At 39.3% G+C, this 72,089-nt stretch overlaps 3 protein-coding genes across 4 annotated transcripts; 2 read left to right on the plus strand and 1 right to left on the minus strand.

Annotated features, from left to right (window-relative positions):
- Nucleotides 1–1,133: 1,133 nt before the first annotated feature.
- Nucleotides 1,134–16,621, minus strand: LOC113046020 (receptor-interacting serine/threonine-protein kinase 2-like). 2 transcript variants are annotated; one of them, XM_026206844.1, is made up of 11 exons: nucleotides 15,970–16,621; nucleotides 14,428–14,581; nucleotides 14,106–14,261; nucleotides 12,985–13,142; nucleotides 11,438–11,487; nucleotides 8,277–8,438; nucleotides 6,591–6,676; nucleotides 6,378–6,458; nucleotides 6,160–6,253; nucleotides 4,102–4,326; nucleotides 1,134–1,879 (listed from the first exon to the last, which is right to left on the minus strand). In XM_026206844.1, exons 1-11 carry the CDS (start codon nucleotides 16,158–16,160, stop codon nucleotides 1,500–1,502), a joined length of 1,737 nt encoding a protein of 578 aa, XP_026062629.1. In that variant the 5' UTR covers nucleotides 16,161–16,621; the 3' UTR covers nucleotides 1,134–1,499. The 2 variants fall into 2 exon arrangements, with proteins under 2 accessions (XP_026062629.1, XP_026062628.1); XM_026206843.1 differs by having other exon boundaries at nucleotides 4,102–4,329.
- A 2,932-nt stretch (nucleotides 16,622–19,553) lies between these two features.
- On the plus strand, nucleotides 19,554–23,167 carry LOC113046436 (sorting nexin-16). Its single transcript, XM_026207291.1, has 7 exons — nucleotides 19,554–19,783; nucleotides 20,546–20,632; nucleotides 20,746–20,891; nucleotides 21,055–21,124; nucleotides 21,279–21,415; nucleotides 22,408–22,515; nucleotides 22,679–23,167. The coding sequence occupies exons 1-7, from the start codon at nucleotides 19,631–19,633 to the stop codon at nucleotides 22,773–22,775; spliced, it is 798 nt and encodes a 265-aa protein (XP_026063076.1). The 5' UTR covers nucleotides 19,554–19,630; the 3' UTR covers nucleotides 22,776–23,167.
- A 34,439-nt stretch (nucleotides 23,168–57,606) lies between these two features.
- On the plus strand, nucleotides 57,607–60,336 carry LOC113046021 (agouti-signaling protein-like). Its single transcript, XM_026206845.1, has 3 exons — nucleotides 57,607–57,905; nucleotides 59,267–59,343; nucleotides 59,564–60,336. The coding sequence occupies exons 1-3, from the start codon at nucleotides 57,758–57,760 to the stop codon at nucleotides 59,747–59,749; spliced, it is 411 nt and encodes a 136-aa protein (XP_026062630.1). The 5' UTR covers nucleotides 57,607–57,757; the 3' UTR covers nucleotides 59,750–60,336.
- The last annotated feature ends 11,753 nt before the right edge of the window (nucleotides 60,337–72,089 follow it).

Genomic DNA, 72,089 nt, shown 5'->3' on the forward strand with positions numbered 1-72,089 from the left:
CTCACAATTCTGACTTTGTAACTTGCAATTTTGAGATTATCTCTCACAATTCTGAGAGAAAAAGGTCAGAATCGAAAGATGTAAACTCACAAATTGCAAGGAAAAAGTCAGAATTTTTTGCTAAAAAGTCACAGTTGCCTTTATCTTTTTTGTTCAGTGGCCATTTGAGAACAACAAAAACATAAAAGAAAAGGCTTGGAAGTAAAGTTGGCTTCAGCCAGTTTGTGTAAACTCCATCATTATAGACCCCACTGTGCTACCCTATTCAGCCTGAATTGATTCTGCTTCATCAAATGTGTTGTGTAATATTGCTTATGAAGAGGATGCTACAGTAGTCAGCAAGGAAAGAATGACATCTGATTGGCTCAATGGAAAAAACTGTCAAGCAAAGAGCTTGATTTGTTGAGTCGGTCACTGCCAGTTCGGCAAATAATAATAATAATTTTACAAATTTGTCAAAAGACCACAAAAATCCAAACATGTCAAAGCTAACCTTTTGCCACTTTGTTGTTTCCTCGTTCTGTTTTTGTACAATAAGTCAACGGGGTCCAAATCAAATGGACACTGGACCCCACTGATAAAACATTCTTCAAAAGAAAGTCAAATAGGTTTGAAAAGACATGAGGGTGTTTTGGGATTAACTATCTCTGCATGGCCCAACCATTAAACCACTGGTGTGCCAATGGACTTTATTTCAAATTTCTTATTTAGAAGAGATACAAATGAAAAAGGGCCATGATACACAGTATGCAACATACCACCTGTTCAAAAAGTAATGTTCAAGATAATGTCTAATTCTCAAGAAATATTTGTTGACTGAGCCCACTGAATACAATGAAACTTTCAACCCATCAAAGCCTTAACTGTATCTACCCTGACTAAGGTCTGCATCTGTCCACCAACCCTAACACCACATTCAACACAAAGCGAAACAATGAACAGCCACTGTGGGAAGCGAGGAAGAACGAAACCAACGATTCACATGAATTTTCATCAAGTTCAGACATGTAACTGTGCAGTAATATGGACGTTACTTGGCATTACAGGAAGGTTTGTTTTCACTCATAACTTTGCCTCAAGTCTTCTATTTTACCAAGTTCCCTGGCATGAAAAAAGTGCAGGATCTGCTGCTTTCCAAGTAGCAGCAACCAGATTCTTTTGATGGCTGGAATAAAGGTTTAAACGTGACAAGGTCAAACTGCCGTACTGCTTAAATTTTCGTTCCTTTCATCAAGGATTTTGGCATTACGTCCAACACAAGCCTAGTGATTATTTCACCAAAGTCGGCCTTGTACGATATGTTCAAGTTGATACCATAAAAAATGTGTACTAGGCACCAACACCTTAACCACTGGGGCAAAAGCACTTGTCCAGGCACACAAAGTTTTGGCCAAGCAGCACAAACAAATGTAAGAGCGTGTGAATAGGAACCATCCTTAACTGAAAGAAGGACTCACAGAGCTCCGGTTCAAGAGCAGTGATTGGGAGCTGGGAGAAGGTCAGAAGTTTCTTATGTTGAAAGAGTTGGAGAGGAAGGGGGCACTGGGGGCTGTGTAAGGTGGCGGCGGAGGGCTGGTGGTGCTGAGGTCAGGGTAGGGATGCAGGCCCATCTGTTTGTTGTCCTGGAGCTTCCGCACCACCACGCGGCAGAAGTCCTCGCTATGCCGCTCGCAAGTGTCCAGAAGCTTCCGCACTTTGGCGGTACGCGTGGGCTGGTTAATGACCAGTTCATAGTCCTCGCGCATCAGCAGCTCACGGGACAACAGAGCGTCTAAACTCTGATTGAGACATGCCTCCGTCATCTGCCGCACGATTTCCTCCCTTCGGGAAGCAATCCAGCGAGTCGCCAGTCCTTGAGTGTCCGATGCTGTGACAAAATCTGCAAGAAAGATTTTGGCTGAATTAAATTATGTTTTTATAATTTATTTTTGCTAAATACTAGAAAACTGTATTTGGCTTCATGGGTTAGTTCACCCAAAATTTTCATTTCTGTTATTGAGGGATGCACCGGTTGACCGGCCATAAATCGGAAGCGGCCGGTGTTTGGTATTTTTTCTGCCAATTTTTCCAGAAGTGCGCCCGCGTGCACATACTACATTGTAATCATTCACTATCATGTAATTTGTGTGAAAGTATTTCGAAATCTGTGCGCAGGACACGGGCATCCGATCAGCACTGGAAGTGTAGAGCTATATGTCTGAGGCACAGATAGCAGGAAGTGAACTGCCGACTGCACAAAATAAGAGTTCCTTTCCTGGTCACTGAAGCTGCGCAAGTGTATCTGTACCTGTCCGCTCCCTGCACAAGCGGAGACAATGAAGGATGCTCAACTTCTCGCGTGTTGGATGAGAAATGAAACATACTAAACCATGACAAAACTGATTTTTTTTTTTTTGTAGAGTAGAACTTGAATACATGTTTGAAAAGCCAGAAGTAAGCGTCAGTTCTGTATAGGATGATTATTTTTATTTTACCTTAAAATTATATAGACTGAATTTGATTTTAAAATCACCTGCTGTAGCACACTGAAAAAGTGTTTCATTCATTCAATTAAAATTCACTCATTCACATCTATATTTTTTTTAACTTGAGCCAATGAAAAATAAATAACTATTTTCTCAAGTAAAAAAAAATATAGATGTGAATAATTACCCTTTTATTTTATTTTTTTTAATTGGATGAATGAAACACTTTTTCATCTTTGTTTTATTCGCACCAACATTATTTGATTTTAACATTTTTGAATAATATTTATATAGCATACTTTTATTTAGTCTCACTGGTAAAGACTTTATTTTACATTTAAAACCAAATTTAAAAACTAAAATACTGAATGCTGATTAAGAAACATCTTATTGAATGTGTTGATTGTGTTGTTTGGACTGTAGAACTATGCAGTTATTGCCTTTAATTTTGACAGTTAATCTTTTAATTTAAGGCCAGTTCTATGTGGTTTCAAACCAATTCAAAAACAAAAGCTAAATGCTGATGTCTATACCATCTATGTTTGTATTGAATGTAGGCTACTTACTGTGCAGTTTCTGCCGTTAATTTCAGATGGTTACGGTTATTGTTTTCAATAGCCAAATGCCAGTTCGGCCTATTAAATATCAAATAAACATCTTGTTTATGCACACTTTCATTCTTTTTTGTTTGCTGCTTAAAGATTAAAAAAAAAAAAAAAAAAAACTGAAATCGGAATCGGTACCGGCCAGTTTGCTTGTAAAAAATTCGGTATCGGAATCGGCCATGAAAAATCATGATCGTGCATCCCTATTGTTATTAATTAAACACGTAAGACCTTCATCTTTGGAACACAATATATTTTTGGATAGGATACTATTCATGATCAACGCACAGAAACATAGCAAGGACATCGGTAAAATAGTCCATGTGACATCAGAGGTTCAACTGTTATTTTACGAACCATAATTTTTTTAATAAACGTAATTCGCGTTGTTTACATTCAGTAGAAAGTAATAAACAGCCCCGATTACATTCTGGGGTACTCTCCAAAATGGGAGAAGATGGCAACTCTGGGGGAAATAATTGCTAAATAAATATGTAATTATGGTTTTCTTTGCGAACAGAAATTATTCTCGTAGCTTCGTAAAATTACAGTTAAAACCACTGATGTCACATGGACTATTTTATAAATGTCCTCACTATGTTTCTGTGCCTTGATCGAGATAGTATCCTTGCGGTCTACTGAGCTCTCAGATTTGATCAAAAATATCTTTATTTGTGTTTCAAAGATTATCAAAAGAATTACGCGTTTGGAACGATATGAGGGCGAGCAATTAATTACAGAATTTTCATTCTGGGTCAACCTCTTCAAAAGAGTTTACGGAATAAAAAAAAGTTCTCTCAAAGAGTTAAAACCAGCACAATCTAATAAAACATGCTTAATGGATAAAGGGATTCATCAAAGAGAACATGTTGGAGGATATTACTCTACAGTGGGTATAAACAATCTGGTCTCATCGGTTAGAAAATTGATTTTTTCAACATTGGGACTAATTTCATGGAGTTTATTCTTTGTGTATAGATGACAGTAAAGAGAAAATCTGATAGCAATTTATGGCTAAGGGGGGTAGTTACCTTGTGGGTGTGGCTGCAGTGTGAGGGGTTGTATGGCAAGAGCCAGGTCAATTTCACTCTGAGGCGCACGTGGTTTAAAAGGTATGTTGATGTCGGACACAGGCTGCGCCGTCTGGTATTCGGGACTGAGGTTGTTCCGAGAGCAGTGGTCCACAAGAGGCTTTGGAGCATCAAGTGGAAGGGAAATTAATGATGCCTGTGGACCAGCCTGAGCACCTGACACACCTGCTGATGTAGAACAGCACCAATAAACAAGCCAGTTAAAAGAATCCAAAGGGCAGATGGAAATGAGATGAATAGATTAGGTGCATGTGATTCCATTACCCCAACATTTTTTCATTGTCAATGTAGTGTCACAACATTATGATCAGTGTTGGGTAAGTTACTTTCAAAAAGTAATTAAATACAATTACATCATCAATGTTGTATTTAAATTACTAATTATTCTGTCTAAAAAAGTAATTTAGTTACTCAATAAATCGCTAATTTGGCTAGATCTTGAATTACCTATAAACCTTAGAATTTTTTCACAGCATGTAACACAAGAACTTTAAAAGTAACTAATTAAATTACCTAAAAATGAACAGTAATCTTTTAATTTACTTTATCAGTGGATAAATAATTGAATTACAGTAACGCATTACACCCTACACTGATTATAACCCAACCCATATTCACATGTTTTGTGAAAACACTGTGCAATACAGTATATAAACATTAGTTTCAACGTTTAAGGGGGAAAATGACAAATGGTGATGAAAAACACTTGAATTGTAGTGAAAAAGAGACCTTTATAGTCCTTTCAGGAAAATATCATACGCAGCGCTTGACATTAAGCTTTCACATGAGCTTGTCCTTTGGACAAGTAAATCAATCATTCACTTGTCAGAGTAAAAAAAGTTACTTGTCCAGGAGGAAAAAATTATTTGTTTAAATTAAATATGAAATTAAACCACCAGTAGGTGGTGACAAGTCACTCTCTTAATGAGTGAATCATTGACTCAACTGATTCGTTCAAACGGCTGATTCATTCAATAAATGAAGCAAGTAACCGTTTTTATAAATGGCTCACTGAATCAATGACTCATTCAAAAATGAATCATTTCGTAATGAAAGACTGTTGTGTGTTGTTCTGAGATGCGCGTCTGTTCTGCTGTGGCTTTGCTTAGAACTATTTCTGTTAGCGAAATGGAGCAAAAACTATCCATAATGTCTCTATTATGCAAGTCAGTTAATATAACTTGTTTATTTAACTAAAGCCTCAACTGACGTGACCTTGATACTGTCAATAAATTATCCATTATTAGTCACAGTTTACACTCAAAGTAATAAAATCAGAACCATTCTCGCCAATGTTTTGGTGGTGCCCTAGTTATTGTTTGTTATTAAAATTTTGATCAGGTTACTTGTCCGGTCAGGCAAGTAAAATTCTCTTTCACTTGCTAATTCACAAAATCCACTTGTCCCAGACAAGCGTTAATGTCGAGCCCTGATACAGCAATATATAATACGAGGATTTGCAATGCTAGATCATTTATGTACGTTCATTCAACCAATCAATGCCACTGAGACCACAAAACCAGTCATAGGTAGCATGGGTATATTTGTGGCAATACACTGTATGGGTCAAAATTATTGATTTTTCTTTTATGTCAAAAATCATTAGGACATTAAGTCAAAATCATTTTCAAATACTGTCCTATCCTAACAAACCACATATCAATGGAAGTCATATTTATTCAGCTTTAATGTATGATGTAAAATTCTCAATTTTCTCAAATTTCTCAATAAGAATGTTAACCCAGAGAATTTCATTTAGGAATGTACAGACTGAAACATCAGCATTTGAAAACACAAGATTAATAGTTATACCCTGTTAAAGTATGAAAAATATAATCAAAATAACCCAGGATTCTTTTTATGACATGGTTTACTATTTCAAGTGTGAAAAGCCCAATTGTGAATTTATTTCCATTCAGCAATTTATTCCCATGAGTAAATGATGGAAGAATTTCATTTTGGGGTGATCTATCACTTTTAGAAGAAATGAGTCCTTGCCTTGAGAGGGATTTGATATGGTAAGGAAGCCCGGATGGGACATTTCTGCTTCCTGGGAAGAGCAGGATCCTGATCCAGATGTTGAACTGTTGTCCTGTCATGCAACATGAACAAATTAAGACTGATCACCAGACTGCTCTTATCTCTACTTAAAAACTGAATCATCAACAAACCAGAACAACCCGGAATTTATATATAAATAAAAAAATGTAACTTACTGGCCAAGGGACATTTGGTTCCTTCACAATCTTTTCCTGAATTTTTTGAGTCGATGAGCAACAGCTTGATGGCCTCATATACTGAGGGAAGGAATGCATGAAAAATTATAATACATAAAACATTTTTGTTTTTTTCTTACCTAAGAGCTAGAAGATGCAATTAAATTAATTGTAATGTCTATTTTAATGTCAGTCTAACCCTTAAAGACTCACCTTACTTCGTTTGACTTCCAACACTGCTTCCAAGAAATCAATCTCATCAAATCTTCTCATCATGGGCTCCAGTTCAATAAGACAATCTGTACAAACATGACAATCAAAGCAGCTATTAAGCTACAAAATAATTCATCAAAGCTGCAGTCCGCATTATTGTAGGGAAGTGCGCACACTCTCTATGGGTGAAAGCAGTGTGTACATGATTATATTAATGTGCTTTTGCGCTACAACAATGCGCTCTCGACATTTGTCAATAAAATAACACCATAAAAATACACATTCACATGTTTACAGTTCCCTGACTGTTGCCTAATGGTTACATGACAAGCAGCTAAACAAATAAAATCTTTATTATTTATTTATTTGATATTTCATCTTTTTAGTAAGTTACTTTTTATAAGTTTTTATCTTACAAATATTCACCTTTATGATTTAATCAATACAGTGATGCAAGATGATGCACTTTTTAAATAGGTTTTTGGTTAAATGCCTGAAATAAGGTCAGTGGTTCACAAATAAAACACCTCAGTTATCAGTGATTTACTTGTCAAGCATTTACTTGTCTTGAAGTAGCTAAATGGGACTATAGAGGTTTTCTGGGACACTGAATGTCATCACACTGACCAGGTAAACTCATCTACTCAATAGCCACAGCGTTTATAAATCACTTGGAAATAGGGAAAAAAACATTTTTTTTTATTTTTTTTTATAAAAACTGAAAGAACTGTCAGAAGCTTGGTGATAATCATTTAATTTATTCACAGACAATTGGTTGATTGTGTTAAGACTTCAACATCCCACGGAACACATGTTAGGAGAAAATTGGTAGCTTGAATGCAGTGCAAGTAGCTTTGGATAAAAGCGTCTGCTAAATGCATAAATGTTATTTTTTATTTAATTTTAATTTTAACATTCAGAAAAGCTGTGTTCATTTGTGACGATTATCATGTGTAAGAATTATAAACTTCTGTTCATCACACAGTTTATTTTCCACAATAATCCAAAATCCAATGGAAAACTCATATTGGGTTTTTGTCAAGGGTACAACGGTGATGCTAACTTCCGGGTTGGCCTACAAAAACAAGAACATCATCACCGCACCTCTCAACTGCTAACCATATCAGAGCTGACATGATGTGTATCCCAAATCACCATTTCAGGTGGACTTGTGTGCCGTTTACATTTTTATTTTAAACTACTTTCACATTAAAAAAAGATCATACTCAACATAGCCTGCTGCTAACTATGAAATATAAATGTGTATTGTTAATGGAGTATGTTCAAAAAGTCATCAAAGACTAAATCTAGATATTAGACTCTCACACAGTTTGCTTTAATTACTGATTAATTATTAAATATTTATTATCTGGTTAATTCTAGATGAATGACACATGAAGATGACCTCACTGCTCTCTGTCCATTCACAGCCATTTCCTCAATGCCCTGAAATGATGCAGGGTTTTTATAAGAGAAAACTTATAATGACTCAACATTTCTACTCGTCTGTAACAGCAAATTTTATCATTAGATGAAAAGAATTGCCAGTAAAGACCAATGACTGAATTGTGGTTTGACATTTAAAATAATTGGATTGGATTGGATTGTGAGCATGAAGCAAACCAGTTCATAGGGATTGCGAAAAGCAGGGGAAAGGTCAAAGTTTGGGTGTGGGCTGAAACTCACTGAGAAAGGAGGGCCGTTCATCTGGGTTGGCGGTCCAGCCGCAGGTCATGAGGTTAATGAGGGTCTCTCGGCTGGGGATGTCTGCTGACAGACTGTCCAGGCCCGTGTCGGGTCGCGATCCACGGAGAACGCTGAACATGATCTGCATGGGATTGGTGGCCTCTGCTCACAGAGAGAACAAGAGGAAAGCATCAGAGAACTGAGGAATGTTGCCTGGAAAGACGGGCTACTGCAGTTTATGAAATGGAGGAGGAAGTGTCCATGAGAGGAAATGTGTGTCATCATTTTTTGGTATCAAAAACATGACACAGCAAAATGTGCTTAGTGTTGAGTAGGGCTACACAATGATTCTGACTGCACTGCTTGCTGTGTTAGTTTCAAATTCTAGTATACTTTATCAAAGTTTTGAATTAGTTTTTATTTGTATATTTTAGTTTTCATTTTAATTTAAGTTGAAGTTTTACTAATTTTGTTGAACTTCTACGTTGTTGTTTTTTTAAATTATCATTTAAAAAAAAATTATAGTTTTGTTTAAGTTTCAGTCATTTTAGTACATCAAGCTTAACTACATGAAAATGAGAGCCTTTGCCATAACACTTTAGTTTAGGGACCAACTCTCAAAATGAACTAATTGCTTATTACTAGCATGCTTGTTACTAGCACATTGGCTGTTTATTAGCACTTATAAAGCTCATATTAATACCTTATTCTGCATGAGCATATTCTAGATCCCTTAATCCACCACATACCTAAATTTAAAGGGGTCCTATCATGCTTTTTCAACTTTAGTTAGTCTGTAATATTGCTGTTTAAGCATAAAAAAAGATCTGCAAAGTTACAAAGCTCAAAGTCCACTTCAAAGGAGATATTTTATTTAACAGAAATCACTTTTCAAAAACTATAACGAACGACTCATGTGGACTACAACGAAAATTTTCCGTGATTTTTGATATCACAAATACTGACGGCTGAAGGTCTGTAGTCCATGGCAGCTTTCATTGGCCAAGCCCCGCCCATGAGGTCATGTGACTGACATGTCAAACAACCAATCACAGTTCGTTTTATTCAGCGGCATGTTTCGGGGCATGGAAATGTCACAACAATAACAGATCCGGTGTGAAAAACTCATATTTTAAAGATTTTATGCCGCAAACTTTAAATATTTCACAAAATCCAGAATTTATTTGATCCTGATAAGCGCTCAGGTTTGGCGCCACAGTATCTTTGTTTCCAGACAGAACGTTAACAAACTCAACACACACGTCTCCCAGAAATCCTATTGAGAATGAGGAGATGCGTCACTGTAGCGTGCTGTCACGTGACGAATTGAGCCCGCCCACCATTTTGGGAGGATATGCTATCGGTTGCCAGGGGCAACAGTGTAAGAGCGATACAGAGACGGATACAAATTGTAACGGATATACGGATAGAAATTATGAGAAATTGTATAAATAAATACATATATATATAATATAGAAATTAAGAAGAAATGGAGAAGAATGCGGCAAAAGAAAAGGAAATCCTTGGAAAGTTATGAGACATTCTGCTGCGGCTGGGTGGTTATCTACAAGCCCCCAAACTGTGAAAACACCGTTGTACTGGCAAAGGTAAGTTGCTTCACCTTTTGTCAAGTCAAGTCACTTTTTAATTATATAGTGCTTTTTACAATCCAGATTGTATCAAAGCAGATTAATAATAATAACAGTAAAATAACAAAGTTTGTAATTTACAGCAGCTCTGGATCAAACAGTGATGGCATTCAGTTCAAATGAAATGCTTTTTCCATGTAGGGAAACAAAAAAACTGTAACAAATGGTTCCTATGGTTTCCACGACAATTGTGTGAGACACTGGTGCAGTTTTTTACACAGCAGTGTTTTCCAGGCATTCTAGAATAGTGCGACAACCTCCTCTACTACCAATGTAAACAATGAACTGTGCTGGCGGGTATCCTCCCAAAATGGGGAGGGGACGCGGTCTCTGGGTGCGGGGCGCTGTGTCTTGACGACATCTCCTCATTCACAATAGCATTCAGCCAATCCAATGACGACTTCGACACTCCTGACGTGTTTCCACTTATTCATCACATATTCATCCAATGTTTAGCCAACGGTCCGTGGGAGTGATGTCTGAGGCGGAGACTAAGTTAAGCTGCACTAGAGAAGGCAACGAGTGTTTTATCACTATGTCGGAGACACGCTAGCTTTCCCAAGCCAGATAAACTTAGACTGGTTACAATCATCCGGGTTTAAATCGCGCTCAAACTGATTTGTTTTTCACGCAATATTTACACTGAAGCTCTCAAGCAGCTGTGGTAAGGGCAAGACATTTCCTGACCAGGCGCAGAGTGCTGCCAATCACAACACACACTGGGACGGCTAACCAATCACAGCACATCTAGTATTTTAAAAGGCGGGCCTCCGTTTGATACAGGAACTATTTGAGCCATTCACTCCAGACTGGGGAGAGAGATGTAATAATATATGATATGAGAAAAATAATGTGTTTTTCGAACAACTTAGTATAAGAGTCTGTTCTAGTACACCCCCAAAATAAAATCAAGACTTTCTAAAAGAGCACACTAGGACCCCTTTAACAAACACCTAACTAGTTATAAATAAGCAGTAAAGGAGTTTACTGTGGTGGAATCTTTGTTAATAGTTAGTTACCAGAGAGAATCGGTCGACCTCTACTTTGCGGTCTTAAAACACACAAAGAGAAGAATCTGCTCTTAAATCAACTCAATGGATTCAGCTCAAAAAGTAATTTAAAACTCAAATATAATTAGTATCAAACATTAATAAATCTAAAATGACCCTACGCATCTTGGCTGAAGTTTTAGCATGTTTTATTTAAATGCTTTGAAAATATTCTTTTCATGTAACTGTTGATAAAAATGTCATACAGTCAAACAGTAAACATATTTCTATATTTGTGCTTTATTAAGAAAATACTCAAACTGTTAACCCAAGAACTGATACTCAGATTCATGAACGTTTTTTTAAACCAGTTCACTAGATTCACATAAAAGATCTGATTGAAAAGAATGCTTTGTTCACTTTTATCAGGAGTGTAACATTTTTCAGAATGTAACATAAGACTTGTGAACTATGTGACTCACGTAGACACATACACTTTTCTCAAATTCATGATGGGCCCTACCTTCATACGGTATCCGTCTTGAAAGCACTTCCCACATGATGATGGCGTAACTGAAAAAGGAAGCACAGAACAGATGAGAGTACGGTTTCACTGCTGCATCCACATCTGGCAATCCCCCTTTGGAGATAAAACACACACTGTCCTATCTGTGTAATAATTTCAACATGCCTTCTGTTCTGACTAAGATCTCAAAACCTCAGGGACGCTGGCAGGTTGACATTTCTAAATGACGTTTCTAAACCACTTCCCTTTTTTTGACCATAGCAGTTAAGGACAAAATAAAGGCCTCTTTAATGGGTAGTTTTGGTGAGCTATGATTAAACCCAGAAACTGATAAAAAAAAAATGTTCTGTTTCCCAGCCTCTCTCTTTGTTCTGAAAAATTTGTAAAGTATTTTACAATTTCCAATATCCTGTCCTGCTATATTCCTCCCTCCCAATCAAAGAGTTTGCACATCTGTTAATCAATGACTTTTCACTTGTGCCTTGGACAAGGATTTTATAGATTTCTAGATGATAAAATATTTTAGAGGAAAGAATAACTAGAAAAAATGTTTCATGACTTTTCCAGGCCTGGAAATCACTTTATAAAGGAGACATCGGATGCCAAGTTGATATGAATCTTTAGGGTCTTAATGAAAAGTCTGTAACATACTTTAGTTAAAATTTCTCAATGGTACTTTAAAAAACACCTTTTTACCCCCTCAAAAACAGCTCTTTTCAGAGCAAGCTGTTTTCTTGCATGCCGCTTTAAATGTTAATGAGGTCTGCTGACCCCACCCATTTCTTCCAAGCTACTCTCTGAAGCACTGTTTACTTTATCCGCATTCATCTAGAAACTTGCTAATTAGCACATTATTAGGAAAGGCGATTTGCAGAGATTCATATAAAAACCTTATATTCTCTTCTTCTGAAGGTAAAGGGAACCATGAATGATTCATGCGAACATAAACACATTTAGGTAGATCAAGGGCGCATTCCCTTCAGAAACAAATGTATCCACTGTGTCTTGAGCGGCTCAGATGTCAGAAGTCAGTGATGACTGCTATGTTCATTATTACATCCAACAACAAAACACCTCAATTGCTTTATTTTTGTCAATCAAACTATTGTGGGAGGGGCCTGTCTGTGTGATGTCATGAAGACAGGCATCTGAGATCGGCTCGATTTGAGAAAGGGAAAATTAACGAGAAAAAATTAAAATAAAACACTGGGTGGATTTTTATCATTAAAGTTTGGTTAGGTGTACACACACTGCCAACACTCATTTCAGTTCAAACAACCTGTAAAAATGCATGCTGCATCTGATGACCCCTTTTAATTTCCTGACCTTTCCCTCATCTGACAGGAATTTTGCTGAGTCAGCATTAGACTCGGGCCATGGCGCAATAAGGACATCTGAACGTTTTAACGGGATGCCCCCTCAAGAAAATACAGGAACTGAGAGAGAGCAGTACATTAAAAGCAAGTAGTTGAAATAATTTGCAAAACAAGAAGTTCCCCCATCCGGTCAAAACTGGAAGCTTTATCAAATCTACAGAAACTGACCTGTACATGTCATATTTGACATCAGCTCTGCGGTTTTTGGAAGGTTCGTACTCCTCAGGTGGCATATAGATGACTGTGCCTCCCATTTCTACAGGTTTGGAGCTGGACCCTTTAGTGATCGAGAGTTGGCGCCATTTAGATAAGCCAAAATCAGCGATCTATTCACAAACACAGATATATAAGATGCACATTAGATCAGAAAATCCAATGTGAAATCACAAAATATAAGGTAACACTTTAGTTCAGAAACCAATTCTCACTATTATCGAGTTGCTAATTAGAGTTTACAGAGGCAAATATCATAGTTAATGGTCACTAAATAGAGAGAATTGGTCCCCAAACTGAAGTGTGACCAAATATATTACATACTTTCAAAAAATATGCTTATTTAAGGTTGAATTAAATACAAAAGTTTTCAATGGTGTCTGTCAAGATACACAAATGGCACCACTGTACTACATTCACCACCATTTCTAACCCTTGTTTTTTTATTTTTTAACTTTTTGCAAAACAACAGAAACAAAATGTTGTGCTAGCATTTTTTTTTTATTATCCATTTCCAATTACAATAAAAGAAGAAATAGGTTTTAAAGGCTGCAAGTCAAGACTTTTTAGTGAATAACAACTAAACAAATGTCAGTCAACTCCCCATGCAAAGCAATTCTATGGCTTTAAAAAACTTTAATTACAGCACTTCCATGATACTTTTATGGTGCATTTATGCAATTTTTGAAGCTTTAGAGCTACAGTCCCAAGTTAAAGAGTGACCAGTACATTATTGAAAATATCTCCTGTTTCACAGAATTAAGTCAATTCAAAGTCAAAGTAAGGTTGAATTTACATTACAGTTAGTAAATTATGGTAGAACTTTCATTTTGGGGCTAACTATCCCTTTAAAGTAGTATAAAGGTTTACAGACCTCACAGAGACAAAATAATGAACAATTATGTTTTTTTTTCCAAATCTATATAAATGATGACATGTTAAGGCATAATTCAAAAGGATGAGTATTTACTATTAACTGCTTTCATTTGCAAGTTCCAGGAAACTAGATCTACAAATGCATCCAAACACATGTGAAAGTGTATTAAAATGGGGTACGGAGACATCTTCAAGCAGACCTTAACATGGTACTCCCCATCCATCAGGATGTTCTGAGTTTTAAGGTCATGGTGCAGAAGGGGTGGTGTCATGTTGTGAAGGAAGTTAACTCCTAAAGCGATCTCATAAAGAATACGCAGCCTCAATGGCCAGGCCACCGCTGGGTACATATCTTTCTGTAACGCAATAAGAACAGATAGAAGTCAACATTCAAGAACCTTTATGCCATAAAGCAGAAAGTGAAACTGCGCTTTACTCAAACTCAAAGTGAACTATTACACTAACACTACCAGACTAAATGAAGTACGTCATGTAAAAGGAATGCTGTTTGTACATTTATACCTCATGCAGGAGCTCGTCCAGTGATCCGTTGGTCATGTACTCAGTCACAATGCAGAAGAACTCGGGCTCATTACAAACCCCAAAGATCTGGATGATGTGGTTAAATCGAGCTTTGTGAAGCACCTCAGCTTCCTTCAATAAACAGTTTCTCTCCCTGAAAAAAGATGAATGGGTTTCTCTTTCATACAACCACATGAAATGCAGTATAAGTTATTAACTGCCAGGTTTCCCACAGTTTTTGACCAATTAATTTACACAAACTGTTCATTTATGCCTTGCATTATCCATTCTGCCATGAACTTCGTTCAGTTAAAATCTTGACATCTTGGAACAGTTCATAAATTAAGATACTTTTATGGTGCTTCAGTTTCCTTTTTAAAGGCTAAAGAGTATATTCAAATTATATTTAATATTAACATACACAATATTGCATTTCTGGACAATACTGATAAGCTGATTACTATTTTCATATTAACTGATGATACTAAAATTAAAATGTATTCTGAATGCATTGAAAATGAAACATGCTAAGCTATAAATGCTATAAGTGAGTTTATTAACCTCAATGTTATTGTAAACTGTCTAAAGCTATAAATGTAACATTTAACGATTAAAGTGAAATTATATGGTTTTAAAGGGGTAGTTCACCAAAAAATGAAAATTTGGGCATCATTTCTCACCTCACAGACTTTTGATCATCTTTCAAAAACGCAAATTAACAGATTTTCAATGAAACCAGCTTAAAGTCACCCAAAAATCTTGCATTTAAAAAAAAGTTAATAAAATTGGATTCATATGGATAACTTTTACAATTTCTTCACAATGTTATGTGTTGCGATGATGAACAAAAGTCTTAAATGAGTTAAAAATGATAACAAACTATCACTGAGTGATAGAAGCCAACATAGATGCTCATTTGGCCCACTTTTAACATTAATTATCCAATTTAGGATGATTCTGGAAAAATTAAATCTCTAAAAACATAGATAAACGTTATGATACAGCTATTGCCTTTAAATTCAACTTTAGTGCTCAACAGATGAACAAATTATAAAATACAAATACACAAGTAAAAGATGACATCTTTAAGTGAACTATTACCTTAAGTTTTCATTTAAATATTTTCATTTTTATTTATTTATTTATTTTTTCAGTTCTTTACATGTCTTTTTCGGGTCTGGAAATGACATCATGACATTTGCAGGTTTTTCATGATCTTAGAAACTTCTCAGCTGTAACTCGGTGCTTATTATCACAAAACAGACAGCGTTTGTCCCAAAATAGCTCGTGGCCCACCACATCCCTACCGAAAATACATTCAAACGTCGTCTCCGAACATACAGTAACGTTACTTTTAAAGCAAACTGTTTGACCGCATACTTAGTATGTACGTAAGTGGTGCATAGTAAGATAGTTCAGATCAGTGACCTTTCTAAAAACCTGCAACAACCAGCATTTGTGGCCATACCAGACATAAACCATCAGAGCGCATAAAAGCCCAGCAATCATCGTGCATTTAAGCGAATAAGGAAGAAAACTCACCTCTCACCAACCGGTGAATCCAGTTTCAAGCACTTGATCGCCACCGTGGTGCGCCAGTCGCTGTGCTGCGCCCTGAACACGGTCCCGAAGCCGCCTTTACTGATGTAGTGCAGGTCCGTTAGTTTCCGGTACGGGATCACCGGTAAGGTGCTGGTGAGACTGCAGATGTTGACGCAGCCGGCGTGCTCCATGTTTGAGGATATTATGAGACGAGACGGGGCCCGTTCAGCTTCAGTGGAAAGGAGAACTGAAAGCGCGCTGCTACTGCTTAAAACCCTCACAGATAGAGACAATAACGAACTCACATATTGTGAATGCGGTCTAATTCACACTACCAAGAGACAGGCGGTTAGGGGATCAACGTTACTAATTTATGTAATAAAATATCCCTGGAAAAGGAATGTTTCCTACGGATCGCGCTTGGAGACACGCCCCCAATCCGAACAACGCATTTTATATCATGCCATAAAACAAACTGCAAATTACCGCCAGAACCAAATAAAATCACAGCAGGTTGACATTTATCGATTACGAAGCGTGGTGGTGGTAGTGGCTGACCGCTCGGTAAATATTTCGCAGGTGCGTGAATGAGTGGGTCGGACTAAAACCGCAACGTTTTGTTTTGTGTGTGTGTGTATGTGTGAATGTAACCACCCGTGTAGTCCCGCCCTTGACATGGGGATAGATGAATGACATCTCAATTAGCCAATCGCAGACGACTTATAAACCCTTACAGCCAATACTGTCGTAGGAGGCGGGATTTCCCGGAACACAGGTAGGGAAAAAAACAACAACAACAACGCCGATCACACGACGATTGTGACTTCAGCTTCCGGTTATTGTGACGTGTGAAAAGCTTTTTTTTTGTATATAATTATTTTTGTTGTCATTAAGCATATAATAACTTTTACACATAACTTTTCAAACTGAAAATATAATTAACTGGACGTTTGCTGTGAAATTTTATACACGATACACAGTTTCGACTGCTAGCGTGTTTGTTCATTTATTTGTATGTTTATAATAGTTCAGTTAAATATAATATATGTTTATTCGTCCACGATTTTGAATTTCTTTGAACTGTTTAAAATGGTCAAAGACGTCGGTCTGACGTTTTTGGCCCATGCAGGCTTCCTGGGTTATTCCAGTATGATGTAAAAGGGAATTCCCAAGAGATTTTTCCTCACTCACAGTAATATGGCACTGCATCCTGCCTGTAATATATGAAAAACAGAAACTTAAAGAAATGTATGCCGACTTGTAATAGAAATAAATTCCTTCCCCATGTAATCTACTTTGGCTGTGGTTCTGGGTCCAGTGATGATAACTAGCTGTCATGCAGAGGATGGAGCTGATTTTCTTGGTAATAGGAAGTGTTTTTGCTCTTGGCACAGTGGGTGAGGAAGTATCTGAGTTACATTATTGCTCATTCTGTTAATGATGATCACAGTGCCAAAAACAACAAGTATAATACTGGAAATGCAGTGTACAGGAGTAAGTTATTTGGTATATACAGTACAGACCAAAAGTTCGGATACACCTTCTCATTCAAAGAGTTTTCTTTATTTTCATGACTATGAAAATTGTAGAGTCACACTGAAGGCATCAAAACTATGAATTAACACATGTGGAATTATATACATAACAAAAAAGTGTGAAACAACTGAAAATATGTCCTTCAAAGTATCCACCTTTTGCTTTGATTACCGCTTTGCACACTCTTGGCATTCTCTTGATGAGCTTCAAGAGGTAGTCACCTGAAATGGTCTTCCAACAGTCTTGAAGGAGTTCCCAGAGAGATGCTTAGCACTTGTTGGCCCTTTTGCCTTCTGTCTGCGGTCCAGCTCACCCCTAAACCATCTGGATTGGGTTCAGGTCCGGTGACTGTGGAGGCCAGGTCATCTGGCGCAGCACCCCATCACTCTCATTCTTGGTCAAATAGCCCTTGATGCTTTCAGTGTGACAATTTTCATAGTCGTGAAAATAAAGAAAACTCTTTGAATGAGAAGGTGTGTCCAAACTTTTGGTCTGTACTGTATATGTATATATAAGTTACATCAGTTGTGGAAGAAAGAATGCCATCTTACAATATGAGATTTGAAACACCCAGCTATAAAACTTAATGTCACTGTTTTTCAAGTTTTTATTTATTTATTTTTATCCATGCAGTCTGTTTTTTTTTTTTTTTTTTTTTTTTTTGCTAATTGCATGATTTCGCCAGTAGATGGTGACAAGCAACTGTCAGCACTGATTCAATGTTACTCGAAAACTGCAGTTAGGCAGTTAAGAGGGCCTATCATAGCCCTCGGACCCAGAAATATGACTGGACAAACATTTTATGGTCCTACACTTTCCATAGACGATATAAATACAAAATTAAGTAGATCACCAACTTTTTGATTGCTATCAAGATGTGAACACACTTTTAAAGAAGCACAACGTAAAATGTTTTTGAACCAAAACACTTACCTTTGGTCTTACTCAATGATAGCTTTTACATCATCATCATCATTATTATAATGTTATACTGTTGTTATAAAAGCAATATTGCACAGTTGTGACTTTTTCTGAATATCAGTTGCGATGTAAACTAATCAGAAAACACATACTTGCTTGTGATATTGTTTAATTATTCTTGATATCGTTTAGCAATAGCACTAATTATTAAAGTCGACTAAAAACAATGATTTAGGGGAAAAACAAATATTATTTAAAGACTGAAACTGCTGAGGTATTTTATAGTTCATATTTAAATATATTTATGCAGAATGAAATGCAGATGTTTCTGTCTGTTATGCCTACACACATAAACACACAACCAAAACTACATTACAATTATAATACATTTAGCAAAATCAAGTATGTAATGCATTCTAGAAAATACTGAGATAAAATTTCGACTGATTTCTAGATATTTTATTGCCACATATGCCAGTCCATATTCATACCAGACACCGACTTTCAATAGCTAACATATCATAAACAAAATGGCTAGATTATCATTAAATACAGTAATGAACTGCAGAATAAATGACGTTACACAATGGAGATTTCTCGTTTATTTACAGACTGATTTAAATGCATTTTTAAAAAGGACTTGTACCAATGGCGCCATCTAGCGCCTAGCACTGACTCCTGCAGCAGGATGTCCTGAGGGAGCAAAGCAGTGATGTGTTCACTATTTGTCCACACCTAATAATAAAATGCAAAATAAAGGCAGTGATTTGGGAACTTTGATGGTGTTGCAAAACCAGTCATTAAATAGCATTGAGGAAGAATGGACCAGTTTTATTTCTTCATTAATTAAATGCCTAACTACATCACAAAATGCGTTAATAATTTGTCATTGTTTTTCTCAGACCAAAACTCAGATGCTACATGATTCTGCAACACTGTTTCGTATAACTGTAATAAAATGTAGCTAATTTGAAATAAAGGGGTGAAAACATTGTAATTTTAATGCAAGGTTTTGCAGATCCACATTTACCGTAACATGCAAATACAAATGACTTTAAAATTGAGAAGGTGTGGTTTGGTTGTGTCTCATTTGTGACCTGATTCACTTCTCTTAATAGTGAGGAATGCAGAAGATGACATTCAGTCAACTTCTGCTAACATATGACTCTTTTCTCTTTACCGGGTCCATTGAAGAAGATCCATCATGTTTTACCAGAACCTCAGTCCGGATGTTGTAAGGAAAGGGAACGCGATGGAGTATTACAGCAATGGATTTTGCAGAGAAAGCAGTGAAGAAAGGACACTCAAGGTCACCTTGCTTGGATATAAGGTCATGGAGGAAAAGACCAAGTTTACAGTAAGGATTTACTTCTTTGTAGTTCTTTTCACTCTGCTGTCATGAATTTATATTAGATTGTCTGTTGTTCATATTTTAATATGGCCATATTTCTCTCCAAAATGGGAACTCTATCATCGTTTCATGTTGTTCCAAACCCGCATGTCTTTGTTTATTCTGTGTGAAACACAATATTAATAATAATAATATTATTATACTTGCATTTAAAGAAAATGGGATCTGGAGTTTCATACTTTAAAAGGAAACAAAGCATCATAAACGTATCATACAAGTGTCTTCTAAAGTCATTTTGTGTCTTTGTTTCAAACAAACCTAAATAAAAAGGCATTGTTCACCCAAAAATAAACTCAGCCTCATGTCGTTCCGAAACCTTGAATTCAGAACACAAATTATGATATTATTTATGAAACCTGAGAGATTTCTGTCTGTCCATTGGAAGTCCATGTAATTGAAACTTTAAGCTTATAAAAACATTGTAAATATGATCCATATGAATCAATGTGCGTTAATCAGTTGTTTATATGTGAATAAAAACCTAAACTAAATCCATTTAATCTGCATTTAAAATGATCATGTTTCATTATAAAGACATTTATTTATTGTTTCGTAGATGAACAAAAGCCTTGAAGGTGAGTAAATGATAGAATTGTGATTTTTAGGGGAACTATCCCTTTAAGAATCACATGGAAAGAGTTGGTAAATGATTCAAAAGCCGTTTTTAGTGATAAATAGGACATGATGTTCCCTTTTTGCTCTTCTTAGGTCTACAAGATCTTAGTGAAGCGTGCACCAGAAGAGAGCTGGCACATTTTTAGACGATACACAGACTTTTCTCGGCTACATGACAAGGTCAGGCACAGGTGACTCATGTCAGCTGACAGTGCAGTAATGGAGACATGCTCAGCTTTTCTTAGAATTTCCTTCTTTTAGATGAGGGTGACTTTTTATGTTTGTGTTTTTAGCTGAAGGAGGCCTTTCCTTCGTTTAACTTTACCCTACCACCCAAGCGTTGGTTCAAGAACTTCAGCGCTGAATTTCTAGAAGAGAGACAACTGGGCCTTCAAAACTTTCTCCAAAGCCTGAGTGCTCATAAAGAAGTGAGAATTAGGTACTTACATTACGCTATATGTCATGGTTTACTCGCCCTCATGTTGTTCCAAACCTTTATGGCCTTCTTTCATCTGCAGAATTCAAAGTATGTATATACTAATGTCACATTTTAACGGAAAACCATGAGGTAAGAGAGTAACACTGCTTTCTTTCTACTGAAGTGAGGCAGTCAGAGAATTCCTATGTCTGGATGACCCACCCACTGCTTTCGACGATATTAGAGAGAGATGGGTAAGCTCGCTCAGTTACTTTAATTCTTTTGCATTCAGCCAAATATAATGCATCCAATTATCTGGTCACACCAGCTTACAACCACATCCCTGACCACAAGCAAAAATAAATAACACAATGGACTAATCTATTTCTCCTGCTGCTCCTACACAAGGCCTTCTGTGAGACACCGGGAGGGACCAGCGGTTGCCTTCAAAGAGACTTAATGGATGAAGAGAGAGAGACTGAGTCCCTGAGAAATGTCCTGCTGCACAAAGAACTTCAAATTAGCCAGCCGGAGCGAACAAAGAAGTAATGTAGCAACATGAGCTATTTGTGGGTTGCTTAGGAAACAGAGACAAGCAGGTGGATTTCTGGATGAAATTAATGACTCCAAATTGATTCTTCGTCTAAAGGAGATGAAGTCTAATTGGACTAAGTGCTGCACAAAATGCAGCCTCTACCAGCAACACTAATTGCTTTTAGAAACGTGTTGTGCCCATTTAAATTTTTAGTGTAATTTGTTTTATATTTATATTAGATTTGCAGATTTTAAATGCAACATTGAACAATTTTTTTTTTTTAACCTTTAACCCCATAAAGCCGGACATATCAAATAATAGTTAGCTGGAATTGCATATTTTAAATGTAACGTGATGTAACATCACTTTTTTAATTTTATTGTAACAGTTTACTGAGCCTTTAAGAAAAAGGTTTGCATATGAGTTTTTATTTTTATTATTATCATATCTGATACATCATTATAGCTCATAGAGGAACTCATAATCAAGTAGACACATCAATTTTATTCAGAGTCCCTGAGCAAAAATAAACAATTTGGTGTAGCCGCTGATATTTATATTGCAAAAAATTTACATGAAATATCTGATAGCTTGTAATGTAAATTAAGTGATCAAAGATCTGTAGTTTTTATTGTGTAAAAACATGCATTGATGATTGATGATTTATTTTAAAATATTTGATTATTTTGAAATTATTTTTCTTAAAAAGATTGGATAATCCGGTTCAAGCTGCTTCAGCCAGTGAGTATTTAGGCATGTTCATGAAGATGATAAAAGACATGTAGAAGATTCCCAGAGAAGGTTTGATCATGTTGACAAGTTAGAGGCTGTATGACAGGGTTAAGTATGTGTTAAGATGAATTAAGTTGCATGATTAATGTAAGTGAAATCCATTCTCACGTCATGCCATAAACACTCCATAAAGTTCTCAAGTTGATCAAGACAGTACCGCTGGACTAACATATCACATATGTTTAACTTTTCCCTGTTTAACCCATATAGTGGCATGTATCGAACCCAAGAGAAGCTGAACAGAGAGCCCAGAGACGTTTTAACAGCACAGGAATATAAAGAAGTGGAGAGAGATGCCCTCAGGAGACCAAATAAATGGTAATCATGTCTACCATATAACTGATTCTTTTCCCACACACTCCCTTCACAATGAATGCTAGTTAAGTGTTATTATTTAAATAAACAGCCCATAGTTTTACTGAGAATCAGTATGTGTCTTGGGAGCATTTTGTCTTATTATATTGCTTGTATTGCTTTTCAGTTCTGAACTGGGGTTCATAAGGACTCATGGAGCGTGCTGGTGCGGATCAGCAAATGAAAGTCCAGAAAAGCACAGTTCCAAGAAACCCATCAAATAAATAATAATAATAATAATAAAAACTGCTAATAGGGCACTTTCTTCAAATCTTCTGTTTGTTCTTGGCCCATAATAAGAGCAGAAAAGCTGTTTTGTTTTGGATGAATCAAAAATGATTGATTCCAGAAAATGATTTGGAGCACAAACACTTTTAATAACTTAACTTAAAAGATGATGTTTGTGAGTACATGTGTGATTCTATAAGGTTTGTTTCATAGAGATTTAATAGGACATCTGCGACATCTGTGACTTTAGCAGCCAAAGAAGCAACTTCACCCGCTCTCTGATACAATCTTCTATACAACTTTCTGTTCATTACCCAGATTTTTGACTTTGTTTTGGATTACTCACATTTGTGCTTTTGTGATTTGGATTGAGGAATAAATTGATACACTCAGATTCTTCTGATTCAAATGGGTCATCAAGCAAGAAACTGTAAAACTTCATGAAAAACATAAAAACCTGCATGCATTATTTACATTTTATTGATGCATGTATTGTATGAGATATTTGATAATTGAATTAACTGTTCACAGCTCTTACCAGCGACTATATCTGTCCACACAACATGTGAGTGTTGACCAGCATGATCTTTCTGGTGAAGCTGGTTGAGCTTTTTTTTTTGGTAAGTGGCCACAGCAGTGGAACATATTATTGGTTTGGTTTAGCACTTTGTTATGTGCCATATAAATGGTGAAGGGTGTGCTTGTTTCTGTGTATAAACAGCATTGCCAACTCAGAAAAAAGTAAATGCAGAGTATTTTGAGGCGTATTCCTTTATTAAAGGACACAATGCACGCCATGTTGATTTATTCTCCATAGCCTGCATTTAAACTGTAACATACATTTAGTGGATTACACTTTTAAGTGTTAGTTCCATCAAAAATTCTGTCATTAATTACTTACTCTCCTGCCGTTCCAAACCCATAAGACAAGGCCATGAGAATTCAAATAAAAATAAAAATAATGACTTTTATTAAAATAAGACAAACTGCATCTCTTGCTCAAGCTCAAGCACACTAATTAACTCCCTTTGTTTGGGAAATAGAGTTTTGGCAAGTGAACACTGGATGTACTCTTTAAAAATGCATTGTAGGTAACAGAACCTCATATAGAGGGTATGCACAGGTATCACTTTTTCTAGATGAAATGTACCCTTAGTTGGACTGTATGGCCAGTGATCCTGCAGTTTGGCTAGGGAATTGGGAAAACTAGGAGTCAAACAATCAATCTATCCATTTATTTTACACTTTCCCCTTTGTAGAACACAATGCTCATAATAATCATTGTCACCGTCCTTGTCAATGAATTGGCGGAAAAAATAAAAATAATCCACTGATTTAATCAATTATTTTTGGTAATTCCAAGCAAGTGCTGGTGACTTAATATTTGACATTAAAAACTGGTGGAGGTTGATGAGGACAGAAGATGCGGAGGATGACAAATGGAGTCCAGGGTGGAGATGACCGAGGTAAGAGCCAGGGAGGAGATATGATAGAAGGAGCCCAGGCCACAGCTAGAGATATTCTCCACGGTGTTGTGAATGGAGGGAGTGGAGGAAGGGCTGACGACTCAAGGGGGCCAACTGATGGAGATGACGCCAATGGAGGAGGAGTGGAGGGGTGGAGACAGAGAAGGCAGAGCCAGGGTGCAACAGAGGACTGTGGAGCCAGACGGATGAAGTGAAGCTGGAGGATTGGACTCCCGTAGCAATGGAGGGTTGATGACTGATCAAGGCAGAGTCGATGGGATGAGAGAGCCCAGTGGAGCCAGTGGGATAACGAACCATGGTGGAGACAATGGAGCTATGAGCCAAGGTGGAACCAGTGGGTCGAAGGACAGAGGTAGAATCCAGGCTTTAGAAGTGGGAGACAGGACAGACAGAAAATGATGGCGGAAGAGTAGATATCTGAATATAAGATTCGTAAAAAATTCGTCAAATTCGTTATTTCCAATGTAGGCGTGCGGTATGCGCGCTCATAATTCCAGGCGCGTCCGCACCGCTTCGAGTTAAAAACATTTCAACTTTTCAGAATGCCGCAAGCGCACCGCGGGTCATGTGACAAGAACTAACCAATCAGCTTCATTTTTTCCCGTAACAACGTTGAAAGCTCAGCTAAGATGAAGGAACTGCTGATCACATGGATTGCCATTTTGAAATAAATTTAGTAGCATAGCTACTGCAAGCGATTTTTAGAGATGCAAATCCGTTTATCCTTTGCTGAAATTTCAGAGTCTTCATGGAGAGAGCACGTCATGGTTGCCTCAGAGGCGCAACTGCCCGAGCGCTTTGGAATGAAGGAGAAAACGGCGCGCCTAGCGCTTTCCACGCATTTTTAGGCCTATATCTACTGCTTCCTCTCAGCTCAGTCTCAGCTGGTATGTTTGGCGAGACCGAGGAGTTCATCCAGGTGTTCCTCGAGTGTGCAATCTCTCTGCTCAAGGCAGACCAGGGTGACGACAGCGAAATGGTCCATGAAGAAACAGAAAATAAAAACACTGACAACACAAAAAACAAATGGTGTAAATACAGGTCAAGTCAAGTCAAGTCAAGTCACCTTTATTTATATAGCGCTTTAGACAAAAAAGATTGCGTCAAAGCAACTGAACAACATTAATTAGGAAAACAGTGTGTCAATAATGCAAAATGACAGTTAAAGGCAGTTCATCATTGAATTCATTGATGTCATCATCTCAGTTCAGTTTAAACAGTGTCTGTGCAATCATTAGCAATTAAATCAACAATATCGCTGTAAATTATGTGACCCCAACTAAGCAAGCCAGAGGTGACGGCAAGAAGGAACCAAAACTCCATCGGTGACAGAATAGAGAAAAAAACCTTGGGAGAAACCAGGCTCAGTTGGGGGGCCAGTTCTCCTCTGACCAGACGAAACCAGCAGTTCAATTCCAGGTTGCAGCAAAGTCAGGTTGTGCAGAAGAATCATCTGTTTCCTGTGGTCTTGTCCTGGTGGTCCTCTGAGACAAGGTCTTTACAGGGGATCTGTATCTGGGGCTGTAGTTGTCCTGTTCTCCGCTGTCTTTCAGGGATGTAGAGGTCCTTTCTAGGTGCTGATCCACCATCTGGTCTGGATACGTACTGGATCCGGGTGACTGCAGTGACCCTCTGATCTGGATACAGACTGGATCTGGTGGCTACGGTGACCTCGGAACAAGAGAGAAACAGACAAATATTAGCGTAGATGCCATTCTTCTAATGATGTAGCAAGTACATCAGGTGTTATGTGAAGTGTTTCCGGTTCCGGTTTACCTAATTAATGCAGCCTAAAAATTAACACGACAACAAACTCAAACTTAATAGACAGGAACTTAAAAAAAAAGATCAAGTGAGGATAATTAACAAGACACACCTAAACCTTATAAAAAAAATCTAAATTATGAAAACGATGCAAACAAAGTCCAAACAGTGATGGTGTGTCAATCATAATATGTTTTCAATAAATGCTAACAAAAACTTCACAGTTACATAGAATATAAGATGGCAAATATATTTTCGTGAGCCCTCAATAAAAAAACCTAAGGAATGGGTTTACTCCAAAATTCAAGTGCAAATCCACATTTTGGTGACTGGATCTGTCATGTAATTTTTTTTTTTTTTTTTTTTTTTTTTTCTGCTGGATGTAAAGATCTGTAACTACTGGGACACAGGAGACGAGAGATCCAAAAGCAGTGTGAGTTTAATGGATAATCCAAAATCAGAATCAAAAGAAGCCAGGGTCAAGTATGACCATATTAGCCCGGTCCTGTCCACACTGCACTGGCTCCCTATCAAACATCGTATAGATTTTAAAATATTGCTTATTACTTATAAAGCCCTGAATGGTGTAGCACCTCAGTATTTGAATGAGCTCCTTTTACATTATACTCCTCTACGTCCGCTACGTTCTCAAAACTCAGGCAATTTGATAATACCTAGAATATCAAAATCAACTGCGGGCGGCAGATCCTTTTCCTATTTGGCGCCTAAACTCTGGAATAACTTACCTAACATTGTTCGGGAGGCAGACACACTCTTGCAGTTTAAATCTAGATTAAAGACCCATCTCTTTAACCTGGCTTACACATAACATACTAATATGCTTTTAATATCCAAATCCGTTAAAGGATTTTTAGGCTGCATTAATTAGGTAAACCGGAACCGGAAACACTTCACATAACACCTGATGTACTTGCTACATCATTAGAAGAATGGCATCTACGCTAATATTTGTCTGTTTCTCTCTTGTTCCGAGGTCACCGTGGCCACCAGATCCAGTCTGTATCCAGATCAGAGGGTCACTGCAGTCACCCGGATCCAGTACGTATCCAGACCAGATGGTGGATCAGCACCTAGAAAGGACCTCTACATCCCTGAAAGACAGCGGAGAACAGGACAACTACAGCCCCAGATACAGATCCCCTGTAAAGACCTTGTCTCAGAGGACCACCAGGACAAGACCACAGGAAACAGATGATTCTTCTGCACAATCTGACTTTGCTGCAGCCTGGAATTGAACTCCTGGTTTCGTCTGGTCAGAGGAGAACTGGCCCCCCAACTGAGCCTGGTTTCTCCCAAGGTTTTTTTCTCCATTCTGTCACCGATGGAGTTTCGGTTCCTTGCCGCTGTCGCTGTCGCCTCTGGCTTGCTTAGTTGGGGTCACTTCATCTACAGCGATATCATTGACTTGATTGCAAATAAATGCACAGACACTATTTAAACTGAACAGAGATGACAACTGAATTCAATGATGAACTGCCTTTAACTATCATTTTGCATTATTGACACACTGTTTTCCAAATGAGTGTTGTTCAGTGCTTTGACGCAATGTATTTTGTTTAAAGCACTATATAAATAAAGGTGATTGATTGATTGATCATAACCAAACAACAGCCCAAAAAAAACAAACAAACAAACAAACAAACAAGAACCGGAACTTGAAAGACAAGGAACGCGAGGAAACCAGGTGATGAAAAGTAAGGACTCCATAATACAGACCGGTATAAAAAGGCAGGATAATTCAATTCAATTCAATTCAAGTTTATGTGTATAGCGCTTTTTACAATACAAATTGTTAGAAAGCAACTTTTTAGAAAATTATGTTTCTAAAACATTTAGTAATAGCTTATAAGTGGTGACTGTCAGTATGTGCACGTATAACAGGATTTGTAGGAAAATTAATACAAGAAGTAGTCAGCCAGATGATGAACATTATTAATATTATTAATAATTAATAATTATTATATGACACAATCACACTTGTAGCAATATTTGTTAGTTCTGTTGTTGATTCAGGGTTAGCATCATCTGAGGTCCTCTGAGAGTCAGCATCATCTCTTTTCAGGTGTTCTTGATCCAGACTGGAGGTTGTGTAAATCCTAGTTACCATGGGATGTAAATCACGTGGCAAAACATAGAAACAGATAGAGACATCATTAGCATAGCTGATGATCCAACAAAGTAAAATTAATTACTTTAACCCAAGCTAAAGAAAAAAAAAAGTGCATTTGATCAGATGCAACTACACTCTCAATTTAAGATACATTATTTGAATGCTTGGCGAAAGAGATGCATTTTTAATCTAGATTTAAACAGAGAGAGTGTGTCTGAACCCCGAACATTATCAGGAAGGCTATTCCAGAGTTTGGGAGCCAAATGTGAAAAAGCTCTACCTCCTTTAGTGGACTTTGCTATCCTAAGAACTACCAAAAGTCCAGTGTTTTGTGACCTTAGGGTGCGTGATGGATTGTAGCGTGGTAGAAGGCTAGTTAGGTACGCAGGAGCTAAACCATTTAGGGCCTTATAGGTAAGTAATTATAATTTATAACTGATATCAACTTAAAAGGTAGCCAGTGCAGAGACTGTAAAATTGGGGTAATATGATCATATTTTCTTGACCTGGTAAGGACTCTAGCTGCTGCATTTTGGACTACCTGTAGCTTGTTTATTGAGGAAGCAGGACAACCACCTAGAAGTGCATTACAATAGTCCAATCTAGAGGTCATAAATGCATGAACTAGCTTTTCTGCATCAGAAACAGACAACATGTTTTGTAGCTTGGCAATGTTTCTAAGATGGAAAAATGCAGTTTTTGTAACATGGGAAATATGATTTCAAAAGACAAGTTGCTGTCTAATATAACACCCAGATAATTGACTGTAGATAATGACTAAGAAGTGAAGACACCTGAGTGCAATTAACAGGTGTGCAATTACTGTGATGAAGGCACAAGGCCTTGTGGGAATTGTAGTGCCTGCAGTGAAGTGCCTATGGGGAAGTGAGACCACTAGTGGAGACCCAGGGAAACACAGAACACTGTGACATTACCCCCTCTTCTACAGAGCAGCTACCAGATGCTCCACCTGAACATAAGAACAACCCAAGGAACACAGAGACCAGGAGGGAGGTGGACCGGCGGAGGACCAGGGGGAGGGACGGAGGGCAAGGTCCATAGAGGGAAACAGAGAGAAAAAAAAAAAACTAAGCAACAACAAAACACAAGGCCAGGAGAGAACTGAAAGCTCAGGGGCCCATGGCTGAACCGACAGGACAGGAATCCAGGGTGGAGCAAGGTGGAACTGGAGCCGCCACAGCCGTGCAGTCGAGACATAAGCCCACCAGGGCGGCGCAGAAGACCACCACAGCCGTGCAGTCGAGACATAAGCCCACCAGGGCGGCGCAGAAGACCACCACAACCGTGTGGTCGGGACAGGAGCCCACCAGGACAGCGCCGAAGACCACCACACTGGGATCGATGTTCGACTTCCCCAGTCGTAGATCACTAAAAATAACAGATAAAATAAGAGGAGTGTGAACTTGCAAGCACGATGTCAGACACTGTAATATGCTCTGGTCCCCTCCCTGCTTACCGTGGTGACGAGATGCATAGCAGATTGTCATCACTAAATGGCTGGATGTCTAAGTGGTGCCCACAGAAAAACATAGGTTTCATAGGCAATTGGACGAGCTTTTGGGAGAGACCTTACCTGTTGAAAAGAGATGGTCTTTATCCCTCCTGGGGTGGCGACACTCTTCTCTCTAGAAATATGGCAAATAGTCTTAGTGTTCATACTTGACTAACTGGGGCCCAGGTCAGGAAGCAGACAGACTGTCTAAACCGACCGTCTGCTAGCTGCCTCCCGTCACAGAGGTCAGTTAATTCTCAGCACATAGAGACTCTTTCACCTAGATATCACACTATAGACACTGTGTCTGTTCCCCGAACTAGAAAATACAAAAAATGTCCAAACCAAGTTAAGATGAACAATTTAATTGAGGTTCAACAAATAAAAAACAGATGCAATATGGATAAACAAATGATAAAGCTTGGTTTATTGAATATCAGATTCCTTTCTACGAAAACACTTTTTGTAAATAATATGATCACTAATCATAATACAGATGTGCTCTGTTTGACAGAAACCTGGCTAAAACCTGATGATTACGTTATTTTAAATGAGTCCACCCCCCAAGATTACTGTTATAAACATGAGCCACGTCTAAAAGGCAAAGGAGGAGGTGTTGCTTCATTTTATAACTACGTTTTCAGGATTTCTCAGAGGGCAGACTTCAAGTATAACTCGTTTGAAGTAATGGGGCTTCATATAACATTACCCAGAGAAACAAATGTTAATGATAAATCCCCTGTTATGTTTGTACTGGCTACTGTATACAGGCCACCAGGGCACCATACAGACTTTGCTGGAAAACCTTGGGTTCTGGCATTGTCACGGTGTCTGGTCTGTGTTTCCCTGGGTGTCCACTAGTGGTCTCACTTCCCCATAGGCACCTCAACTCAGGCACTACAATTCCCACAAAGCCTGTTTGGTTCTTTTAATTGTGATGATTTTGGCTCATATTTAATTTTTATTTTATACCAATTCATGATCTCAACAAATTAGAATATGATGACATACCAATTAGCTAATCAACTTAAAACACCTGCCAAGGTTTCCTGAGCCTTCAAAATGGTCTCTGATGATCATCGACACCCTTCACAAGGAGTGTATGTCACAAAAATTAATTGTCAACAAGCTAGCTGTTCACAGAGTGATGTATCCAAGCATGTTAACAGAAAGTTGAGAGGAACGAAAAAGTGTGGAAGAAAAAGATGCACAACCAACCGAGAGAACTGCAGCCTTATGAGGATTGTCAAGCAAACTGGATTCAAGAATTTTAGAGAACTTCACAAGGAATGCACTGAGGCTGGGGTCACGGCATGAAGAGCCACCACACAATGAAGTGTCAAGGAATTTGGCTACAGTTGTCATATTCCTCTTGTTAAGCCACTCCTGTACCACAGACAACGTCAGAGGTGTCTTACCTGGGCTAAGGAGAAGAAGAAATGGACTGTTGTCATTGGTCCAGGGTCCTTTTTCAGATGAGAGCAAGTTTTGTATTTCATTTGGAAATCAAGGTCCTAGAGTCTGGAGGAAGGTGGAGAAGCTCATAGCACAAGTTGCTTGAAGCCCATTGTTAAGTTTGCACAGTGTGTGATGATTTGGGGTGCAATGTCATCTGCTGATGTTGGTCCATTGTGTTTTTGAAAACCAAAATCACTGCACCCATTTACCAAGAAATCTTGGAACACTTCATGCTGATGCTGATTTCCTTTTCCAGCAGAATTTGGCACCTACCCACACTGCAAAAAGTAAAAAAAAAAAAAAAATTGTTAAATGACCATGGTGTTTGTGTGCTTGACTGGCCAGCAAACTCACCAGACCTGAACCCCATAGAGAATCTATGAGGTATTGTCAAGAGGAAGATGAGAAACAAGAGACCAAACAATGCAGATGAGCTGAAGGCCACTGTCAAAGAAACCTGTGCTTCCATACCACCTCAGCAGTGCCACAAATTGATCACCTCCATGCCATGCCGAATTGAGGCAGTAATTAAAGCAAAAGGAGCCACCACCAAGTATTGAGTACATGTACAGTAAATGAACATACTTTCCAGAAGGCCAACAATTCACTAATTGTTTTTTTTTATTGCTTTTATGAAGTATTCTAATTTGTTGAATTGGTGGGTTTTTGTTAAATGTGAGCCAAAATCATCACAATTAAAGGAACCAAAGACTTAAACTACTTCAGTCTGTGTGCATTTAATTTATTTAATACATGAGTTTCAAAATTTCAGTGAATTACTGAAATGAACTTTCCCTCCACATTCTAATTTATTGAGAAGCACCTGCATATAAAAAAGTAGGCATTTGGTTTCAATGTTGAGGCTGATCAGTGTATAAAGTTAATGAATTTAAATTGAAAGATGAAGGCTTAATGTCTTGTAAATAATCTTAAAACATGGCATGATATCCATCTCTGTAAAAGGTAAGCTAGGTTGTTGATGTGTGTGAAATTTTGCACAGTAAATTATTAGTTGTTTGTAATGAGCCCTTCGTGATTTAAATATCATTAAAAATTTTACTTTGTTCAAATCAATTTAAATCATTCCCTCAGCTTGATTAATAACAAATCAAATGGTGCAACAAGCACAATAAACCTTCTGTTTCTAAAAAAAGTGTTCAGCAAATATGTAAACACATCTTCCTTCGCAGAGTTTTCTGAAGGGAAGAATAATTGGGTCCAAAGCTTGAAAGCGTTTGTTTTAGTTCAGACATCTAATGTCAGAATGTTTTGAAGGGTTTAGTGATTTCTGGCCACTGTAACTGAGTGGAAAGCAAACACACTGTCATCTGCAATCAGTGGATGACACATATCTCAGCCTGCTAAAGTCATACATGTGAATATGGGCCAGTCAGCAATTCTGCTTATCCCTGAGGATAAAGCTATCAGATTTGATCTCCCGGACACTACTATACTCCCTTACTTTAGACCCTCAGTGCTCTCCATCGATCACTAGAATATGGTATCTGTAGAAGTTCAGCAGTAGTGAAATACAACACAATGGCCACATGATGTTTCATTTATGATGTTTTCACAGAAAGTTGGAGGCCTGATAAACATGATACGGCTAAATAAGTACTAACTCATGAGCCAGGTCTTGAGCAAAGGCAATTCTGTGAGCTGGTGGGATCATGGGGTCACCTCTGTTGTGTCTTGCAAAATTAGCAACAGCCAGAACCTGGACTTGTTTAAGTTTTCCCGTCAATGTTGCTTTAAAATTAAGCAAGCAGTTTTCCAAAGTAATCCTGCTCACGGGATCCTTCAATCTCGGTTAGTCATGGAACAAATGAATGTAAGTGAATCAGTACAAAACAGTGCTAGAACGAACTCGCTGTTCCATTTGGCAGTAACATCAAAGATGTCTTGTTTATTAATTTATCCACAGTTCATCTCAATATAATAAAAGTCCATATTATTTGCTCATGAATGGTGCATGTGTTAAGGACAATGTAATACAACAATATAATTCATTTTTAAGCTTGTTTCAGAACAATTCGCAAGAAATCTGTGCGTCACAGACAAACTTTAGTTCTTATCTCTCCATGGCGCGTTAAACCATAATTGGTCATGATGCTTTGGGAAGAATTAAATACAGAGAAATGACACACAACATGCCATTGATTAGCAACAAGCAAATGTGGTAATAGTCTGCATATGTTCAGGACTCAAAGCAGCGAGAAAAGACAAAAATCTTTTAAAGTCATTTTTACTGGTCGCTGCATGGGCTGACTGAGTAATCCATGGGAAAAATATTATGACACCATACTGTGATATTGTTGACATCTGTATGTTAAAACCATATGCTGTACATTTAGCCACGGCAGGAGGCAGGGATTAGGCTTCCAATTTAAGGAAGCAAAAACATACACACATACTTACATACATAGCTCCATGCTGTTTAGAAGGAAATATATGTTGGCGAAATTTTCCAGTGAACAGCTTCTTCAGTGTCCATCTGCTTCATTTTGAGTGGGAAAGAATATCACACCCTCATGCAATGAAAAATGAACACAATGTACTGAGCATACATCTCTCTCTCGTACTTCACTGCACCATGTGCCTGTAAGATAATGTACTGCACATTGCAGACTCCTGCAGTATCATGCATCATTTTGTAGACCTTTCATGCATCTGTGAATGAGAATCACAAAATGAAAAGTGGTGTTTCAATATAGAAGATGTGGCAGATCTCTTGCTTTGCGGTCTGTGGTCTATATTCACACCAAGGATGATAATTGTAATGAAAAGTATAAAGAAACGGCCACACCACAGCTACAATATAATGATAATGGCACAGAAGAACTAAAGCATAAGAATCACTTTCAGAACAATTCAGTCAGCTTAGCTGACTTACTGCTTGGTGGTTGCTCTTTTATAGCTCAGGAGATTTCATAGAGTAGAGAGATATGTTTCAGAGTTGAACATTCCATATGATTCCATAAGAGATAATAATCATAATAAACTGTAACATCAATAAATCAATAAATAAGAAAGCTCAAATCATGTGCTGGAAGAACATAAATGATTTTTTGAGTTCTGAATGATATCTCTTACTTTGGGCGAATCGTTCAGAGCTGTGGAGTATTTGGCCCTGTCACGTCTGGTAATTCACCAAAAACAGTTATGTAACATCTCTTTTTTTTCCCTTTCACATGTCAAGTAAAAAGCCCTAGTGTATAAAGAGTTGCACTGTATGTCTTAACTGAAATGACTTCAGCACATTATCATTGATATCAGTATCTATTGGCTCTGTGTGTGTACTGCCATATTAACAAAGTCTGACTGAATTAGGAAACAATTCAGGGAAACAAAAAAACAAGTCAAGCAGACTCATTTATTTGCAAATTATTTGTGAGCAAATCCTAGTAGATTAATATTTCTTTTCAATTCTGTTTTTTAACACAGAATGAGAAATAATACACCCCACTGTCCTTGAAATATACACTTCCCTTACTGAGGCTTCCTTGAACAGCTCTTCTTAAAACCGGCAGACATTGCTTTGAGAGACTACCAGAAGCGTATACAAGAAAACATCTGCAAGCAGTCTTGTACTCTTAATGCTCTTTGTAAACACTGAATCCACTCAGTACGGATCATAAATCATCTCATGAATTAATTCTATGAATTCTGTTTTTAATTAGTTTCAGAGTTGATTAATGTCTATGTCTTCGATGGGTCTGATCGGCCGCGTGTTTTGCATTTTCCTTTGATACAGCGTCACATACAATTTACAAACACATAGAGTTATGGTCTGCACTTTCATATAAAACATTAACCATGTTCCATGACATAAAAAAACAAAAAATCAAAAAAACTAATTACTTAAAAAAAAAAAAAAAAAAAAAAAAAAAAAAAATCCCGTCTTGCTCCTGTCATTGGTAAGAAAATCTGATAGCCTTGCCTCCAACTCACACCATTGGTTGAGCCAGTGTTGCCATGTCAGGATGCACAGATAAACATATTTTCAGAAGTTCTGAGAGCAGCTCAAAGATATGAATCCATAAATGGGTTACTGTCATCCCTGCACATTTTTGTGGAAAGCATTTCAACACTGAAAATGACACAGTTCAGCTCTACGAATAAACAAATTAATTCAGTGCTATAGAGGCTTTTGTGGCAGGCCTTATTACTTCACCTTTCTAGGTTTTCAATTGTTGCTTTTCAGGTTTCATAGCACTTATGACCATCTAGTTTGCAATGTGTGATATGTAGCATTAATCCAACTCCTAAGCTTTTATCATTGGAAAAGGCTAGTTGCTTAGTAACGAAATAAGGAGAACAATAACAATGTGTAAAAATGCACCTCTAAAGCACAGTCCAACCTGTTCTGGACCATTTGCTCTTTCCTGAGGCTCAGTATGGGCAAACGAAAAGCAAAGCTAAATTCTTACCCCAAGACGATTACTTTCCAGACTTCCTTTATCAGAAGCAAGACACATGTCCATGCATGACTTAAGTCTTGGTAGGAATCAAACTGGATCAAACCAAATATAAATGGTAAATTAAGCAGCGTGAAAAATTGGATGATGTTTTCATTCACATTACACACCTGTCAAATCAGATTGAACGCTTGGACACAACGTTCACAAATCTGCTTCAACTGGAGGGATAGGCACAAGTGTGAAGAAGAAATATGTTCCCATGGATTCATAGTTTGACTTGAATATGATCCCATGCCAAATATAAAACACATTCTAGGTCGACGCTTTACAGCCTCACTGTGGAGCTCTATTAATTACAGAATAGAACAAAACAAAAGACTATCGGCTCCAGTCGTCTGTTTAACCTTAAGCGTTAGCTGTCACCAAACACCTCATACTGAGTGTGAGTGTGTGTATGCTGGTAGTGTGTCCAGGGATGGAATGTAACACTTTTAGTAGTATGGGCCGTTGGAGTGGGTAATGATTTATGCCTAAGGGAGGAGAATGTGTTTTATTAGGATGTGTATGCACCAAAAAAGAACTACTTCAGGATTTCAGGGTCAGCTGAAAGGCCTGACAATCAGCCCCACTTGATGAATGTGAGGGAAGCATTAGTTCCTGGCCTCAAGCTACAAAAACACAAATTAATGAGCAGCTGGAAGATGTTGTTGCACTAGAGCTGATTATTTTAATCAGTCTAAATATTTTTTAAAACAAGTAACATTCATTGAGTACTGTATAGAGAATACTATATGTTGGTATAGGGGCAATTTCAGATTGAAAGCAAGCTTTTTCAGTGACTCTTTTTTAAAGTATTGATTCTCCAGTAGATGGTGGCAAGCAGATTAATTCAAAACACTGATCCATTAATGACCACCTCTAGATTTGTTGCTCTGAGACTAATTATGAGGCTTATTTGGAACTATTTGGCTTATTTGGAACTATTATCAATGATGAAGCAAACAGGGTGTCAGGGTGTCAGGGTGCGATCTAGACAGAGGACTCAGATGCAGAGTAGTGCAAAGGAGAAGTTTTATTCTCATCACAAAACACAAAATAACAAAAACAATAAAGAAATGCTCTGGCGCACACAGAGGTCTCCGAGCTGGCCGGCACACTGTGGACCACTCGCGCTGCCGGATCTCCGAACTACGGATCCTTTGAAGATAGAAGGTGAGAGTGAAGTTTGGACACACATACAAAACACAGGCAAAGACAAAATAATCTACTCACGATGACAGACAGAAAGGCAGAGACATAAAAGGAAGTGGGGGAACGAGAGACAGGTTTGGAAGAATCAGCTTGTGATCGCTGCACCCCCGGTAAGATCAGTGCTGATTGCCCAGAACATGAGCTACAGAACAGACAGGACAACAAAGACCGCAGGGGAAGCTGAAAAGGCACCCTGCACCGTGACAGTACCCCCCCACCTCAGGGACGCCTCCTGGCGAATGCCTCCTGGCGTACCTCCAAGTACGGAGGCATCTCTGAATAAACGAATGCGCAGAGGGAACAATGGCATCAGATTCTTGAGAGGGGAATAAAGGTGGCTGGTAGCCTAAACAGCACTGGAAGGGAGACAAGCCCGTAGATGAGACTAGGAGGCAGTTATGTGCATACTCTACCGTGGTCAACCTGGAACACCAAGATGACGGTTCAGAAGATGCCACACAGTGCAGAACTCTCTCCAAATCCTGGTTGGCACGCTCGGCCTGACCATTAGTGTGCGGGTGATATCTGGAGGATAGGCTCGCAGTCGCTCCCAGCTGACATCACAACTCTGTCCAAAACCTAGACACAAACTGGGGACCCCTTTCAGAAACCACGTTTACCAGGAGTCCATGAATACGGAGAACGTGATCTAAGACAATAGTCGCTGTCTCCCTCGCTGACGGCAATTTGGGGAGGGGAATAAAATGGACCGCCTTTGAGAACCTGTCCACCACAGTGAGAACTACCGTCTTGCCACTAGACGGAGGTAAGCCAGTAATGAAGTCCATCGCTATGTGTGACCAGGGCTGCAAATGGACTGACAACGGCTAGAGTATCCCTGCTGGGGGTCGATTGGATACCCGTAGCACAAATCAGACAGGCCGACACAAACCGTGGAGCATCCTGCACCACGGACGGCCACCAAAACCGCTGCTTGATTAACCTACAAGTACGAGGGTGGAAAGGTAGACTAGAAGAGTCCCACTGTAGTACGCTAGTTCGGACTGACTTAGGTATGAAGAGCAGACCCTCTGGGCATCCAATGGGAACAGAAGCGTTGTGTAGTGCATTGCGGACCTTGGACTCCACCTCCCAGGTGACTGCAGCCACAACCCATTCGGGATGCAAAATGGCTGCAGGGAGGGTGGGACTAGCCTTAGCCTCAAAAACCCGCGACAGTGCGTCAGGTTTAACATTCTTAGAGCCAGGGCGATAAGAAATGGTAAACCTGAAATGTCCAAAAAATAATGCCCAGTGAGCCTGCCTAGAATTTATTCTCTTGGCGGTGTGAATGTACTCAAGATTTTTATGATCAATCCAAACTATAAACGGATATCGTGCTCCCTCTAACCAGTGACTCCACTCCTCCAGCACCAGCCTGACAGCTAGTAACTCCCTATTCCCAATGTCATAGTTCCTTTCCTGGGGGGTTAAACGATGAGGAAAGAAGGCGCAGGGATGTATTTCCTCGTCCGAAGATGATCTTTGAGACAAAACTGCCACAACCCCCACCTCCGACATGTCCACCTCCACACTGAACTGACGAGATGGGTCAGGGGTTGTTAAATTGGGGGCCGAGGTAAATCGACTCTTAAGGTTCTCAAACACAGCTTGGACCTATGACAACCAACAGAATAGTTTATTTGTGGAGGTGAGATCAATCAGAGGAAGGGCGATCTGGCTAAAGTTTGCAAAAATTGGCAAACCCAAGAAAGCGCTGGACTACTCTACAACTATCTGGGGTGGGCCAATCAGCAACTGCCTTTCCCTTGGCAAGATCCATTCGGATACCCTCAGGCGAGAGAATAAACCCCAGGAACGGAACTGACTGTGTGTGAAACTCACACTTCTCCAACTGAACAATTAAACGATTCTCCAGCAGCCGCTGGAGCACTCGCCTGACATGTTGGACATGATCGCGCTCGTTCTGGGAGAAGATCAGGATGTCGTCGATGTAAACAAAAACAAACCAATCGACCATGTCTCGGAGCATGTCGTTGACAAGTGCCTGAAAGACCGCCGGTGAGTTGGAAAGCCCAAACGGCATAACAAAATATAAAAAATACCCTATATGGGTATTAAAGATGCTCTTCCATTCGTCCCCCTCCCTAATCCGAACCAAGTGATAAGCACTGCGGAGGTCCAACTTCGTAAAGATTGTTTGCCCCTGAAGGAGCTCGAAGGCCCATGACATGAACGGCAAAGGATAACGATTCTTTACCATGATGTCATTCAACACCCGATAGCCAATACAGGGGCGCAACGGTCCATCCTTCTTCTCCATGAAGAAGAACCTCGCCCCAGCTGGAGAGGAAGAGGGACGGATAATGCCTGCTACCAGAGAATCATGTATTTACGTCTCCATGGCCTCCCTCTCTGGACCCGACAGAGAGTAAAGATCAAGGTCAATCGCACAGTCTTACAGGGCAGTGAGGAGGCAGAGATAGCCAAAAGCCAAAAAGCCAAAATAGAACCACGGGCCCAATCAAAATGAGGGTTATGTGTAACCAACCCGGTGTGACCCAACACCACTGGAGCGGTGGGTGAGTGAACAAGGTGAAATTTAATCCCCTCAGCATGATTACCGGACAAAGTAAATGTGACAAACGTGTGGTGTGAGTGATATTAGTTAGATGGGTGCCACAAAGGGTCCTGGCAGAAATAGGTATGGCCAGCGCAACGTCCGAAATCCCCAGACATGTTGCCAGTCTGGAATCCATGAAGTCACCCTCCGCTCCAGAGTCAATCAATGCCGAAACCTGGAAAACAGCTCCCGCAAACTGTACTGAAGCTTGAAACTCTGAACAGCCACCAGGTGGCAGTCGAGTTGTAGTGACGCTCATCATGTGCTCTCCCTTGAGTGAAAAGCATCTTCCCGCAACAGGGCATGCTGCTTCCACATGACCCGCCTCACCGCAGTACAGACACAGCTGATTATTCAGGCAATGGCGTCGCTCTCCTATGGTCAGTCGTGCTGTCCCGATCTGCATAGGCTCCTCCTCCGGGAGGATGGGGCGTCGAGATGTGACGGTGACGTGTTCATGGGGAATCCCTTCTCTTCGGTGCCGACAACGGAGAGTAATCTGGTCATCGACCCGAATGGCGAGGTCGATAAACTCATCCAGGCCAGAGGGCAGCTCCAGAGAATAGATCTCGTCCTTAACATGCTCTGCCAGGCCGTGGAGGAAGTGATCCCAGAGAGCCTATATAAATAACCATACAACTAACCAATGTCATAAAAGGAACAATTAAAAATGTGTATGTTGAATCAATGGAAAAAACAGTCTGTGTTGTGGTTCAATGAAATATTAGTATGGAGTAACTGTGAAAAAAACACACAAAACCAGGGAATGCCTGAACCCATGATTCTGCAAAAAATTATATACCTACTTTGTCAATTTGTTTTTCAGAATTTTTCAGAATATCAGAATTTTCTCACACAGTTTTCTTTTTCAGTAAACTATCTTGTTTTAAGGAAATTTCTATATTTTTACTGGAAGGAAATTGTTTTTCGTTGAGAAGCTGTGAAAATAGTTTTACAAGCATGTTGTAATTACCTACAGCGGTAGGCTGAATTTTTCATACCTCTTGAATTTTCTATTTCTCGATACAGCTATTCTATATTTCCTTTCTGAATGAGACCAATGTGCATGTGTGTAATATTTGAAGGCGGGCTGCTGGGCTCAACTATTTGTAATCTTGAAATCTTTAACAAACCACAAATCTAGGAATAATTTTCTTCAATAGCATTTCCTCTGTTGAGCCTAAAATGAGTTTGGTTAAGATGGAGTTGAGAGCCCAGATAATTTTAGTTCTTTATTGAAACAAGATGCACTTGGCCATCTCCAGCCTAGAAATTTAAATAAGGCTTATATTATTCTCTATTGATGTCCATCCAGAGCAGTTCAAATTCCATTTGTTTATTAGATTCTGATCTGCATGATTTCTAATTTATATGAGTTGGCTTGTAAGATGAATGTATTCTCTATGGAGGTTGTTTGTCATAGTTATGGAATTAAGGCTGTCGTATGAATGGTTATGATGTCATGTTTGACTTTATTAACACACTGTCGATTACTCATAATGCACCTCTTGTGATGTCCACAAAGAAGTTTCACATGAGCAATGGTGTAGATTTGATTTGAACATTGAGCAATGGTGTAGATATGATTTGAACACTGGGGTTAAGTGTGAACTTTTAGTGGAGTCCCGAATCATCCTCACTCATAAGTGTTTATTTTTCTTGCTTATATATCGATTTTTTTAAATGGTCTTTTGTGCTATCATCTATGCAAAGTTGGGTATTGTTTTGTTGGTTATAAATTAACATCATAGTTAAACGCGTAGTATGTAATTTTTGGCCACCAGGGGTCACTCAATCAAAATAATAACATAAGACGTACTTTGATGACGTCGGGAAAGAGCGTAAGGCTCATGGGAGTTGTTGTTCATTGGAACACGCGCCATTTGTCGCTCCCTATCATTCCTCACTCATTCTAACTTAGTATTTTGACAATCATGTCTTTTCGAACGGAGAGATATAGACGGTTTCAACGGCAACAACATAACTGCGCATGAGCGCTTTTGTGGACCTAACTTAACTTCCGGTAGACTTCCAAATAGAATCAATAACAACAGCCAAGTCCCTCTAGAGTAGATATTTTTTGATAACAAACAAAATGTTTGCTGCGTGGATCAGGCGGACTTAATGAAAATGCTAATTCATTATTTGCCAACAGGAGATGTTTTAAAGCATAGACATAAAGCGCGAGAAATATAGGTTTCCCCAGTAACAGCTGTAAACAAAGCAGAGCTGGTACGCTCATACGCTGCTATCAGGCATATAACATGCAAGTCTTCCTTCAGAATACAGCGATATAAAAACACCTGTGCCTCGTTTTGATATTTAAACATAAATGTAATGAATTATTATTATTAAACGTGCGGTACGCAACGTTACTCAATGAAGTCTTTTTGAAAAAAGGTTAGTTTTAAAATTGTGGCGAGTCTCAAAAAATAAATAAATGTATGGGAAACAAATCCTGCAGCACATCCACCTGAGCCCAACTTCAGTCTACTCATCACCTTGCCTTTAACTGCGTTTGTAGAAGGCACCGCAGCCAGACTGATATACACAACCGTGCGCCCGATGAAAAAGTCTATGAACCGCCCGATGAACAAATGTAGATTTACATGAGAGCTAGTCCGTCTGCGTTTTACACAAGACATCATCGTTTCACAAAATATACGGATATATACAGTTAGCTGAATGGATGCATACCTGTTTATCAGAATGCAAGCGAGTTCGGCATCTCTCTGTAGTTTCAGCTTGTCACGAAGCTCTCTCTATCTTGTAATGCAACTCCAATATTTACCCGTGTCTTGTTGCTTCTCTTGTCCCAAAACCATCTCGGGTCATTTATTTCACCCGTGCGTTTGCGCTTCACAGAACGTGCAGGCAAAGCATAATCATGGTCCATAAGTAAGTTATTGATTGAGGTTTAAATACGAATATAAACAATATAAATATAAAATATAATAGTCTCGATAAAGGCTACTACTTTTTCTTCTTCGTCTCGTCTTTGTTTCTGTTCACCTTTGTATTTGGCGGTTCCGCAGGAAGTTAGATAAACTATAGGGGTCAAAGTTTATATGACGTCATAGACGGGCGACAAAACGGAAATAAAGAAACGTGCCGTGTCTTCGAATTAAACTATAATTTTCTCCCGATTTGAAAGTTCGTGGAAACTGTCGGGATGATGTAAGTACACAACTAAAAAATATATATAACATAGATATAGTCATTTCTGCAATTTTTAAAGCAGAAAAATTACATATTGCGCCTTTAATTGGCCTATCTGTGAGCTCCTCCCCTTGAATGCAGATGAGCCAATGGCAGTCAAGTATCAGTTGCAAGGGGAGCGGAACTCTGACAACTTTAGGTTTCAGCGCAACAGAGAAACACTGCAAGATCTGAAGCTTGCATCATTTTTTTAATGGGGTTTATGCTTATAACAGTGATTCCAGGTATCCTGAGCGGATAGGCAATGGAATTTATTTTATTCTATTTCTTAACCTAATTGCCTTGCAATTAACTTCCTTGTGATACATGAACAGTGTTGACACGGGATGTTGTTATCTGTGATCATGATGAATGTTACATGAGGCTTCTCCTGCTTTTGCATTGTCATCAGTAAACGCTCTCTTTCAAATTAATACCCACAATGTTTATTTTTAAAATCTTTTATATATCCCTCTATGGCATATTTAAGTCCCACTTGAATGGTGGTCCTCCTGTGTCCAAAATCTATCAAAAAGATATAAGGACAAGCTTTACACACTGACAGCTGTCATTGTAAGACGGTTAGCAACTCCGTTTATTTGTCCGAGTTCGCAACTAAGGTGGGTGGGGCTTACCGATAGGTCAATTGCTTATTTTGGCACTTATAGGCTATAATTTGACAGAATGTTATTTCAACATGCCATTGAAGGTCAATCCAACCTAACATTTTATTATATTGATATTGGTTATTTCTTACTCTTTAACAGTTCATCAGACTATTTTTTAAAAGTGAAAGTGACATGACATTCAACCATGTATGGTGACCCATACTTGTAATTCATGCTCTGCATATAACCCATCCAAAGTGCACACACACAGACCATGAACACACACCCAGACAAGTGGGCAGCCATTTATGCTGCAGTGCCCAGGGAGTAGTTGGTGGTTCAGTGCGCCACAGTCTTGGTATTGAGTGTGGAGTGAGTGCTGTACATTCACTCCCCCCACCAACAATCCCTGCCGGCCCGCGACTTGAACTTGCAACCTTTGGATCACAAGTACAAATCTCTAACCATTAGGCCACGACTTGCTCCATATTAATGATTTAATCAATGCCATCTTTTATATTTTTTTAATATCTGAGCAATTGATATTGCTCCACTATTTTTCGCCACATCATTGGGGGAATTGGTGATCCTCTGCCCATCTTGACTTCTGAGAGACACTGCCACTCTGAGAGGCTCTTTTTATACCCAAACATGTTGCCAATTGACCTAATAAGTTGCAAATCGGTCCTCCAGCTGTTCCTTATATGTACATTTAACTTTCTCTGCCTCTTATTGCTACCTGTCCCAACTTTTTTAGAATGTGTAGCTCTCAGAAATCCAAAATAAGCCAGTATTTGGCATGACATTTCAAAATGTCTCACTTTCAACATTTGATGTTATCTATATTCTATTGTGAATAAAATATAAGTTTTTGAGATTTGGAAATTATTCCATTACTTTTTTTACTCAGTTTGTACAGTGTCCCAACTATTTTGGAATCGGGTTTGTACCATGATTCTTAAATGTAGCATTTGTTATAATAAGACTACCTTATTAACCATTACCATGCCATTAATTATTTTTTTTAAACTAATTACCAGTGTTGGGCAAGTTACTTTTAAAAAGTAATTAGTTACAGTTACTAATTACTTCTTCCAAAAAGTAACTAAATTAGTTACTCAGTTTCAAATTTTAAAAGTAACTAGTTACTTAAGAAAGTAACTATTGCGTTACTTTCAAGTAAAATTACATTTTAAATGCTCAAATGTGACCCCACCTCTACCCCTCTTTAAAGGAACTTAAAATACATGTGCATGTTCAATTATTTATGATAAATCTGAATATAATAATGAAATGGACACTTAATACAATACATTATCAACAGAAACATGAAACATTGTACACACATCTAAAAAAAATGTTGCTGTGGGACAAAGTGAGACTAGCCTCCAATCAAATGCCATGTATGTAGATATTATGTTTATATAGTGGATCAATAAAAATAACACGATAGATTTTTGGGAACTTTTGATATTTCCTTTTATTGTTTCTTTAATTTCTTGAAGGAAAAAGTAATGTCTATACTTCCATTTAGAGAAGGCTACTTTTGGATTATTTGGGCTCGTCGCCATACCTGTCTCTCGTTGACTGACTGGCTTGTGTTTTTCCTTGTGTGTCCTGTCCTGTCCGACTATGCGTTATGATGGGTTGTTCGCAATTCATGAGCGTTAGTGATGATGGGTAGTTCGCAAATGAGCGTTAGTGATGATGGATCGACTCGTTCGCGAAAGAGCTTTTGATGAGTCGTTCGCGATTCGTGAATGAGCCGACTCGAAGTTGAACTTCGGGAGCTGGCTCGCATATCTGAAGAGCCGACTCTATTTTTTTCAAATTTAGCCTATAGAAATTAAATAATTATGTAATAAAATTTGAAATATTATAGTCAAAGTCATTTAAAGAGCCGTTTGTGAGCCAAAGAGCCGGCTCTTTTCAGTGAGCTGAGTCAAAAGAGCCGAATTCCCATCACTACTATGCGTGCTTTCGAACACCCGCCCAACTCTACCTCTGATTGGCTTACAATGAAATTTTACTCTACCTCAGCCAATCGTCAGCATTTATGCGCTTGTCTCGTGCTCTGCCCGCTAACCAAGTAAGAACAGTAAAAAAAAAATATTTGCCTCTCGCTCAGAGATCTAGTTGGTCTGATAAAAAAAAAAAAAAAAAAAAAAACAGCTTCATCATCAGTTATAGTAACGCTCCGCATTTTTTGGCAGTAACGGTAACGGCGTTATTAAGATGAGAAGAGTAATCAATTAGATTACTCGTTACTGGAAAAAGTAATGCCGTTAGTAACGCCGTTATTTATAACGCCGTTATTCCCATCACTGCTAATTACTTTTAAATATTTTTTTAATTAATCAATATAGCATTTGTTATGAAGAAACAACCACCTGCACATTTAGAACCAATAGCTACAACATGCCACAGCTGTAATTTAAATCTATATATTCAAATCTATTCCTTTAACAAATAGCCTAATCTAATATAAATTCTACAAGTTAGACTAAAATTTACACAATAAATAAGCCTACAATAAAAAAGTGATACATTCTAGTTAAGGTGCTTTCTAGAAATCACAACTAGAAAGGACACAACTAGAAATTAGTGGTTAAGTATTTACAACACTGTTCCAGAACAGTTCAACTCAAATATACAGATGTGTGCAGTGCATTTTATGGAGGATGAGGACTCATTCCTAAACCAGTTGCCTCCATTGCATCTGTTTCACAAAGGCTGTTCTATAAAGTGGGGAAGTTCCAAATTTGCAAGGACAGTCTGGTGCTTCTGACTCACAGTTTTGTAAGTACGTTTTTTATATTAAAAGAGCTTGCCACTGACTATTCAAACGCAAGTTTTGAGCAGTGTAGAATGGCGCTTGTTGTTTGTAGTTTCTCTGATCACAAATGCAGACATGGTTTTATGTTTACGCAACTCAATACATAACACAACATGTAAAAAAGACAGTACAAGTCATTATAATCAGTAATTATGTCCCCACTGGATGCAACAAATGCCTCATTTATAATAGGTTTTATTGGTTTTGTCTCATCGTGCTGGAAGACAGCACCACAGTATGGTAAGGGTGTAACATTTCCAACAGACGCTGAGGTATTAAGTCAATCATGTTGCACTGGATAGCTGACCAATCAGAGCACACCTCGCTTTTCTGAATGATGAGCTTTGTAAAAATTGACACGTTTCAGAAAGGCAGGGCACATAGGAGCAACAATAATGTGTCACAGTGTCTGGGTTGTGTTCCCTGGGTATCCACTAGATGTCCTCCTTACCCATGGTGTCTGTCACTTTATGGACCACACTCCTCACATCCTCGGCTTAATTATTGCACCCAGCTGTCACTAGTTACCTATCATTGCACTCAGTCATTTCCCCATTAGCGTTTGTCTCTCCCTGTGCATTTATACCCGGTCTGTCTGTGTGACGGAGTCCTTGTCAATTCATGTCCGTCAATCTGTCTTGCCCGTGCCTTGTCTTCTTGTTTTGTTTTCATGTTTGGATTGTGTTTGGTATTGACCCCTGCCTGGACTGTCTATGCTCTTTGGATTACCCCTTAAATAAAGACTCAATCACAATTGGTTCTCTCTCCGCATTTCCTTGGATCCCGGTCGTGACATAATGTACATTATATGGTTCAAGAATTTTCCTCTTTTCATGAGTCTTTTTAGTTTTATTTTTCCTTTTTTAGATACTGCTCGAATTTCTCCATAGCATTTTAAAGTGGTTAGGTTGTGAGGGGGATTGTTGTACTTGCTAGTTTCAGTTATTGGTGGGGGTTATCCACACTACCCCCTGGCACACTACGCCTTTGCACATGAGTCAAGCTATCGATTACTGTCACATAGCAATATTTTTGAGAATGTTTAGGTTTATTTTTGCTGACATATGACATCACTTTTCTGACACAAACTTTGTAATTGAATCTGCAGTCTACAAGGAATAAATGCCTAGTATTGATTATGTGAAAGAAAAAAAATGACAATTTTGTTGTTTCACTGGTCCATAGAACAGTGGTCTTGGACTCAATATGGAAACCACTTTTCTAAGACTACTGTTTTCATCTCGTGTGAACATTTGAACAAAATTGGTTTCCATTTATTTTATTTTTTACTTTAGATTTAAAACATTTAATGAAAAAAAATTACCATTAAAAGTAATTTAAAATAAACACGTTCCTTTGGCAAAGTTTCAGCAAGATTAAATTCAAGAAAGAAAAATAAATATTATTCCATGATCATCTACTGGAACGCCACTCTCTCATGAATGCCCTTATGAGAGCTAATGGAAGCTAGAGGCTGTGGTTTATAAAGCTATGTATTTTTTTTACACAAATGCATTGCTTCACTTCAGAAGTATTTTATTGCAGTCAACACTGATAGTGTGAAAATAATGAAATGTGATATAAAAACTTCTTAAAAAAAACATTTGCAGAAGCAGCCACGCCATTTTAGCTTGCTTTTAGCCATTCAACTCTTTTTTTTTCTTCAGTCATGAATCTTGTTTCAAGGGACTCGCACTTGAGCACTTCACATCGCAAGTGCTATGCTGTACCAGTTAATACCAAATAAGTTTACTTTATCAGAAAAGTTATATACAGCCTTGGATACTGCATGCATATGTTTTAGGGCTGGGCAATTTAACAGGTTAAAATAAAACTGCGCAATATACCTTTGAATTAATTCTATATATATATACAGTCCTACTGTAGGCTACATCATTCGCCTGGAATCAGGGGCTTAGCCATCTTTTCAGAAGTGAGGGGGACAGAAATTATATATATATATATATATATATATATATATATATATATATATATATATATAACATTTCTGTAATCTATATAGCCTAACAATCACCAGTTTTTGAACTGTAAGATATTTTGTTTTTAACCTGTTAAATGTCACCCCGTCCCGTATACGGGACGCCTATGTTGACTATACTATATTACAATCAAATTTAATCTAATCTTGACAAACTATATATCGTTGGAAAGGTCTAAGACTCCCAAATATATATTATACCAATATTTTTTGTTAAAAATTATGTAGGAAAAGTAATAGATCAATTTATGACAAGAGTGCACCCTCAGAAATCTACATTACAAAAGGAGTTTTGACCTTTGTTTAAAAAAAAGACTTCCTCGTTGCCTTTTTCTCTATCACATTTTAGAAATCATCAGAAGTTATATATCACTTGAAAACATAAAATCTCAAAATTCATCCTTCAAAACCCATTTTAAGACATTGCATTACCATGTAAATGGCACATCAAAATCATGTTACAAAATGTTTTCAGTCATGAAATATAAAAATTTTGGTTTGTATCATGCACATTCAAGTCTATCTTCAAAAACGTGAGTGACAGTTAACAGGTTAAAGAAGTCTCTTCTGCTCACCAAGCCTGCATTTATTTGATCCAAAGTACAGCAAAAACAGTAATATTGTGAAATATTTTAATATTTAAAATAACTTTTTTCCCTATTTGAATATATTTTAATTTATGTAATTTATTAGTGTGATCAAAGTTGTATTTTCAGCATTTTTACTCCAGTCTTCAGTGTCTCATCTGTCACACACCTGGACTCATTTAGTGTTTTTGCCCCAGTGACCCAGTTTCTGTCTTCCGTGTTTAGTTTGATTAGTTCCCAGGTGTGTCTTATCTTCCTCATGTGCTCCATGTCTCTGTTAATTTAATGATTCCATCCACCTGTGTTTCCCCATTATCCTTTGTACATAAGCCCTGTCCTTTCAGTTCTGTGTTGTCGGGTCTACTTGCTACTTACTTCATTTGCTACTAACGTGTGCCTACCTCTGTGCTCCATGTTGGATATCTCCTGTGTTGGATATAATAAAAGCCGTATTTCGTTTATCCTCGGCTCCGTGTTCCTTCAGGCAGCGAAAACCGTGACAGAAGACCCGACCTAGAGAAAAGAAAGTTTAAAGCTGCGTCTTTCCCTCCGTTTTGCTTTCGTTTTTTCTCAGTCTTTTGGTTTTGTAGTGTTTGATGGATCCCCTCTCTAGCCCCGGATTCCTCCTCCTCATGCTGGAGCAGGAAGGACGCTCTCTCGAGGACCACACCAGACGGTTTCTGCTATTAGCTAATGCCACCAGCTACCCGGACGACGCGCTCTGCACCTTCTACAACACCAGCCTGAACTCCAAGTGCAGAGCGTTGTTGCCCGAAGATGGTCCTCGGGAGGATTTCGCCGCATACGTGGAGTGGACTCTGGCGAGAAATGGCTCCTCTTTCACCGTCAGCCCCATAGAGGATCTCGCCAGTCCCACTCCCTACCCAGAGACCAGCCAGCCACCAACTCGCTACACGGAGCCAGAGCCCACCGCAGCCGCAGAGCCCGAGCAATCCATTGACAGGGAACAGGATCTCGAGAGCGCGACTGACCAGGTGTGTGAGCCGGCCACACCGTGCATCGTGGGAGTCCTCGTGGAGATCGAGGGCGTGGAGGAAAGCCCTGCCCACACTCCTGCGACTGAGGGTGAGCTGTATGCAGTCTCTGAAGATCTTATGGAGCAAGTTCTGGATCTGATGGACTGGTCTATGGAGGTAATCCCTAATTTTCCTGTTTCCCCGCTGGTTCCGTCCAGCCCTGAGGTCCCTGTATACCCTCTCAGTCTCCCACTCCTACCTCCTCCAGTCATTTCCTCTGCTCCATTTCTGCTGGTTCCGCCCAACCCTGAGTTTTCTGTTTCTCCGCTGGTTCCGCCCAGCCCTGAGTTTTTGTTTCTCCGCTGGTTCCGCCCAGCCCTGAGTTTTCTGTTTCTCCGCTGGTTCCGCCCAGCCCTGAGTTTCCTGTGTCTCCGCTGGTTCCGCCCAGCCCTGAATCTTCTGTGTCTCCGCTGGTTCCGCCCAGCCCTGAATCTTCTGTGTCTCCGCTGGTTCCGCCCAGCCCTGAATCTTCTGTGTCTCCGCTGGTTCCGCCCAGCTCTGAATCTTCTGTGTCTCCGCTGGTTCCGCCCAGCTCTGAATCTTCTGTGTCTCCGCTGGTTCCGCCCAGCTCTGAATCTTCTGTGTCTCCGCTGGTTCCGCCCAGCCATGAATCTTCTGTGTCTCCGCTGGTTCCGCCCAGCCATGATTCTGTTTCACCGCTGGTTCCGCCCAGCCCTGAGTTTTTGTTTCTCCGCTGGTTCCGCCCAGCCCTGAGTTTTCTGTTTCTCCGCTGGTTCCGCCCAGCCCTGAGTTTCCTGTGTCTCCGCTGGTTCCGCCCAGCCCTGAATCTTCTGTGTCTCCGCTGGTTCCGCCCAGCCCTGAATCTTCTGTGTCTCCGCTGGTTCCGCCCAGCTCTGAATCTTCTGTGTCTCCGCTGGTTCCGCCCAGCTCTGAATCTTCTGTGTCTCCGCTGGTTCCGCCCAGCTCTGAATCTTCTGTGTCTCCGCTGGTTCCGCCCAGCCATGAATCTTCTGTGTCTCCGCTGGTTCCGCCCAGCCATGATTCTGTTTCACCGCTGGTTCCGCCCAGCCCTGAATCATCTGTGTCTCCTGTATTCCCTCCCAGCCTCCCTCTCCCGCCTCCTTCCAAACCTGCTGGTCCCTCTACTCCTCTTTCGCTGGTTCCGTCCAGTCCTGATCCTCCTGTCCTTCCTCCCATCCTTCTCCTCTCTCCTCCTCCTAGACCAGCCAGTTCCTCGCCATCCCTGCTGGTGCCAGTCAGTCCCGCAGCTCACCCTCAGTCCGCGCCATCGGGGCGCGATGGTTCGCCGCTGGACTGCCAGTCTCCAGCTCCGCCTTGGCGCGTTAAGGCCCTGTCTCCGCCTCCAGCCTCCGAGCCCTGGACTCCTCCTCGGTCCTTCGACCCAGCGGCTCCGCCTTGGCTCTTAGCTCCCTCGTCTCCACCGTGGCCTGTCATCCCACCTGCTCCACCGGGCTCCCTCGTCCCTCCGGCTCCACCTTGGTCAGTCGTCGACCATCCGCCGCCTCGGGACTCCTCTCCTCTGGTTCCACCTAGTCACTCCATCCCTCCGGCTTTGTCAGGCTCCTCCTTCCCTCCAGTTCCACCTCCATCCTCGGTCGCTCCGGCTCCACAGCGGTCTGCCAGGACCCCGCCTCCACCTTGGTCGCCTGAGCCTTCAGCTCCACCTAGGCCCTCCGGATCCTCGTCGTCACCCTGGCTCTGCGGCTGTGCTGCTCCATCTTGGGCTCCTCACCCACCGGTGCAGTCTCCGCCTGTCGGCCCCCTGGTGTCGTCGACCCTTTCTTCACCATGGCTCCTCCCGCCGTCGACTCCACCTTGGATCTCCGTCCTGGCTGGTCTCGGGTGGACCATCTGGCTCCTCCTGCTCCGGTCTCCTCCCTGGCTCCTCCCTCCGTCGTCTCCTCCCTGGCTCCTTCCTCCGTGGTCCCTGTCTGCTGGCCCCCTCCTGGGAGTCCGTCCTCCACCGGAACCTCCTCCCAAGTTACCACACACGCCTTCCTTGGTTGTTTTCTACGGTGCGAGGACGCACCTACAGGGAGGGGGGGAGTACTGTCACACACCTGGACTCATTTAGTGTTTTTGCCCCAGTGACCCAGTTTCTGTCTTCCGTGTTTAGTTTGATTAGTTCCCAGGTGTGTCTTATCTTCCTCATGTGCTCCATGTCCCTGTTAATTTAATGATTCCATCCACCTGTGTTTCCCCATTATCCTTTGTACATAAGCCCTGTCCTTTCAGTTCTGTGTTGTCGGGTCTACTTGCTACTTACTTCATTTGCTACTAACGTGTGCCTACCTCTGTGCTCCATGTTGGATATCTCCTGTGTTGGATATAATAAAAGCCGTATTTCGTTTATCCTCGGCTCCGTGTTCCTTCAGGCAGCGAAAACCGTGACATCATCCTTCAGAAATCATAATATGCTGATTTTCTGAATATCGATATTTAAAACATCATTTTTTTTACAGTTTTTTTTTTTCAGTATTCTTTGATAAATATAAGGATCCAAAGATCAGCATTTATGTTAAATAAAAAGCTTTTGCAACATAATACACTATATCATTCAAAAGCTTAGAGTCAATATATAGTTTTTGTTTTTGGGAAAAAAAATTACAGAAATGAACACTTATATTTAGCAAGGACTCTTTTGTGGGTTCGAGTCTTAGGCCAGCAACACCACTGCTCCGCAGCATAAATGATGACCACTGCTCCGGGTGTGTGTTCACTGTGTGTGTGTGCACTTCGGATGGGTTAAATGCAGAGCATGAATTCTGAGTATGGTTCACCATACTTGGCTGAATGTCACTTCACTTCACTTTGAATTGATCAAAAGTGATGATAAAGTAATAATTTTTGAAAAGATTTCTATTTCAAATTAAATGCTGTTCTTCTGAACTTTCTATTGATCAAAGAAACCTGAAAAAATATATACTCTGCTGGTTTCAACATTATCATAATGTGTTGTTGTTGTTTTTTTTTTGTTGTTGTTGTTGTTTTTGTATTCTGATTTTTTGAGAAGCAAATCAGAATATCAGTATTTTTTCTGAAGGATAGTGTGACTGGAATAATGATACAAAAAAAATCAGTTATGAAATCTCAATAAATTACATTTTGAAATATATCCAAATAGAAAACAGTTAATTTAAATAGGTTAGTAAAAATATTTCAAAATATTTTTTTTTATCACATAATAAGGCAGAATAGTTTCTATTCTGTAATAAATGCTATGTCAATTGGTACTGCATTGGTCATCCTTTATTTATCACCTGCTGGAAATTTCTTGAAAAACCATATATTGTTGCAATCGTATGTTTAATGTCTTCGTGTTTGCAAAAGTTTCTGGGCTTTTTCTCTGTGTAAAAACTTTTTTCATACAGCGATAGCTGGACGCTTTTGCCCATATTAGGATCTTCCTGAAATGACTTTCTGCGCGAGAGCGCCATTCGAGTATGAATGAAACACACACTGCAGGAGTGTTTGCGCTCTGTGATGTTCATCTCGCTGTATTCTGGGTCCGAATTAAATATCAAATCATATGCAGACTATCCCGTCTCTTTGAGTTTAAATCTATATTTATTTACACCAGCTCTTGAAAACCTCTATGAGAAAAACTTGACAGAAAAAGTGCGGGGAACCAATTTCCATGCTATTAAAAGTGGGGGTGACACGTCCCCCGCGTACCCATAGACAGTAAAAGAAATGGACACAGCGACCCCATTGGAACTCAATTGAGACAAGTGAAGCCCATTTTTAGCGTTTTTTAGCACTTCCGTTTCTGACGCGCAGACTCAAACGAAGCTTGATGATGTCAGCAACCTGTCTGACAGATGTAAATCTTCTAGTAGCTGTGCGTGAAAACTGCCATCGTTAATCTTGCAGAGACGGCGAGCTTGAGCGGGGAGTTCTTTGTCGTGAGTGAGCAGGAGTAAGTATTCTGATTAATTATTTTGTATAGTATTTTAAAATGTAACGGTATTACGGCATATTAAGTTAATTGCCTGCAAGCTTCTCCTCCTGTCTGTACGGTAATGCGACAGAGAGTCACGTGGTTATGACGCAATCGTTAGCCTATTTTTTACAAAAACTGTTTATACGGGGCCATAATGTAACATAGAAGGTAATGGAGCCCTTTATACATTGGGGTGTATCTTTAGAAATAAATAATGGACAAACTGAGTTTTTAAACGCCTCAGATGTAAAGTTATTCGCTGTCAAAGTGACGCCAAAATGAATGGGAGTCAATGGGAATGCTAACGCAAGTGAAGTTCTGCTAAAAGATGGCAACCCCCACCCGACTTCAACTTCCGGTCGAGTTCCTTGCCCCCTGTGCGTACCCCGCGTAATCTACGCCCCTGCCTGGAATGGCTTCAGCCTACGACAGTTAGCAGAAGTGAGAGAAAAGTGTTCATAACATTTTAAATAAGGATATTTTTCTTAAAAACACACATCAGTTCGCTACAGGAGACCTTTATTCACCCCCTGGAGCCATGTGGGCCTACTTTTTTTGACTACTTTTCGACTGTTGAACAAAAACACCCGCTTACTCCCATTCTAACGCTTGCTAGAGCCAGGATCATTTTTAATGTAACTCAGATTGGATTCATCTAAAATAAGAAAGTCATATAGACCTAGAATGCTTTGAGGGTAAGTAAAACATGGGGTAATTTTCATTTTTGGGTGAACTAACTCTTCAAGGCCACTAGTGTTTATTTCAGCTGGAAACTGAATTGAATGTATAGATCGTAATCAGGTAAGATGCCGAACTAAATTCAACACAGATGAAAGGGAGACTGTAAAGACTGTAAGCTTTCCACTCATAATGACATGAACTGTATAAGGGTCCTACAGTAAATGAAGTTTTTGAAAGTTTTTTTTCATAAAGACTTATCAGCTGAACAATCCAGATGTTGTTAAACAACAGTACAATCCACAGAATGCATTGTACTCCTGTACCTCACAGACCTGTTTTCACTTCTGTCAGAAATGAAATATGCCAACACCTAAGATCTAAAGTTACGTCTTAAGTTTGCAAAAATATCAGTTGATGCTTTTTATAAATCCTTTTTCAAAAAATTTTTTTAAAATAAGAAGCTACAGTACACTGATGTAAAGCATCATTAGTATGTGTGATATAAGAGATGTTTATATGTTCAAGTTCTTGCACCGAACACATTTCTGTAACATGAGGGAGCCATTAGAGGCTTGTCAGCACATGTGCATTTGAAAGTATATTCTTGAACACTGAGGCACTTTGGGGCAGACAAGTATTACAGCAGAAACCAAATTCCTTTTCTAAATAGGAAATACAAAACAACGGCACAGCTCTGGAAGGAGATTTGACCATATGGAACGAAGTTGGTTGAGTGACAGTTTGGCAGTGATGTGTGACACTGGTGGTTTTCTGAAAAATCAACGAACAGAGTTCGGGCAGACACTTGCATTCACTCGCATTTTATCAGGCATGAAAACTGCACGATATCAGGGATTACTCAAGACGTATCACACAAGGGACTACTGAAACCTCTGGGATGAGATGAGTATCTACACATGGTAGAGTAAATGTTGATACAGGACGGATGGATGGAGCAGGGAAATGAGCTAAATTACAACCAGAATGTGTGTTAATTTGTCTGGGGTAATGCATCGTTTGGCATTATTTACCTATTGCTTTAACTACAATCTGAGCTGACATGAGTTTCACAAGTTTGTGCAAAACCTGATGATCATGTTATCCAGCATCGTTTTAAAAGACTTCACGTTTAATTTGATTAGAGACCTAGAAATACTTAGAAAGAGACCTAGAAAAACATTTCTTCTTCTACATAACACTTCATTGTTTTACATTTTTCCAAATGCTGAAACTTTTATCCCCTGTATTACATGAAATTTTTTTTTTTGATGTCATATTCGAATTTTGGATCCCATCTGATGTTTTTCACATTGTCTTATTGCAGATATCTACAGGTGAAGCTGATGTATCTGAAATACCAGCCACTATTACAAGACTACATTGTACACCCACACACACACACAAACACACACACAGGGGTACAGGAGAGATTTACATGAGTACATTCAAATGAACTTTGCTTATCTCCCAGACCATTATCTTTAGATGTAACTATGCTGTATATCAATACAAAATGCTTTTCCTTGCCAACATGCTAGAGAACTGCATTTTAACCTTATGCTAAGTTTATGGTGGTTTCAAATAGTCAGGAATGTTGATTACAGTGCTCATTTTGATCAGTGGAGTATCCACTTTTTGGAGTATGTTTTTTGAAAAATGAACCCTTTTTTTATTACAAAAATAAAAATTTGCTGTAAATGTACTCAACCTTAAGACATCCAAATTGGAACAGATTTGGAGAAATCTAGCAATACATCACTTGCTCACCAATGGGTGTTCTGCAGTGAATGGGTGCCGTCAGAATGAGAGTCTAACCATCTGATAAAAACATTACAGTAATCCACAAGTAGTCCATCAAACAATGCCTCGTGGTGTGAAAAGCTGTATGTTTGTAAGACAAAAATAAATAAATAAATAAATAAAAAATAATCCATATTTAATGAAATTGAAATTTAGAGGGTGACTTCTAACCAATATATGAGTTCATGATTTATAATAATGTTTCCTCCAGTGGAAAAAAATACCTTCTAAAGTGAACCTAAAGCTAAATTACGAAAAGGGGACTCATATTTTAGCTAGACGCAACAGTTTGAAGTTAAAAACGCAATGATGACTTAAATACTGAACTTGTGTGAATTATTATGATGTGGTACATTGGGTCAAAATTAATAGTTCCAAGCACTTGCTGAATAAACATTTCTCAGAAACAATATGCTGCAGTGAAATTATTTATAAAAGTTTAGTTGAACCCAGCAAACCTGTAAAGTAAATCACTTTCAGATACAGTTACTCACTGTCATAGTGTTGAAATATCATATTATGAATTGGTGCGCAATATCCATAATTCTAAACAGGTTGTATTAAAAGTGTGGGAACAAAGATTTATTTAGCATTACATTAGATTTATCATCAGGTTCTGTTATATAACATTGCAGTTATGGATGGGATTGTTTGAGGTCATCTGGAACTGGTACTGAGTGCAAAATATAATGCAGTTGTATTCACAACCAAAATGTATATACAGTAGCCACAGATCCCTCTTACGCTATGAAAGAGCAACGTAGCAATATTTAAAGAAAAAAAGAAAAGAAAATGCATTTCTGAATGAGTATTTATCTATCCTGACGCAACTATTCCTTATGTATAGTTATCTCCTCATAGGTCTCTCTGAGTTACTGACTATGATCTAATAGAAGCCAGTTCAAGATAAAATTCTAGAACAAAACACTGAAGACACTTTTGTGAATTATTTTTTTGTGTATTTTAAATAAACAAAAGTGTGGAAAATCTGAGTCCTTCTGTTAAACTCCTATCAAAAGCCCCAAGGACCTGAACTTCTGGCGCTTGGTGTTATTTGTGCATCACGCCGATGGCAGCATCAAGCTTTGAGGATGCTTCTTCAACAGCAGGGACTGGAAAACTCATGAAGGGAAAGAGAAATGCTGGAGGACAACAAACTGCGATCCGTACGAGGTCTTGGAGCTTCCAGCACAGTGACCCAAACACAGCGATTTTAAGATTTCAGAAGTTTTCTGGCAAACCCAGAGTCTGCTCCTATTGCGCATCTGTAAACTGAGTCTGAAAACTGCACATAAACAGTCTCCACTGAGACCAATGGAGCTGAAGAGCAAACAACTTCAAAGTCAAAACATTTTAAATAAACTTCAGGTAATCAAGCAACTTAAGAATGCACTTGATGGCTTCTTCATAGCTTCATTAGATGATCAATGCAAGCTTGGATATTGTCATATTCATTTCTGTAGGCTATTAATTTTTAATGCATTGATTTTTTTTTGTTGAGGTGTGTGTATGTGTGTGTGTGTCTGAGTTAATGGCCGAGTGTTGAATGAGGAGTGCTGTCTCGGAGGGGGCGTGGGTGAGTTTGGGCTTTATAAACGCAGCGAATGGGCTTCAGCACGGAACACACTTGTTGAGTGATCTGTAGGAGGACAGTCTGACGCGAGCCTGACACACCTAAACACCCCGTTCGATCGGAAAATGACGACGGCGATGATGAGAAGATTTGTGCTGTTCGTCTGCTTGTTCTTCACAGTCGTTCAGTCCATCACATGCGAGGCGAACAGGATAGATGTGCGCAAGAAGCACGAAAACGACGTTGCGCACCACAGCTCTGCCACAACAGCAGGTAACGAATTATATTTGAACTGAAATTAATAGAACATCTAATAATTTAAGCAGCGACCAGCATTTAATGTTTAATTTAATATAATGATAGTTACAGTATATAACAAAATCTAAATATTTGCACGCGTCCACATATTATTGTATTATAAAATAATTATATTAAAATATAATAAATACCCTAAATATTAATTTAACCAGCAGCCTAAAATGAACATTTAATATTCAATTTATAGTGACGGTGTACAATTATATTCAGTTATATCAAATTATAATTACTTTACATAATTATATTAAATGAAAAAATTAAAATGTATAAAGTATAGTAATTTAAACATCAGCCTAAATGCAATATTTAAAATTATATTATATAGTTACAGTTTTCAAAGTTACAGTAAATGTTACAGTTACTATTATATTATAATGCATAGCTGCATATATATATATATATATATATATATATATATATATATATATATATATATATATATATATACAATAATTACAATAAATTAAAATATATTAAATTAACCATCAGGCTATATCCATAATTCAATATTCCATTTAATGTAATGATAGTTAATATATTATTATTATTATTAATAATATGTTATATTATTTATGAAATAAATAATGATTTAACCAGCAGCATTTAGTATGATAGTTACAGTTTAAAACATCATGTGTATAGATACTTATAACCAGATTTTTTATTAAGTATAAGATAAGATATATTAAATATTATTTGTATCAACTAGATTTGTAATGTTATTCCTGATCTTCTTAATTTGAGCCTTTTGTTTTTGAATCTTTTATATTGCATTTTTGCAGGCAATGTTTAAATGTTTGTGCATGTGTTCCCCTTAAAAACACCTGATAAAACACCTGTTTGGCCTGAATTCACACACGAATTAAGACATTTTACCATGGGTTCTGATGGTATTTGATCGTTTATTACTGATCACATGATGTTAGATCGTTCACTATGCCAGCCAGCGACGTGTTGCTTTTCACACGTACTGTAATCAGGCCAGTATAAACATGCTTTCCAAACACAAAGGCTTCTTTTCTTCTCTGGGATTTGCAGCTACCATCGACGTCACTAATGAGGTTTAGAAGAAAACCGATTTTTTATCATTTTTCCACGCACAGTCTCACCATTCACTAGCCTGCACTCAACAGCTCCAGTGAAAGGCTCATTATTATCGTCAGGCGTCTCATGTGAACAGGCTGACGGCAAAACCTACCCCTATCTCTTTCAAGTGCCACCTGGGTTTCTTCCACTGTGGAACGAAAAATGTGAACTCCCTTAAAAACACGTATGCTTAATGCGTCCTAATTCAGTGCATCTGTGCATCCCAACAGGAGCGTGGAATCAGGAGAAGCCAAAGAGACTCTTTGCCAGGACTCGCTATCTGTCTCAGCAGAGACATCATGTGGTGGTACGTTCCACACATCACACCGTCTCCTTAAACGTGGACCCTAATACAACAAACCCAGCATTGTTCGAGTGGACTAATGCACATCTGTCCTTTTGCAAGAGCAAGAATATAATATTCCTTCTTGGAAATCGAGTTAATCCTTTTTACATTAAAAAGCAGAACTGTATTAGTTGTTCTTTACTCTGTTTATTCATTTCTCATGAAAATATGTGTCCTCCAGAGACCTAAGCCCAGGCCTGAGGCGGTTTCTCCAGCCCAGACTCCAGCGCGGCGCTGCGCCGGTCTGATGGAGAGCTGCTCCCCGCTCACTCCCTGCTGTGACCCATGTGCCTCCTGCCACTGCAGGCTCTTCAACACCATCTGCCACTGCTGGAGACTCGGACACCTCTGCCCCAAGAAGACCTAATCACCCCAGACGCATGTATATGGATCGGTGCTTCTCAGCTGCTTTCACTTTAGCTCTGCACATTGGACATCAAATGTTGTTTAGCGTACAAAAACAAAGTCATGGAAAGTTGCTTATTGGTTGGTTTATAAGTATTTCTTGAAATTTGATGGTATCTCGTTCCCAGCTTTCAACAATTCACCATATGAAGCCATTTTTGTTTGTTTTTTGGTGATGGCACATCTTTCTCATTTGACTCGCTTCTACCAAGATTGTGCCAAAATACTGCTCGAGTTTAGTTGCATACTATTGATGTTGAAGGAATATTCTGTACAACTGGCATATTGTTGATTACCACAGAAATTATCTCATTTTTGCTTTAAAACCAGCAGAAAGCACTCGCACCACATTAAGTGAACAAGGCCAATTTTAAAAACAGAAATGTAAAGCTTGTGATTTAAAAAAAAAAGCTCCTACATCATTTTTTTTTTACTTTTTATTGGAGCGGTGAAGCTGTTAAAATCATTTTTATAGTCATTTAAGGTTTTAAAATGTTATAAATATTTGTAGACAGAAAAGTTTAGTGAGTGAAATCATATGAAAACAAATATTGTTTACGTGTATTTCATCATTGACAGATTACCATTTTGTGAATTGTCAGTGTAAAACAAAAAACATGCTTTTTTTTAAAGAAAGAGTTTCAAAGTGGAGATTCATATTTGTGGTAATGAATGCAATGCAGTTGAATCTGGAATATTTATTTAATAAAATAAATAGAAAGCGTTTTGGTTACTCTTTACAATAAGGTTTCATTTGTTAACATTAGTTAACATGAACTTAACAATGAAAAATAATATTTATTAAACTTAGTTCATGTTCCTTTTTATCAAAATCAAAAGTTATTATCTGTTAATATTATTAAATGGACCTAAGCTAACAAGAACTAACAAAGAAAAATCCCCCACTACCCCCCTCTTGCTGTAACAAATAGACTGCTCATTATTAGTTCATGTTAATGAATGCATTTCCTAACTATAACTAATAGGACCTTATTGTAAAGTGTTGCAAGCTTTTTTTCTCTTGCATTTAGCAAATACTTGTTCAGAACAGACCTCCAGGTCCACCATATATAACACGCATGCAGCTGTGCACCAGCAGGATTTATACCTGAGCTTCTACACACTCTCATACTGCTATAGCATGCCATGCATCATACATGACATTTAACAGTACAGTGAATGTTTAACACCCATATGACTAGAGTTATTCGCTCTCTTTTTGCACCATGACACTAATATGACTTATTAGCTGACTGGAGTTGTTACTACAGTAAACTCTTGTAGAATTCAAGTTTCATTTTTTTGCTGTAATCCTCAATATTTTTCAACCCTTGTGAAGCAAGGGGCATATACTGTTTAACTTGTACAGAATCAATGTAACAGTGCCTAAAAAAGCTCATTTTAGGTGCAGTAAATGTGAATCTAATGTTATCCTCATACTGTGATATTTTAATAACACGTTTTAAGATGCTCATTTCTACTGTGATGATTCCACTGTCATGTTTCTGATTTCTACACACATACACACACGCAAAATATGTGGATGTTAAGTAGATACTAATGTGGATGAAAAGCTTCTTTGAGAAAAGTTGTCATCATTATATATTTCTATCCACTGTCAGGTCATATTGACTGAATATTATTATTAGAAAAGAAAAAAAAAACACATTTACAAACATGTTCAGTGTGCTTTCTTTGTATAATAAAAAACATTTAGAACTGCATCATGGGAACTTTACTTTCCTCTAATACCTTTTTAAGTGTTTTAAACAAACAAACAAGCAAAGTAACGATGAATTTGTTTCTTTTTCTGAACAGATTTAATTTAGCATTATGTCACTTGTTCACTAATGGATCCTCTGCAATGAATGGGTGCCGTCAGAATGAGAGTCCAAAAAAACATCAAAATAATTCACAAGCAGTGTATTAGTAAGTAATCAAAAACCTGTGTATTTGTAATTTTAAAAAAAAATCCATTATTAAAACTTTTTAAACTTCAAAGCATTGCTTCAAGCTAAAATACTTAGTACTTAAAATACTTAAAAGTCCTTTATCCATAATATTGCTTTCTCCAGTGAGATATGCACAGATCAAGCACCATTTACAAGTGAAATCAGTCTAGAACAGATCTAAATAAACATGTCGGTGGATTTTGAGGTGAGGAAACAAAAGGGGATAGACTTTTGCACTGGAAGAAGCATTTGAATGGTTTATGGACAATTTATGGATGGTTTAAAGTTAATATGCATTAATGATGTATTTGTTTCTTACAAAATTGCAGCACTTGACAATACATTAATTGATCGACTGGAGTCGTGTGGATTACTATTGTGATGTTTTTATCAGCTGTTTGGATTGTCATTCTGACGGCACCCATTAAGTAACTGTACTGCAAAATTTCTCCCTTTCTGTTCCAATGAAGAAACAAACCCACATCTTGAAATGCCTGAGAAAATGGTCAGCTAATTTTCATTTTTGGCTGAAATATTTCTTCAAGCTATTTGCAGTTTGGTTTGGTGCCAGGACTACACAGTAAATCTCCCTTGCATACTATTTACACAGAGCTTGATTCATTACAAGTTGTGGTGTGTCTTCAAAGACGAGGGAATGTGTCCTAGTGTTGAACTTGTACATAAGAGTCTGTGTGTGTTGCATTGCATTATTGCATTATTGGAGATGAGAAACAAATGAATACAATTCTGCAATATCAGATTTTTTTTCTTTTCTTTTTGTTTGTAGAATGTAAAGCTAAAGTCAGTTAAATATAGATGTTAATTAAACTAAAGATCCTATAGAGGTGTTGATAATAGGGGATGGCATTCAAGCAGCATTTTAAGCAGTTTTGGTTGTAGCAACAGGAATAAGAAATCTATACTTACTTGTTTTATTTAGTAAACTGAAGTAAAGGTTTATTTTATGTTGTAAGTATGCTAAAATACATTTATTCAGTATACTATTTACTTATTGGTACTAAATTGATCTGTTTTAATTTTTAAAAGTGTAAATTTAAGTGTAACACAGAAGTAGTCCACAACTAGTTTACTTTTAAGCTTCTCAAATTTACTGTAAACTAGCTATAGTAAACTTAGGTATAATATAGTTCTTCTCAGCCCATTTTTAACTTATGAAAGCACACCCTGATTTGTGTAAGTAAACTTTAATGGATTTTATAACTAAAGTATAGTTGTAAGCATATATATGATATTTCTGTACTTTAAGTATATTGTATACTGATACTTTAAGCAGTCTGTCTGAGCTTCATTTAGTCCCACATAAAATCTTGGGTCTGTTGAACAGAGACTCCTCTCTGTCCTTATATTGGGGTTAAAACACAGAGGGGATAGAGCCTCTGCTATTGCTGGCCCTATGGGCTTATATCAGATCGTTCTTTAACTGCTTTTAGATCATCTTTTTTTGGCTTTCAACACATTGTAAGTTTCCATCATAATTTCTTTCTAAATGTGCTATATAAATAAAACAATATCTTGAAACTTATTCAGATATTCATTTTTATAAGTTATATATGCTTTTAACTGTACTTTAAGTAGACTTTTCTCAAGTATATCTTGATTAATACTTTAGTATATTTTTGGGTTACACTTTATTTTAAGGTTACAGTGTAATTAACATATACTTTATGGTTAGAATTAGGGTTTGGCTTAAGGTTACTTGCATGTAATTATGTATAATTTATTGTTATTATAATAGTAAATACATGTAACATGTAACAAGGACACCTTAAAATAAAGTGTTAGCTAATTTGTTATATCTCTGATAAAAATCAGTACTAAAACTAGAGTATTTATTTTTTTGTTATTATTAACTTATTTTTAGTTTAAAAGAACTAGTAGAGGATTTAAAAATTTTTGGTGTCTCTTTAGTTGTGTCTCAATAAACAACTAATCTGCTGTTTATAAGCCTAAAAGTTAGTAAGGTAGTTGCTAAGTTTAGGTCAGATTAAGGGATCTTAAATGCTGACATGCAGAATAAGGCATTGATATGTGTTTAATAAGTACTAATAAACAGCCAATATGCTAGCAATATGTGTGCTAATAAACATCTAGTTAAAAGAGAGAATTGGTCTTTGAACTAAAGTGTTACCAAGCTTTTTTTGTTTGTTTTATTTTATTTAGTTTATAATGGCTTGGAGAGAGGCCCATTATGGCATCAACCAAGAAAGGGAGGAAAGTACCATAAAATGCTTATTCACTTTGCCATCTATTATTGTTCCGTAAACTTTTTATGAACCCTTGTTAAATAAGTGCACTTTCATTGTGAATATTTACAACCAGCCATCCCTGAGACTTTTATGAACTACGCAATATTTAAAAATAAACTTCACATGAATTATCTGCAGCATGGCAGAACTAGTCCACAGATCTGTCGTCTTGAGGACCATAAATATCTGTTATGGAGTTCTTCTGCAAAAATGCACATTCAAGTTTTTGTAGTGATTTGACAAGGCTCTGATCTTACATGATCCTCACAAGAACATCACTCAAAAGTAACAGGAACATTTCTGCCATCTTTCATGTCTGGAAAACCTGCCATGCACCCACTTCAAAGAGTAATGGAGAACACAAGCCAAACGTCTCCCACATGCTGTCTATATTCAACTTACTTATGTGTTTGGATGCAACTTTAATACAGAAAGATCTACAGTATGAAGCTTTTATTGGCACAACAAAGAACAACGTAGAAAGTAAATGCACATTTAAGCTCACACAGGAGGATATTCATTAACTTTTTGAAATGCACATCCATCACACAGTGAAGTTGTGTAGTGCTCAAACTGTTTCATATTTATAAAACTGCTGATTCTGATTTTTTTCTGTATATTGAAATGAATGTGGCAAAAATACCTTCAAAGGTCCCCTGCCGCCATCCGGCGAGAAGAGAGCTAATTTCCTCGTCATTGATGTCGCGTCTCTGGTGGGAGTGATGAAGAGCTGCTAGATGACAGCATGTCTCTAGCAGCTTCAGTGTGACGCTCGTCGGACTGAACTCAGCCATGCAAAACTCAGGGTGGACGCCTAACTTATCCATGTTCTCTCGAGGGCCATTGAAAAGTTGGTCTTGGAATGGTCTCATCCCAACTAACCATCCCGCAGCCGTTTGGACGAGTGGTTCCTGTTGGGGTGCCATCAAGCCCCCTCGCCAGAGATGCTTCCCCTTCTTCCCGGAGGTTCATGATGAGCTGACCTCCGCACTTTTTTCCTTTTCAGCCCTCACCTCGCTCGACAGTTCTGAAGAAAAAGGATACGAATATCTGCCACCGCTGGATGAGTCTGTGGCCGCACATCTCTGTCCGCCCACGGCTATTGGATGGAAGGCCAAGGCCACCCATCCGTCCAAGCCATGCCGGACCACCTCGACGCTCGTGGGTCGTACCTACTTGTCAGCTGGGCAGGCTGTCGCTGCACTGCATTCCATGGCGGTGCCCCAGGTCTTACAGGCCAAACTCCTCGCTGTTGCTGATGAGTCAGACTCGGACACTGCAACACTCAGGGAGCTGAGGAGCAACGGACCTGGCTCTGCGCGCTACACATTGCACTGCCCTAGCCATAGGACGCTTGATGGCCAATCTGGTCATGCTGAAGCACCACCTTTGGCTTTACTTGACCAAAATCATGGATGCCGAAAATTGCAATCGAAAATGAATACTTTTCAAATTAATTCACTTTGCTATTACATACAAAGTCCTGTCATGAAACTCTACATGCTGCAGACTGACAGATTGTAGCTCAATCTGATATATTCACATTATTATTCATATGGCAGAGCCGATTCATATTTGTTACATCAGCAGCCAATGAGCTTGCTGCTCAACATTCTACTTGGCTAGTGCTTGCTTTAGCAGCTGCAGCGTGCTTTAGAATACCTCCTTAGAATACCTCCACCTATTTAACACATGTCTTAAAGCAGGCGGTAATTTGTGCTGCCCTTGGTAGATTGTGCTGGTCATTATGGAAATTATCTTGTTGCATCTCTATGTGTGCATTTTCAGTAAATCACATATAGAATTTCCCCCTCCTATCGGTGCTTTTGAGGAATTGTGCTCTAACTCTAATTTGCCCTGTTTATTAAATCTGGCCCATGGTATAAAGTGGGTTCATAATAATAATAATAATAATAATAATAATAATAATAATAATAATAATAATAATAATAATAATAATAATTAAATAACATAGGCTCATTTGAAATACGTGCCTCTAAATCGCTACAGTTTCCAGCTGAAATGAACACTTAGATGCAGTAAAAATTGTAGTCCATTTCACAAAATGGATTTGTAATCAAAGTATGATTTGCAGGTCCACAGTTTTGATTAATAAAGCCTAATTTACTATGTGATATGAATAATATGTTAAGAATAAAAAATAAAAAAATTGAGGGAGACTGCGATTTCATAACTGATGCATTTGAATGTTAACGTCACATATCCAGTTTTATATGCATGTGTTTTAATATTCAGTAGGCTATGTTTATTCGGTAGCTCACGTGAAACAACATTTAACTTGGTTGATGAGGAGCTTAGGTACGAACCCTGTGAAACTACAGTTCAATAAAACAGCTCAAATCCACATAAGGAAGTTAAAATAGCACAGCTGAATCATCAAATGCATTTTTATATCACTTTTGCATTTGTTAATTAATTTAGGGTTGAGTTTGGTGTAGGGGATATTTCCAACACAATACAGCATTAACTTTTTTGAAATGTATATATATATATATATATATATATATATATATATATATATATATTGAATATATAACTGATATTTGAATTGTGAACCATTGCAATATACACCTGAAGCAACGTAATACAAACACAGCAATATGTGCCTATATCAACTTAACAAAAACATGCAAGAGTAACGTATTGAACCTGCGTTTTAGCGCCACTTGTGAAACATGCAGTAAGGTACGTAATAACGTTGCTGCTGAAATATGAGTGTGAAGATTGGGGCAGGGCCGAGAGCCGTGAGAACGGAGCAAGGCCGGTGGAGTGATTGGGAAATGAGTGGCACCAGCTCCACTCACCAGTCTCGAGTTCCACGGAGGAGATTGGAAGGATACAAAAGAGGAGTGACGACAGTGAAGGATGAGAGAGGACATGACCTGAGCTTTATTTTGTGTTTATTCTATTATTAAAACTTTATTTGAATGTCTGCCGGTTCCCACCTCCTTCTTCCCTTGATGATGGAATTTTTATACCGTTACAATGAGGCACATATTTCAAATGAACCTGGGTTATAATTAAAGCTGCAAGCAGCATCAAAAGGGCCCTCGGACCAGGGCACACCGCCACTTGGTGGTTTTAGGAAAAATGCTGTTATGGCCAGAGTGTTTTGTATTTGTCCACTAGGTGGTTCTCAGGTTTTCTTCATTCAAAGCGAGAGTCTGGTACAGGTGTGGATCGTTACCTGTGATTGGCATTTGGGATTAAAAGACAGAGATTTAGAGAGCAGAGATCTGGGCTGTGGCCGTGTATATCCCTCTCCAGTCCTGGATTGTTTTCTTTATAGTGTTTATGTATTATTTTGATGTCTTTTTGATTAAATTTTTGTTTGTTGTATCAAGTTTTACGTGTGGCCTTTCCCATTTTTGTAATGTTACTGCATCCAGAGCCAGGTGGTTGTAACATTATGGGGGCTCATTTATAAGTTTAGTTTGGTTGAACAGATTATTGAATGAGTTTGAGTAATAGCTGATTCTGAACATTTAGATTGTTTTTGGGAGTGCTTGCTGATTTTGATTTTGAATATTTTGATTGTTTTGGATTTGTTATGCTTGAACATGGTGATTGTTTTGGACAAACCGTGGTTAGCACAGAAATCCAATAACAGGACACCACTTGGGTTCAGATCAGGGGGGCCGTTCCTCCCAATCATGCCCCTCCAGGTGTCACTGTCACTGCCCACGTGGGCGTGGAAGTCCCCAAGTAGAACGACGGAGTCTCCAGTCGGAGCACTTTCCAGCACCCCTCCCAGAGACTCCAAGAGGGCCGGGTAGTCCGCACTGCTGTTCGCCTGTAGGCACAAACGATAGTGAGAGACCTATCCCCGACTCGAAGGTGCAGGGAAGCGACCCTGTCGTTCACCGGGGTGAACTCCAACACATGGCGGCTGAGCTGGGGGGCTATAAGCAAACCCACTCCAGCCCTCCGCCTCTCACCATGGGCAACTCCAGAGTGGTAGAGAGTCCAGCCTCCCTCAAGAAGTGTGGTTCCAGAGCCCAAGCTGTGTGTAGAGGTGAGCCTGACTATCTATAGTCGGTACCTCTGGACCTCCCGCACAAGGTCAGGCTCCATCCCCGCCAACGAGGTGACATTCCATGTCCCTAAAGCCAGCATAAGGGTGTCCATTAGGCATCAGGACACCCTAGGCCGGAGGCCAATGATCGACTTTGTGGTCGTGTCATCAGACCTTCGGCCATATGTCTTGGACACTCGGGTGAAGAGAGGGGCGGAGCTGTCAGCTGATCACCACCTGGTGGTGAGTTGGATCTGATGGCAGGGGAGAAAGCTGGACAGACTTGGCAGACCCAAATGTATTGTGAGGGTCAGTTGGGAACGTTTGGTCGAGCCCCCTGTCAAAGAGATCTTCAACTCCCATCTCCAGCAGAGCTTCGACCGGATCCCGAGGGAGTCTGGAGATATGGAATCCGAGTGGACCATGTTTTCCACCTCCATTGTCACTCCGGCTGCTCGGAGCTGTGGCCGTAAGGTCTCCGGTGCCTGTCGAGGCGGCAATCCCCAAACCCGGTGGTGGACACCGGAAGTAAGGGATGCTGTCAAGCTTAAGAAGGAGTCCTATCTGGCCTGGATGGCTTGTGTGACTCTGGAGGCAGCTGACGTCCGAGTCCGGGTAGTCGTGGAGGCAAAAAAATCGGGCCTGGGAGGAGATCGAGTCCATGGAGAAAGACTATCGGCTGGCCTCGAAGAGATTCTGGCAAACCATTCGATGCCTCAGGAGGGGGGAAGCAGTGCCCTACCAACACTGTTTACAGTGGAGATGGGCAACTGTTGACCTCAACTGGGGATATCGTCGGGCGGTGGAAGGAATAATTAGAGGATCTCCTCAATCCCCCCGACTTGTCTTCTGTTGAGGAAGCAGTGGCTGGGGACTCAGAGGAGGACTCGTCCATCACCTGGGCTGAAGTCATCTAGGTAGTTAAAAAGCTCCTCGGTGGCAAGGCACCAGGGGTGGATGAAATCCGCCTTGAGTACCTCAAGTCTCTGGATGTTGTGGCTGTCTTGGCTGACATGCCTCTGCTACATAGCATGGCGGTTGGGGACAGTACCTCTGGACTGGCAGACCGGGGTGGTGGTCCCTTTTTCAAGAAGGGGGACCGGAGAGTGTGTTCCAACAATAGTCGGATCACACTTCTCAGCCTTCCCGGGAAAGTCTATGCCAGGGTACTGGAGAGGAGAATTCGTCCGATAGTGAAACCTTGAATTCAGGAGGAACAGTGTGGTTTTCGTCCTGGTCGTGAAACACTGGACCAGCTCTATATCCTTTCCAGGGTGCTGGAGGGTTCATGGGAGTTTGCCCAACCAGTCCACATGTGTTTTGTGGATTTGTTTTCATAATTTTTATGGACAGAATTTCTAGGTGGTTTGGGGACCATATGATATAGTCGCTGCTTTTTACAGATGATGTTGTCGTGTTGGCCTCCTCAGACCAGGACCTTCAACGTGCACTGGGACGGATTGCAGCCGAGTGTGAAGTGGCTGGGATGAGAATCAGCACCTCCAAGACCGAGGCCATGGTTTTCAGTCGGAAAAGGGTGGATTGCCCACTTCAGGTTGGTGGAGAGTTCCTGCCTGAAGTGGAGGAGTTCAGGTATCTTGGGGTTTTGTTCACGATTGAGGGAAGGATGGAACAGGGGATTGACAGACGGATCACTTCTGCAGTAATGCGGTCGCTGTACCGGTCTGTTGTGGTGAAGAAGGAGCTGAGCTGTGAGGCAAAGCTCTCGATTTACCGGTCAATCTACGTTCCTACTCTCACCTATGGTAATGAGCTGTGAGTCATGACCGAAAGGACAAGATCCCGAGTACAGGCGGCCGAAATGAGCTTTCTCCGTAGGGTGGCTGAGCGCTCCCTTAGAGATAAGGTGAGAAGCTCGGTCACTCGGGAGGAGCTCAGAGTAGAGCCGTTGCTCCTCCACATCGAGAGGAGCCAGCTGAGGTGGCTCAGGCATCTATTTCGGATGCCTCCTGGACGCCTTGCCAGGGAGGTGCTCCAGGCACGTCCCACCAGGAGGAGGCCCCAGGGAAGACCTAGGAAAGCTGGAGGGACTATGTCTCCCGGCTAGCCTGGGAACGCCTCGGGTTTCGAGCTGGAGAAAGTGACTAGGGAGAGGGAAGTCTGGGCATCTCTGCTTAGATTGTTGCCCCCGCGACCCGGCCCCGGTTAAGCAGAAGATGATGGATGGATGGATGGATGGATGATTGTTTTGGGGAGTATTTGCGTAATGCCACACTAAAAATTTTAATTTTGATTTGTATAATTTTGCAGGGACTGGAGAGGAATAAATTGTGCTGCAGTTAAGATATTAGGACTTTGACGGCAGATTAAGCCTTTTTATTAATGAGAAGTTAGATCAGGGGTCTCCAACCCTGCTCCAGGAGAGTTACTGTCCTGCAGATTTCAGCTCCAACCCCAGTCAGACACACCTGAACCAGCTAATCAAGGTGTCCAGGGCTACTTGATAATTACAGACAGGTGTGTCAGAGCAGGGTTGGAACTGAAGTCTGCAGGATGATAGCTCTCCAGGAGCAGAGTTGGAGATCCCTGAGTTAGACCATCAGAGCCATGTAGATTCCCATGTTAGGCTGTAAAGCATTTATTTTAGTTTGTTATTTCAATTTTTTGTTTTTGGTTCATCAGACGTGGGTAGATGGATTAGCCATTGAGCTGCATGTGGGCTTACCGAAGACTAAGGTTGAGTTATTTAGTTGATGTGTTATTTAGATATAGGATGGCTCTAAATTTCTTCTGACGTAAGTTCAGTCTAGTTTATATTTGTTTATTGTTTTCCTCTGGTATGTGCATTTAAGGTTGCGGTAAAATGGCAACTTTATTCTTGGCTTTCAGAAAAGTAAGTAAAATTTATAAATGACAAGATTTTTTTGGCTGCTCCTACTGAAGAGGGATTGAATGGGCTTACAAAAGAGCAATTGTATAAAGTAGTTGAGCATTTAGGTTTTGAGGAAGTGCTAACTAAAAATACAAAATTAAAAACTTTTCTTGATCTTGTAAAAGAGAAAATAGTAGAGAGGATGATTTTAACTATGGATACACAATCTAAAGTGTTAATACCCGAAAGTTCTTCAACTCCACTTGCCATGACAGGGGTAAAGAGCAGGTCTACTTTTGAGCAACAATTAGAAATCTTGAATTTGCAGAGTAAGGAACGTGAGTTGGATAGACAGCTTGAATTAGAGAAAATGCGAGTCCAAGAAAGAGAGCGTGAATAAAAAATGGAGAAGTTTAAATGTGAACAAAGAATTCAGGAAGCTAAATTAGCTCAGGAGGTGGAACGTCTGAAATTAGTTGCTGAGGGAAAAATAGGCAGTATAAGTGTTGACTCCTCGGGTGAGCAGTTGGTTGCAAACACCACTTTAAATATTACAAATGAGACTAAGTTGTTGCCTAGGTTTAATGAAAAAAATCTGGATGCTTTCTTTACTTTGTTTGAAAGTGTTGCTGAAGATCGAGGTTGGAAAGATGCCGAATCTACTCTTTTGTTACAAACCATTCTGGAGGGTAAAGCTCAAGAAGTGTTTAAGTCACTCTCATCAGTAGATCGAAGGGATTATATCTGGGTGCCAACTTGCGTGAAGCTACCCTGAGAGGCAGGTCTTTGGTGGAGAGCCATACCCTTTGACCACACAAATAACGGGGAGCAGGAGTCCATTGACGATCGGCTGCTGCTTTGGTCCGCCTATTAGCCTGGGCCAAGGCCACCTTAGCCCTCTTCCAGGTGCGTCGACACCATCGGACAAAAGCCAAAGCAGACAGGACCGCAGCTTTGGGTTCCTGTGTGGGAAACAAGGGAGGTTGATAACCGACAGAACACTGGAATGGGGACATACCTGTGGCAGAGGCCGGAAGGGAGTTCTGGGCATATTCTACCCAGGACAGCTGTTGATATCAGGAGCTGGGATTGTGGGATGCCAGGCAGCTAAGAATGCGTTCCAAATCCTGGTTTGCCCACTCGGACTGCCCGTTGGTCTGTGGATGGAATCCCGAACAGGTCCCTTAAGTTTGGCCTCCTCTACTCGTCTCTCG

Source organism: Carassius auratus, chromosome 27, assembly GCF_003368295.1.
Source record: "Carassius auratus strain Wakin chromosome 27, ASM336829v1, whole genome shotgun sequence".
NCBI classification, from domain to species: domain Eukaryota; kingdom Metazoa; phylum Chordata; class Actinopteri; order Cypriniformes; family Cyprinidae; genus Carassius; species Carassius auratus.

Excerpts from the sequence above, each read along its gene's own strand:
- LOC113046020 (XM_026206843.1), bottom strand. The coding sequence starts at position 16,160 with ATGGAGCACGCCGGCTGCGTCAACATCTGCAGTCTCACCAGCACCTTA. Across the intron at positions 11,488-12,984 it reads GTCAAATATGACATGTACAG|TTACGCCATCATCATGTGGG; the intron begins GTCAGTTTCTGT and ends TTCCTTTTTCAG. Across the intron at positions 1,880-4,101 it reads ACTGCAGCCACACCCACAAG|ATTTTGTCACAGCATCGGAC; the intron begins GTAACTACCCCC and ends TCTTTCTTGCAG.
- LOC113046436 (XM_026207291.1), top strand. The coding sequence starts at position 19,631 with ATGTTTTACCAGAACCTCAGTCCGGATGTTGTAAGGAAAGGGAACGCG. Across the intron at positions 20,633-20,745 it reads TTTCTCGGCTACATGACAAG|CTGAAGGAGGCCTTTCCTTC; the intron begins GTCAGGCACAGG and ends TTGTGTTTTTAG. Across the intron at positions 21,416-22,407 it reads CAGCCGGAGCGAACAAAGAA|TGGCATGTATCGAACCCAAG; the intron begins GTAATGTAGCAA and ends TAACCCATATAG.
- LOC113046021 (XM_026206845.1), top strand. The coding sequence starts at position 57,758 with ATGACGACGGCGATGATGAGAAGATTTGTGCTGTTCGTCTGCTTGTTC. Across the intron at positions 57,906-59,266 it reads CAGCTCTGCCACAACAGCAG|GAGCGTGGAATCAGGAGAAG; the intron begins GTAACGAATTAT and ends GCATCCCAACAG. Across the intron at positions 59,344-59,563 it reads AGCAGAGACATCATGTGGTG|AGACCTAAGCCCAGGCCTGA; the intron begins GTACGTTCCACA and ends TGTGTCCTCCAG.